Below are 51,499 nucleotides of genomic sequence, written 5' to 3'. Positions count from 1 at the left end.
GACCAACCCCAGGACCTACTGAACCAGAAGCCCTGGGTGGGGTCCAGAATTATTCAACAATCCCTCCAGGTGACTCTGATCCACGTGCAAGTTCCAGAACATTAGGGACAGCAAAAACAGGGTCTTTAAATTCTATCACTCCTTACTCATTTATCTGAAGGGATTCCTCTGTAAAATACTTTCCCCAATCAACCAGGTTATCCTGAATGGCAATTTGTGGATAAAAGGCAGGATAACCGTTTCATTATTTTCCTTTAATTGCCCATTTTCAGTATTAGTAGTGCCCTCGTTACTTCCAAGAACGATTATATGTTTTTGTCTGTTCAGTGTTGGCTGAGTTTTTAAACTATCATTATAAATTAACATACTAATGTTTTTAATATAGTCAATCCATGGCTCTGGGTGGGGGAGAGAGGGGAGTGGTAAGCAGACACCACAATGTTAGAGCCCACTGCTATTGGGACAGAGCTGGAAAATGTGTTTTTTTTTTTTTTTTTTTTAAAGAAAGAAAAGGGTTGCCTGGGTGGCTCAGTCGGTTAAGTGTGGCTAAGCATCTGCCTTCGGCTCAGGTCATGATCTCAGGGTCCTGGGATGGAGCCCTGAGTCAGGCTCCCAGCTCAGCGGTGGTGAGTCTGCTTCTCCCTCTCCACTCCCCCTGCTGGTGCTGTCAAACGAACAAAATCTTAAAAAAATAAAGAACAAAGAAGGGGTGCCGGGGTGGCTTGGTCGGTTGGGCATCTGCCTTGGCTCAGGTCATGACCTCAGGGTCCTGGGGTCAAGCCCCTGCTTGGTGGGGAGTCTGCTTCTCCTTCTCCCTATGCCCCTCCCTCCCTCCACTTGTGATCTCTTTTTCTCAAATAAATAAAATCTTCAAGAAATAATTAAAAAAAACCCAAAAGAACTTACATTTCTATTCCAAATTTAGTACTACAGGGTTACCTCTATTTCTCTTTCTCAGAAAAAAAATGTTTTAGCAATAACATAGTTAGTAGCTTTAACTAATTTAATACTATATAATTTCAAAGTATGAAATCCAATATTCCTACCAACAGTAAGATTGCCGATGAAGCATGGGGTTTCTTAGTGGTTCCATTTATCCTTAAAGTTCACTGAAGCTGTAAACTCGAAAGTTCTATGTTATTTTTTTAAATATTTTATTTATTTATTCGACAGAGAGAGAGACAGCCAGAGAGAGAGGGAACACAAGCAGGGGGAGTGGGAGAGGAAGAAGCAGGCTCAGAGCGGAGGAGCCTGATGTGGGGCTCGATCCCATAACGCCGGGATCACGCCCTGAGCCGAAGGCAGACGCTCAATCGCTGTGCCACCCGGGCGCCCCGGAAGTTCTGTGCTCTAATGCACCTGAAACGACACTTTCCCCTGTGACAGTCCGTTGGATTTGCAGCTGGGTTGCAGACACTCGATGCTCTGTGGCCCAGAACTTCCCCAGCACTGACCAGACCTTGCCCCAAGCATCTGCAGCTCTGCCTGGGGGTCTTTCTCTTGTGGTAGAAGTGTGGCAGGGAGCAGGGCCAGGAGCTGACACTTGGATGCAGCCCTCAAGCCTTGAAACACACCCGTCCCCTTGCTTGTGCAGCAACGTGAATGAACCACGAATCATCATGCTGAGTAAGAGAAACCAAATAAAAATAGTGTATGCCGTATGGTTCCATTTATATGTAGTTCTGGAGCACGCCAGTCATCTCTAATGATGGAAAGTAGATCATGGTTCCCTGTGCACTGTTGGGGATAAGAGGGGGAGACTACAAAGGGGCAAGAAGAAACCTGGGCTGGTGAAGATGTTTATTAACTTCTGCCAATCATACCTCAAAAGAACTGTTAAAAATGCTAACCCCCACCAAGGAAAGAAAGAAAAAGAAAAACGCTATACTAAGATAAAATTTCTCATTCTATGATTGGCAAACATCCAAACACTTGCCATCATACTTTCTTTTGCAAAGCTGTGGGAAATAGGGACTCTCCTCCATCACAGAGATTTGGGGAAGAAAATTTGGGAACATCTAAAAGATAGACATGTGCATTTACCCTTGAACCCAGCAATTCTACTTCGAGGACTCCAGCTCAAAGGAGAGGACTTCACACACGAAGTTACTCATTGTGGCATTTGTAATACTGGAAAGAACACAAACGTCCACCACTGGGGGTAAGGGACATTCACGCAGCCAAAAGGAGGCAGGCTCACTGATGGTAAGGAATGACCTTCGGGTATGCAGACAAGGTGTGTGCAATTCTGCAAATACAGATTTGCTTTCTTCTTCTCTTAAAACACTCACTAGGAAGGTAACCAGAGTGGTTGCTTTGGGGGATAGAGGGAAGAGGATGCAGGGACAATCAAGGTTAGCTCTGAATACAGTGGACTCCGAAAACATGTAAATGTTTTACATATTTACCAGATAATCCCTAAAATTGAGAAACCGTAAAATCAATGACCCTGTCGACTGGATCCCATAGAAGCCAGCCCTGAGACAAGCACAAAGTAGGAAACGGACCCCAAGCAGCACCTGAAAGCAAGCGGGGAAGGAAGAAACCCATTTACACCTCATCTGTTTCCTTTAATATCTGGCTATTTAAATACTTTAGGACACATGTTCACATATTAAACCATTTGCTTACTAAGAACAAAGAGGAAATGTCTGTTTTCTTCATGTGCTGTCAACACCAAAATTCATTTTTACTTTATACAACAAAATTTCTGGATTTCTGTATTTTAGGTCAACAAACATGCCTCAAATCAAACAGTAGAAGCTCTTAAAAGGACTGGGAAATAGAAGTTTGTAATTTATGCTTTATTTAAGAATCATGCCCAGTTTGACTATTTCACAAGAATGAAGCAAAGGATAAAGGTAAGCTTCATTCACACTTCCTGGCTGTTCATTGCTGGCAAGCTTCTGGCCACCGGGTAGATGATCTCTGTTCAAACGGCACTCCTTGTTCACTTGAGTCCAGGATTTTAAAAGGATAATTATGATATGAACACACGCATGAGCTATTATACATAATTACAAAAGCTGGTCAACTCTGGTCTCATCAGTAGGAGCGAATGGCTGGAGGGACTGTGGCACAGTCAGCCTCATTTAAAGTTTTGTCGATCACTGGTCTGTATTCCAATGAAACCTTAAAAAGAAGAATTGACAGTAAAACAAAATTTGTAGAAAAACATACAAATAGCATTTCTCTTGTGCTTTTTTGAAAAATTAGCTATAAAAGTTATTTACAGACATATTTCAGGAACTTAAAAACACAAGTACACACTGGAGTATTTTTCAGTATCAAACTCAAAAATGATCTAAAGGCACGACAGGGCACCTGCCACGTACATTACGGTAAATCCATACAACGAAACGCAGCCATTAAAGTAACAATGTATCAAACTGATGCTTCACACGAATGCTCAAGAAGTGAAACCCACACACACTGTCGTTCTGTAATTACGTTTAAACTACGCATTTACAAAGTTTTTCTACTTGTATTTATCTACATACACATAAGGAAAAGTGTGTGCACCTACATGCAAACCCTGAAAGCAGCATTTCAGAATGATAATGAGGCTACCTCTGGTGAGCTTACAAACATGCACTCTTTAGTTTTGTACTTTCTAAAATGAGCAGGTATTTCTAATTGTAAAAAGCCTTGAACATTACTAAAAATGGGACTGTACCAACTCTGATTGGTAGAGTCTGATTTCCTTCTATACATGGTCAGAAAACGGCCTTCATGCAGAATCATGAAAGTTACTGCCCGCCTCAACAGCAGACACACTAGGCTCTCTGTATTAAGTGACGGCAAGAGAGCACGACATCATTTCTGTAGACACACACAGGTGATTAAGACTACCCCTTACAATAAACCTGAAAAGCTTAAGGGTAAACGCTTTCTGTCTTACTTCTGATTCCTAACGCCCAGCAGAAACGCCAGATGGGCGAAGTATACTTTGGTGGAGTAAAACTGGGAGCCTCTACTTCAATCTATGCTGGCTGCTCCTAGGACTCTGCCCACCTCACCCCTCCCCTGTTTGCTCTGTGCCCGGGCCTATGCGATGGGCTGCAGAGCACACCCCAGGGTTCCCTGAGGCTGCTTCCAGGTGGTCCAGCCACTGGGAAAAACGGAGTGTTTTCCTGTCCCATCCCTACCCCCGATCTCGCTCGCTCTCAATGGGCTCCAGAACCACTGTCCCCTCCCCTGCCACCAAGGCTTGGGTGCTCACTCCCTGCCGGGTGTGAAAGCTGTGTAAGGCCAGCCCCTAAACCACCCACCCACAATGGATTCTGTTTCCAGGCAGAAGCCTGAGTGTCCTTTTCAGTGGTGTCTCGAATCTGGCAACAGTCAACTTAAATCCATGTTGCTTCTCCCAGCACATCATATGCTGAACTCCAGAACGTACGGGACAGCATATTTATCAGTGCATACGTGAGCAGAACACGCTCCCCACATACCTTCCCAGTCTTGACATCAACATAGGAAAGGGTGTGCTTCCTCCAGTGCTCCTCAAATGGCTTCTTCTGCTGCCCCTGAATGGGCTTGGAGTAATCATACTCGTCAATCCGCTCCTGAGGCCAGAGAAAGTAAGTTTATTTCAGAAAATGCCATTAACACTACGCTCCAAATTTCTTATTTCTCTAGCAGGGCAATATAACTGGAAAACATGGCAAACTCATTAAAATGATACACGAGAAACTAGTCTGCTATGAATCCCTCTAGATCCCACTCCACAAAGAGGTACCCACTGTCCCAAGCAGACCTTGTTTACAGAGAGCTGGGACATTCCTAGTCCATTTTTCAACCCATCTCCCTTCCCTTCTATAATTCCTAATGAAAAACCATTTTGTGTTTATCTGATCTAAAAGAACACACAGTATGAAACACAGTGCAATTAAGTCCCAAATGCAGGCGGGATGGAGAGATGACATGTGATACATTTGCCAGCAGTCAGTCCTCCGGAGTGCCCGTCCAACCTGGGGCTCGCGGGCAGGCCGTTCCTTCATTCCAGTGCCTCACAGCACACGTCCCGACACGGCAGGACCCAGCAAGGCCACTGAGCTAGGCAGTGGGCCTGCAGCAACACTGTGGCCCAGAGCGCCACTTCTACACCTACCGGGTGTGGGGCTGCAGAAATGAGCCTGATCTTTCATGCACTTAAAAGTTCATCAAATACTTTGTCTTTTTGCTCATATTCTGGGAGACTGATTTCTTCTTTCAGCTTTTTTCATGTAAAGGTTTCAATTTTAGCAATTATATTAGAATTTTGTTCAAAAACTCTTAAAAAGAAGCTGAATACTATTAAGGGGTATCCTACACATGTTAATGGGTAAGACATACAAGAGCCACTTAAAATAAAAACCAGGGGCACCTGGCTGGCTCAGTCAGTGGAGCACGCGGTTGTGAGTTTCAGCCCCATGTTGGGGGTAAAGATTACTTAAAAATAAAATTTTAAAACAACAAACTGAGGGCTGACAGAGGGAGGTGAGTGGGGGGATGGGCTAGGTGGGTGATGGGTATTAAGGAGGACACTTGCTGTGATGAGCACTGGGTGTTGTATGTAACGTGATGAATCACTGACTTCTATTCCAGAAACCAATATTCCACTGTATGCCAACTACCTAAAGTTTAAATAAAAAAGAAAAAAAGAAAGAAAAAAAATAACACAAATGTGTACAAAAAAGGGATGCTTTCTATAAAAATAAATGAATAAAAATAAAATACAAACGAAAAGATTCAAACACTTGGCTCTGTTTCTGCGGAGTGAGGCGAGCGTGGAGGTGGGCAGAGGAAGGCCTCTCACTGGAAGCAGGCGGGGCTGTAGCACCTTCCCTTATTTCTATACACATCCCGAGGGGTGAGCTCTCCTACGGAAGCAGCTTCCGCCTGCCCACCGGCTGTGACCCAATGAAAACTCGTTCACCTCAGCCACACAAACTGCCAACCAACCCAGTCTGGAGAAGCTTCTAGTCCTCAGTACGGGGGACCAATGCACTTAATCAATCTTAATCTAATCCAGCTCCAGTTGGTGGAGGGTAAATTAATAAAATTTCACAGTAAATCAGAATCTAATCCTCTTGCTGTAGCCAATTTCCCCGTTCGCCCACGTCCAGCTAACTGGTGAGGCTGCTACCAGCAACACCACACTGTCCTGGACCAAAGCCTATCTGTCTGGAAAGTGGCTCAGGCAGGGCTGATGTTCCATCCTGAACTTGTGTTTGCCCTCAAGTGCCCATTTCCTCAATGTTTTCCTGTCACTATGCTGCGTACTCTGTTCTGGAAGAATCTGAACTGTACTCTGCGTAAAAATCAGGTCATTTAGGGGCTCCTGGGGGGCTCAGTCGGTGACGCGTCTGCCTTCGGCTCAGGTCATGCTCCCAGGGTCCTGGGATGGAGCCCCGTGTCCAGCTCTCTGCTCAGTGGAGAGCCTGCTTCTCCCTCTCCCTCTGCTCTTCCCCTCACCACCACCCTGCCCCCTGCTCCTGTGCTCTCTCTCTCATGTAAAATCTTAAAAAAAAAAAAAAAAAAAAAAAAATCAGACCAAGATGAGGTCAGGTCTCATTAATTTACTCATCATCTTAGCACTTCTGGCAACAGTACTCAGACTGGATACTTATCTCTAACCTAGTAAAAATCAGGTGTGTTTTGCTTAGAGATGCTGCCGTTGGCAGCAGCAGATGCCGATCTGAGGCGAAAAAGGTCATGCTGGTCATAACACAGTGATACTAAAGTATGAAGATTAACTGGGGAAAAAAAGCATTTTTTTCAATTTACTTTTGGGAAAATGGAGTGAAATGTACAGAATGTGCAGGGTTAGGGACTGAGCAATGCCAGTGGACAGAAAACATGACGTACACACGGGATGTGTTGTGAAGACGCACCTTGTAATCTTCCCTGGCATGAGCACCACGAGACTCCTTCCGGGCCTCTGCTCCATAAATGGTCTGAAGTGCACAGAGCATCAGGTTCTGCAGCTCCAGGGTCTCCACCAGGTCGGTGTTCCAGACCATTCCTGGGGACACAAAAGGCACCCATGAGAGGCACGATCCAGTCAGATGGGTCCTCCAGGCTGTAGCGGTGGGCTTGCCAGTGTCCACACTGACAGCAAGGACGGGGTTAAGTCAGCACTAAGTGGGACAGACAGGGCTCTGAGGCAGCCGTCCTGCAGCCCTGCAAATACCCAGCACCCCAACTGCACGCAGGGGCCCATGGAACTGCTCACCTCGGTCAAACGTCTTCAGATGTTTTAGGTCTCCATAGAGCTGGCTGATTTTCTCACATCCTTCCTGTAACACACTTCCCACACGAAACACTGCGGCATGACTTTGCATCGACTGTAACACAAAATATCATTTGTAAATCTTCATTCGTATGAAGAGTCCATGCCTAAAACTGGTAAACCCTTTAGATTTTTTCTTACGTATTTCACTTTTATTTTTTAAGATTTTAAGTAATCTCTACACCTAACGTGGGGCTCAAACTCACAACCCTAAGATCAAGAGTCGCACGCTCCACCGACAGAGCCAGCCAGATACCCCTGGATTTCACTTTTTATAAAATATTTATGTCAATCCAATTTAAAAACTATGATATTCAGACTGAATCTATGACTCTGAATTCTCTTTCTATAAGTAAGCTCTATGCCCAATGCGGGGCTTGGACTCACAACCCTAAGATCAAGAGTCATGCGTTCTACTGGCTGAGCCAGACAGGTACCCATTACTCTGAATTTTATTTATTTTTTTGTAAAAGATTTTATTTTGGGGAGGGCGGTGGGGGGGGGGGAGATGCCCACTAGCGGGGCAGAGGGCCAGAGGGAGTACCAGACTCCCTGACAAGCAGGGAACCTGACATGGGACTCAATCCCAGGATCATAAACTGAGCTGAAGGCAAACGCTCAACTGACTGAGCCACCCAGGTGCCCTACTCTGAGTTTTAAAATGAAGTTTGTTCAAGAGAACTTTTAAGATCTACTCTTAGCAACTTTCAAATATGTAATGAAGTGTGACTAGCTGTAATTGCCATGCTATACATTACAAGCCTCAGGACTGACTTATTTTTAATTGGAAACTTACACCTTTGTCTCCTTTCACCCACTCCCCATCTCTGGCAACCATCAATCTGTTCTCTGTATCTATGAGCTCAATTTCCTGTTTTTTAAGATTTTACATATAAGTGGGATCATAAGGTATTTGACTTACTTCACTGAGCATAATGCCCTTTAGGTCCACCCATGTTGTCACAAATGGCAACATTTCATTCTTATGCCTCAATAATACATATGTATATATTTATACATATATAAAATATACACCACATACAAAGTATACAGAACATATACACACATCTTCATTATCCATTCATCCACCAATAAACATCTAGGTTATTTTCATATCTTGGCTACCGTAAATAATACCAAAACAGATGTGGGATATAGACATCTTTTGGAACTAGTGTTTTCATTTCCTTTGGATAAATACACAGAGGTGGAATTGCTGGATCATACAGTAGTTCTATTTTTAATTTTGGGGGGAACCTCCATACTGTTTTCCATGGTGGCTGTACCAGCTTGCATTCCCACCAACGGCGCATGAGGGCTCCCCTTTCTGCGAATCCTCGCCAACATTCATGTTCCTTGTCTTTTTGATACTAACCATTTCTGATAGGTGTGAAGTGGCATCTCATGTGGTTCTGATTAGCATTTCCCTGATGACAGGTGATGCTGAACATCTCTTCACACGTCTCTTTGCCATCTGTAATGTGTTCTTTGGAAAAATGTCTGTTCAAATCCTGTCCACTTCTTAGTCAGATTGTCTATTTTTATGCTACTGAGTTGTAGTTCTTTATATATTCTGGGATATTAGTCCCTTATGAGATACAGGACTTGCAAGTATTTCCTCCCCTGCTATAGGCTGCCTTTTCATTTTGTTGGTTTCCTTTGCTGTGCAGAAGCTTTTAAAGTTTGCTGTGGTCCCAACAGTTTATTTTTTACTTTTGTTGCCTCTGCTCTTGATATCAAACCCAAAAACTCACCGCCACGACTGCTATGAAGGTGCTCACTGTCTGCGTTTTCTTCTAGGAGTTCTATGGTCTTGGGTCTTACAGTCTTTAATCCACTTCGAGTCAGTTTTTGTGTACGTTGTACACTTTTCCCGTTGTGCATTTTTGGCTCTTTTGTTGTAAATTAATTAGCCATATATACACGGGTTTATTTATGAACTTAATTCTACTCCACTGATCTACAGGTCTGTTTTTAGGCCAATACCTTACTGTTTTGATTACTATTCCTTTGTAATACAGTTTGAAATCAGGGAAAGAGATATGCCTGCAGCTTTATTTTTCTCTCAGGATTGCTTTGGCTATTCAGTGTCTTTTGTGGTTCCATACAAATTTTAGGATTGTTTGTTCTATTTCTGTAAAAAATGCCACTGGAATTCTAATGAAGATTGCACTGAGTCTGTGGACTGCTTTGAGAAATATGGAGATTTTAATAATATTAATTCTTCTAACCCATGAGCACGGAGTATCTTTCCACTTATTTATGTCTTCAACCTTATTCATTAATGTTTTACAATTTTCACTGTACAGTTTTCTTCCCCTTGGTTAAACTTATTCCTGGGTATTTATTCTATTTGATGCAACTGTAAACGGAATTATTTTCTTAATTTCTCTTTCAGAGCGTTATCTGTATAACAGAAGCAGATTTTTATGTATTGATTTTTTATCTGTCAACTTTACTGAATTCACTTACTAGTTCTAAGTTTTTTGGTGGAGTCTGTGTCATATGTGATCTGATAAATCTGTAAATAGTGACTTTTACTTTTTCCTTTCCATTCTGGATGCCTTTATTTCTCTTTCCTGCCTGACTGCTCTAGCCAGGACTTCCAGTGCTGTGCTGAACAAAGTGGTGAGAGTGAACATCCCTCTCCTGTGATGAAAAAAGCTTTCAGCTTTCCAACACCGAGTATGACATTAGCTGTGGACTTGTCAAATGCGGCCTTTATTACACTGAGGTATGTTCCCTCTATACCTGCCTTGCTCAGAGTTCTATCAGAAATTGATGTTAAAATGCAGTTTTGATTAAAGCTTTTAAAAAATATTTCTTTGTTCCCATTAAGTATGTGTCTTAAATCCACATACATTAGTTAAAGTCGAACGTTTTACATTTAAGGCAGGCAGTTCGTGGAACTCGGCCAGGATCTGTGATTCCAAGCGGACTTACTTCTGAGGCGTGATGTACTAATTGGTGGCAGAAAGGGCAGAAGGGCTCCACCTTTGAATTCCCAAGAAGACACCAGCTCCTATGGTCTTGCCCCACTCTTGAGATCTGGTGGTAAACGTTCTAGGAGCGAGCAGATGGCCCTTTGGTGACACCAACTGAGAAGTGCTGAGATTATGAGGTGGTCAGCAGTGTGCACGGGGTGGATGGTCATGAAGAAAAAGAAGTGAGAGGCCTGGGAACCATCCCTGCCTGCCTTCTGGTTCATCTTGTAAAAACCCTCATGTATCAAATTCCTGTATGGCTTTATTGTTTATGCTCTGAAGAAATGTGACATGAAATAAACCTGACATTTATTTTAGGACCTACCTTTGTTTCCTATCACTTACTAAATGACCTTTCACCGCTCTTGAAAAACCCCTTGTCCCATGCTCAATCACAGAGTGTGCCACTGATCTCTACCAAAGACTAACACTGCTTGTTGATTTAGTTCTATTTAACAGACATCTCATCTATGTCTTTAGAATGATACATGATTTTATTTTTATTTTATTTTTAAAGATATTATTTACTTGAAAGACAGAGAAAGATGAGCAAGGGTGAGGAAGAAACAGACTCCCCGCCGCAGGGCTAGATCCCTAAGATCGTGACCTGAGCCGAAGTCAGATGCTTCAGTGACTGAACCCCTCAGGTGCCCCCAGAACGACACATAATTTTAAAATTGTAACGCACACCATCGAATGTCCTGGCCTTTCAGGACAAGCAAACAGAAAAAACGATCTTTGAATCTAGTAAATGTTAGTTAAAACATTCTTTTACATTCTTCAGTGCTCAAGTTTTCATGCTATTTAGGGTTAGGTTTACTTAAGACATTTTAAACTTTCTGGCTGTACTGTGAATGAGATAATTTTCAAATGGATTACTGCAGGCAGACTGGAAAGCCACTGATAAATCTTTTAAACAGATATCTTACTTCATTCTTTCTACTAGTTCTTTACTTATAGTCTTGAGATTTTTAATTGTATCTGTAAGTAATGATACTTTTGTCTACTCCTTTTCAATACATACCTCATTTCTTTCCTATCTCTTACTGTATCATCTGGAAAGCAGCAGAAAAATGTGCATTCCAGTAGGGCAGGATTTTGTTCAGACAACTGGGGCATCTAGAACACTGCCTGGCACACAGCAGAGAACAATTCAGATGGTCCCTAACCTGTAAGGGTTTGACTTACGAGAAACGGTATTTTGGATTTTCATCTTTTTCCAGGCGAGGGGTGGCAGCAGGGTACACTCCCGTGACTGGGCTCTGGCAGCGGCTGCCGCTCCCACTCGGCCCCACGATCCCAAGGGCCAACCACCATCTGCACTCACACAACCATGCTGTTTTTCACTTTCAGTACAGTAGTCAATACATCACATGAGGCAGTCAACACCCCATTATAATACAGGCTTTGTATTAGATGACTCTCCCTCCCGCTGGCTAACGAGTGTTCTGGCACATTTCAGGCTGGCTAAGCAGATGTTCAGTAAATTAGAGGTGTATCAGATACATTTATGACTTACAACATTTGTAGCTTTCCCACCCTAAGTCAAAGATCTGTACATGCCTTATTTGGTGGGAATGCCTCTAGGACTTCCTACTTCAAAATACCTGATGGATTCACCATTTTCACACCCAAACAGAAGTTCCTACTATCCAGTGCAATGATTCCATCTGTCATAGCTGGCCTCCAACTCCTGATAGCAATAACCTGTAAAAGTCCTGCACAGTACCTCTTGGCTGGTTTTATTTTGTTTTTTTTTTTAAGATTTTATTTATTTATTGGACAGACAGAGACACAGCGAGGGCAGGAACACCAGCAGGGGGAGTGGAGAGGGAGAAGCAGGCTTCCCGCCGAGCAGGGAGCCTGATGCGGGGCTCGATCCCAGGACCCTGGGATCATGACCTGAGCCGAAGGCAGGCGCTTAACGACTGAGCCACTGAGGGGCCCCACTTCGCTGGTTTTCTTAAACATACCTCTGTCTTTCACTCATGCTAATTGCCTTACCTTTCCAGGAAGCCTCCCTGAAGCCCAATCTCCCCAAACACAGAACCACACAGTCTCATAAAAGCTGCAGAATGCAACTTTTTTCTTTTGATGGTGAGTTAATGCCACTGGACCCCTCTCAGAATATGACTAAAAGCAAGAGGCTTCTTTTCGGAATATGCCTCCACACGGAAATTCTTGAAAATGATTTCAACTGCACAGAGAACTCATTCATGGACCAAGAATCCCTGTACTTGAAGAATTTGAAGGATCCCTAGCTTCTCACATACTGTTTTTACTGATCTAATCCTGTGCTATGCAACGCAGTAGCCACACGTGGAATACATGTCCCCACCCTCGGAGAACATCCCATCAGACATGCTGATCTAGAAGGTAAATATCCTGACAACAACCAGTGCACAGATTTCCATCTCCACCCACCACCCACGCTCCCCTCTTCCTGATTTTATTCAGGGGCTCCAATGGGCCCAGTTTAAAGACATTTCTCCAGAGCTGCTGGAGGCTGGGTGTCATCGTGGGATTAATTTCTTGGCAATGAGACGTGCAGGGCTTCAGGAAACCCACAAGGAAGCTCCCAGCTGGGAACTGAGCTTCTTGGCCCTTCCGCTCTCCCTCCCCCTTCAGGCTTTGACAAACACAGGATGGCAGAGAGGGTCTGAGGAGGCAGGCCATGTGCAAGCACCCTGGGGGGTATGAGAGAACTGCAGTTTCTGCCCTGGGCTGCTACCTCCAGCCTTCTGTGAGGAACGCGTCCTTTTGCTTTTCACCCTGAGCATGGCGCAGGGCTGTGGACGCACCAGTCTGCTCACTCCAGAGCATGTGCAGGTGCTTACCTTCTGCATGCTGAGTCGTAGTTCTGATGTTCTTATGCTTCCATCAGCAAATCTCAATTTGTCAAGATTCATAACAGACTCTTCCCCAGCATTTGGTTTAATTGGGGGAACTTTATCTCCTTAAAGAAACACACAGACAAAAAGCTAGAATTTAGTGGAGTCTGGAAAACGTACACGTAACCTGAGCTGATACCCACCTGGACCACCCTGTACCTAAGGAACCACATGACGACTTGGGGCCAAGGGTAAACATGAAGACAGAATTTCTGGCAAGGAGTAGCTATCCAGTAAGAAATCTCTGAACAAAACAGAAACCGTTCCAGTTTAAAAATCAGATTTATGCAAACAAACCTTGCATTACTACTTTATTGAAGAGAAAACTGGAATCTTCACAATAGTGAACAGTGTCCAACAATTCTGCCAAGACGCCCCATCTCCACCAACGGTGGTCCTCATTCAGGGATGAGGGAGGGCCTGGCCAGGCATGTTTAATAGTCTCTTGCTGATTCGGACCTATGCATCTGCTTACCTAAACTTCAAGATACGCTTTTTCTGACTTTCCTAAAAAGATAAATGTTTTGAAAAATTTTTAAGGTTTTTTTTTTTTTTTTTTAGATGACATGTTTTGAAATGTATTCTCTTCAATGGGTAATAATGGGCAGAGGGTATGGAATGAGGAAACAAAGGTTTGCCGGTAAAGTAGGGTTGCTCACAGCAGCTCTCTGCAAGGAGTGAGGGCACCGGTCTCTCATGTGACCCACCCCAGCTCTTCCAGGCCAGCTGCAGTTTCTTCTGCTTTTGTTTGTAATGTTTTTTAAAAAAGTGATCATTTGGGGCTCCTGGGTGGCTCAGTTGGTTAAGCACCTGACTCTTGGGTCTCAGCTCGGGTCTTGATCTCAGGGTTGTGAGCTCAAGCCCCGAGTTGGGCTCCATGTTGGGTGTGGAGTCTACTTAAAAATAAATTAATAAATTAAAATTTAGAGTTGATCATTTACCAAAATTATTTTTTTCAGGTGCACAGTTCTACAAATTTCAACGTATGTATGGGTTCCTGTAACCATCACAATTAAGGTACAGAATACAATACATAATTAGGGTACCGAAGGTTTAAAAATATTCATGTTTGGGAGGACGTAGCAATGCTTTTCCTTCCTTTTTTTTGTTTTTAAAAGTTAAAGTATAATTAGGTACAGTATCATTTTTGGTGTAGTTTTGTGCATTGCAAACAGAGTTGCATAAGGCCTACCATGATTAGAATGGCGAGCCATCTTATTCCCTAGCTTTGTCTCTTCCATTATGTTAAAGAAATAAAATCAGATGTATGTAACCTCTTGAGCCCGGATCATACAACCTAATACGTTTGAGATCCATTCGTGCTGTTGTATGTATGAGTGGTTTATTCCTTTTTTATCACTGACTTAAAAAAAAGTTTTTTTAAAGTGTGCATTGATCCTTCAGGTATAAAAGTACAAGATAGTCTTTAAAAACTTCCCTTTTTCTCATTTTCAAAGAAAAGGAACCTTGAATTTCCTGCTTTGCTCTGAGATTTGATTTCAGGCTTCACCACTACAGTGGAATGAGCACTCGATCTGGCATCAGACTAGGGGTTTAGACGCCTGTATTTGCAGCAAAGACGGGGACAGGGCCCCACCTCTGCCTCTCAGCCTGGACTTGTAGTGAGAGCAAGGGAAAAGGTGTCTGAAAACGTAACTGTCCTTTTCATTACACGTATCTGCTAACTGCAGATGCAAAGGGGAGTGCGGCCTGTTATACCAAGGGCTGTGTTTAACTAGAAGGACAGACTTCCACCACACAAAAAGCTTTTGTTCAATAAAAATAGCAGAACTGAGACTAAACAGTTACCACTAATGAAGCACAATGGGAAGAGTTGGAGCCCAGGGATCCTCCCCTCGGGAACAGTCTTTATCTCATGTGCTATTCTGAGCAAATGGGTCACGGTAACCTACGTGGAGACCCTGTGGGAGCTCAGAGCAACAGTAGGTGTCCTGTTCACAGTGGGACTCACGTCTCCAGCACGTAGTGTTTCTTCCTCAGCAGATTATTTTAAGTTACCAGAAGAACACAATCACTGACCGAAAAGCACTGCATCACTGCAGGGACAGCTGTGACCCAGGCCCTTGCTCTGTGTGCATTATGTTCTGCTCTAACAGATCATTTACAGTTTTTTTTAGAACAACCTAAATTACTTTTCCATAAGTACTAAGAACTTACATATATTCATACCTGTTTAAAATACTTCATTACAAGTAAGTAATTTATAACGAGCAAGCACTATGTGATAAACTTCTTCTCAAAACAAGTCCCTCATAGTGACTTTCCTAAGGAGAATATAATGACTGCAAAACAAAATCTGACCAAAACCAGGATATCCTCTAAACTATTAAGACCCTCACCCAGCCTGTGTCTAGTCTCAAGTCTGTCACCATATAAATCTCTGAATCACTCTGTTTCCTCACTTTTAGGGGGAAAAAACAGACTACCACTCCATGATCACTAAGCAAATTTCCAATTACAAATCAAGACATGGTAGCCTCTCACCTCCCGAAACAGACTGGCTACTTGAAGAAAACACATACCGGGTCTGCAGGACTCTGCAATACTCAGGGCACACGCCCGGCCGAAGACGACCAGGTCCAAGAGCGAGTTTGCCCCGAGACGGTTGGCACCGTGCACTGAGGCACAGGCGGCCTCCCCACAGGCATACAGGCCGGGCACGATCTGATCCTGGCCATTCACATGCCTCAGAACCTGTGGAAGGAAGAAGACTTCAGGAGCACCGTGTGCACCGCCCTGCTTCCAGTAAGGGGGCATCTGCAGGCAGGTTCAGAGGAAGGAGGGCAGCTAAGGACTGGATCTGCTCTCGTCTACAGGGAAGCCTCTGACTGAATCTGTGCCCGGATACTCGGCCACCCCAGGCAGAGACAGGCCAACAGACCCCACATGGCAGCATGTGTGATTTCAATCCCACATCTACTGCTCATGAGAAACCTCGCTCACCACCTCTGACTGACCCCCTCACTTCCACACTCTGACTCTGGATTCAGATGAAGGGAAGGGAGTATGGCATATTATTGTCTATAAAGTGAGAAGGAGCTCCCCAGCCACCTCGCCTGAGGAGAGGCCAAAAATAATCATGAACCGAAAAGCTCTGGGTGGACTGCAAACCACTCGAAAGTATGTGAAGCAAAGAGAAGATGATTTACAAGGTCACAGGAAAAGTAACGAACGATCATATAGAAAAATAAATTATAAACTGGGAAAAGCTGCAAATGATGTTGCATCTGTGACTGCATACTACGGAGGGATCAGTAAGTTACCAGTGACCGCTCGTGACTACGGAATGGATGAAAACACTGGAATGTGCCCGAGCCCTGCTCTGCCCTTCAGCAGCAACTCGGTGCTTTCTGAGGAAAACATCTGTCTTCTCCTCTGAGTTTGCAAGGGACAACCGTGAGGGGGCCCATCGTTCCTGCTGTCTTCCACAACGCAGAAGGGTCTGGGCGTGGTCACCTGCCCCTTGTAGTTGGTGGGAATACCGCCCATGTTATAGTGCACAGTGGGAAGGACAGGGATCGGCTCCTTGGTGACATCCACGCCTGCGAAGATCATGGCCGTCTCTGAAATGCCAGGCAGGCGTATGGCCAGCTGCTCGGGGGGTAGGTGGTGCAACTGCAGGTAGACGTGATCTTTCTCAGGGCCACAGCCTCTGGTGGAAAAGGACATCATGATGTGAGGCAAAGAACGATAATTACAGAAAACGTGAGACTACAGTCACTGAAGCTTATCAAGTTCCACTTTTCTTATGCTGTAAAAATTTCCCCTCACTTGTGGTCATCCATTCTTCACGTCTTTTCTGAGTACCTACTATGTGCCAGGGTGGATTCCACATGCTGGGACACAGCCAGAACATGGAGAGACATCCTGCCCTCCCTGAGCTCACACTCCAGTCTTGGGAAGTCACAATGTGTTTTCCTTGATAAATGCATAAGGAAGTCCTTTTAATACAAATACTGCAAATATAAAGTGTTTACAGACCATAACACCAAAAATTTGGATCACTGAAGAGCCAACACTGCTTCAGTGAACAAGAGCCCGCACACTGAAGGTCCCAAAACAGCATCGAAGGCCCACATGCTAACTTCAGGCTGCGGGCATGTCTGTCTCTATCACAACACTCATACGCACACAAAATCATGTTCCACAGATTTGAGGTTTTTGTCAAACCGGCCAAACTCCCCAAAATGCTGGTCTTTAGAGTGATATCATAAACTGACAGTCAGAGGACAGCAGGTACTGCACGCAGCCTACAGAGCTGGGTGGGGTGGAGTGGGATGGGGTGCTGAAACTCACACAGAAGTCACACCAGCCCATGTTAAAATGTAGACACGAACAGCAGCCACCAAAAGAGAAAGGAGGGGTGCGTGTGTGCACATGCACTCAGACACCTTTCAAGATAATCACACAGACCTTCCTTCACGGATTTCCAGAGTCATGGACCGAGACACAACGTCTCTGGACGCCAGGTCCTTTGCGACTGGGGCATATCGCTCCATGAACCTTTCACCTTGGCTGTTAATGAGAATGCCTCCCTCTCCACGGCATCCTTCCGTAATGAGACAACCAGCACCATATATACCTGCAGAGAACGCAAGTAATTAGATGTTTATAACCTAACAATTGCTACGTATTTCAAATGTAAATTTTTTTCAAGACATCTTTAGGGAAAGGAAAAGGATGTGCAAAGGGCACTGTGCTCACGAGAGAGTAAGAAAAGGAAAGACTAAGGAAGAGTAGGAAGTTCTGGTAACAAAGAGCACTGACAAAGCGATAGCAAGGGGAAGCTCAGCTGTTGCGGCAATGATGTAACCCAGCTGCGTATTCCAATGACAACCATGTTTAAACTTCCAACACAACCGAGTACATGTTAAGTAGCTCAGGTTTTGTTTTCATTTTAGAGCATCGTTTTGTGCCATGAGTTGGGACGAGGTAGGAAAAACTAGCTTGGAAAGTTCATATCTGAAGTCACTGGTAACGGGGCGCTTGGATGGCTCAGTCGGTGAAGCGTCTGCCTTCGGCTCGGGTTATGATCTCAGGGTCCTGGGACTGAGCTCTGTGTTGGGCTCCCTGCTCAGCGGGGAGTCTGCTTCTCCCTCTCCCTCTGCCCCTCCCCCTGCTTGTGTGCATACGCTCTAATAAATAAAATCTCAAAAAAAAAAAAAAAAAAAGTCACTAGTAACAACCCCAGTACCAATTATCACGGTTCACAGCTACACTGTACTTGCTGTGTACAATTCTAAGTTTCCTAACGACCCCAGGAAATATCCCCATTTTCAGAGACGAGCAACGACAGCTGAGGAACATGTCAATGCTGTACAGCTGAGAAGGCAGAACCAAATGCACACCAGACGACAAGGCAGGTCTGCGCCCTTCACTTCACCGTCCCTCACCATAATGAAAACAAGGAACGCCAAGCACCTGAACTGTAACAGGGAGACAGACACATCTGTCACTGTCATCTGAAAGCTAACACTCCCATTAGCACGCCAGAGGGGTTACACTCCTGCTCTTCATCTGCCTCCAGCTTCCTGGTTTCAGGGGTTCCTTCTAGCGCCCTATTTCCCGTACACTGAAAAAGAAATTGAGCTCTCAAGTTTCAGGGGGAATTCAGAAGCCTCAGACATTTTATTAGTTAAAAACAGTAATTAGGGGCCCCTGGGTGGCTCAGGGTGTGATCCTGGCGTTCTAGGATCGAGCCCCACGTCAGGCTCTTCCACTGGGAGCCTGCTTCTTCCTCTCCCACTCCCTCTGTTTGTGTTCCCTCTCTCGCTGGCTGTCTCTCTCTCTGTCGAATGAATAAATACAATCTTAAAAAAAAAAAAAAGTAATTAAAAAACTACCTAAGGGGCGCCTGGGTGGCTCAGTTGGTTGAGCGTCTGACTCTTGGTTTTGGCTCAGGTCACGGTGTCACGGTCTCAGGGTCGTGGGATCAAGCCCCGTGTCACTCTCTGTGTGCACTCAGCAGGGAGCCGGCTTGAGATTTTCCCTCTTCCTCTGCCCCACCCCCACTTGTGCTCTCTGTCACTCTCTCAGATAAATAAATCTTAAAAAAAAAAAAGCCCAAAATAAAACAAAACTACCTAAAACATTTCTTTTCATCCCTGCCAGGGAGCAGAAAAAACAGACTGACAGAGCAAAGAGAAAAACAGGTCAGGTTCTTCAGCAAGGTGGGTGGCTACTGCCACCAAGTGTGGTATCCCTTCAGTTGAAAAGTCAGAAAAACGAGTCCAGAATGAGACTCATTTCTCCCAAGAAGCAGATCTCCCTCTCTCTGATTCATTTCTGGATAACAAACTCTCTCAAACCAGCACCCCCAGAGTAGACCTCCCTCCTGAACCCCATATTTGCCCACTCAACTGCCTGAGGACCCACGACGAGCTCAATCTGCCCATGACTGGGCAGTCCTCAACACCTCAGGGGGTCCTGTCTGCCACAGCCCCTCCCGACTTCATACTCTCCTACTGTGACAGCCTGGTGTTCTCCTTACAACACTGAAATCTGCCCATGCCACAACTCTGGTCAGCAGCAGCCCATCCAGCTGTGAGGACATTCACTCAGTAAATACCGACAAGGTCCTACTGTGTGCCAGGCACTGTGAACACAGCCACACTTGCCCCTGCCGCTAGGAGCTGACAACCAAGTCAGGGAGAGGGACGTTGAACAGTCGTGGCTTTACGACTGAAGCAGGTACCTCCAAGGCAAGAGGTAGAGTGAAGCTGGTGCCCTGAACTGCCTTGCGGGAAGCAGGGAAAAATCTCCTGAGCAAATGACAAGCTGGGCTCTGAGGACAAGTCAGCGCATGGAAGTGCAGAGCAGTAGCAGGAGGTATGGAGGGCTTAGAAGACACGAAGAGCCCGGACCCCGTGATGCGGTCCCGTCCTACCTGTGGGGTGGAACTGAACAAACTCCAAGTCCTGGCAGGGAAGGCCTGCCCTGGTGACCATGGCGGTGCCATCACCGGTGCTGGTGTGGGCGGATGTGCAGCTGAAGTAGGTACGCCCGTAGCCTCTGGAAAACACAGGGGCCAGCACAGAGAACGGTGACACACGGGGAACCCTCGGGTCCGCCTTTCTAATGGCACCGGAGTGGACAGAGCAGCCCAGCAGCACCGTTACAGGTGCTGTCTGTGCCACCCTGGGCCACTGGGGTGGGGGCCTGAGGGACAGAGAAGGGACTCACATTTGTACTTTAGTGTACTTTTGTGCTGAGTGAGTTCCCTGATAAGCACATGCTACGTTAATACTAAAATTTTTAATGTCTATGGATTCATGCTCGTAAAGGCTTAAAATAACAGACTGACAGTATATGAAATGGAATTTACTTATTTTCATCATGTGACCAAACTACCCCAGAAAATCAGTATAAACATAGTACCCACTAAAGCAAAAGAGAGATTAGTCCAGAAAATGTCATGTGACTCTCCAGACCTCTGTTTCTGCAAGGGTCCTCCCGGGTGCAAACTGAGGACACCCATATGAGTGGTCCTGTCCTCAGTGCTATCTGTCCTCACCCACCTGAGGCAGCTGCTGTGACTGTCCCCTTCAAAGACACAGAACTGAGGCCGGCAAAGCTTATTATGCTGCTGGGTTAGGTCACTGCCTTGACTAAACCACCATTCCATAGTGCCTCCATTTTTATTGGAAGAAACGGAGACCCAACTTTCCTACCGAGAAGTTAAATTACAAATTAGACTCCTACCCGGTAGCTACAACAGTGTTCTTGGCTCTTATGCGATGGATGGACCCATCCTCTATGCATAGTGCAATAACACCACGACACTCCCCATTTTCCATCAGGAGATCCAAGGCAAAATACTCTACAAAATAGCTGGTATCATATCGCAGAGACTAAAAAACATGAAAGAAAAACAGGAATCCCACAGTTTCAATTGCATTTATGGTGTTACACTGACATTTCAGTAATACTGCTCATGCGAACAGGTTAAAGGCCCTGATCTGGTGTGTTAACAAATGGACAGTGTAAACCCTAGGCGTATACCAGGTTGCAAAGGGAGTCACAGAGTTCAGCTCACATCAACAATACAAAAGGTAGCCTGCTCTTAGCTGTATGATCAGAACGTAAGGACACACATGTCACGCATACCAAAGAAGACAATGTAGCTTACAGTGCAAGTAACAGACCCCCAAGAAACTGTCAGCTCCCCCATGTGACACACAATTCCACAGGATGGGCAGACCCTGTCACACATCTGTCAATGCACCCAGCCAGAGAAGCCACTGGTGTCCTGACATTTGTAAATCAGGACTTTGTCCCCATCTGAAAGCAAGAGCTAAGGAAACCGATTATTCTGAATCAGTATTATTCAGAATATTGATTTTTGGCTATGCCTAAGTAGGCCCTGCTTATCCAGTAACTACTGTCCCCCGAATCATAGTCAAGTTTGAACAGTTAAGTATTAACACAAATCAGTCAGTTCAGGAACTCAGAGGTGCCGAGTCATAAAGTAGTTAATCTCTTCTCACACTTGCAGTGTGGCAGATCGCAGAGCGCAAGTTCAAACACAGTATGTAATGATTATCAATTTAACTTTCTAAAATAGACACTTCCTAATTAATCATTACTATACACATCCTATCAAGTTACTCTGCTATTAAGTGACCCTGGGGCTGACATGCTGACTCTCCCCAGGGTGGCCTGTTTCCAGCTCATCACCACATGCCTGGCCTAACCAGACCATGTCCTGTCACCCCGTGCGCCCAGGGCGGCCTCACCCTTCCATACAACGTGTGCAGCAGTGAGTGGCCGGTGCGGTCAGCCACACAGCAGCACCGGTGGGCCTGCCCGCCTTTCCCAAACTTGAGGCTCTGTCCGCCAAAAGCACGCTGGTAAATCCTCCCATCTTCAGTTCTGCTAAATGGCATGCCATAATTCTCCAGCTGTGAAATATAAAAACAAACACATAGTACCTTGAAGGAATCAAGACATTCATGGCTACTTTACACTAAACAATTCCAACATAAACCTGCAAACCCAAACCAATACATTCTATGACAATTTCAACACTTTGGAAAAGAGAAAAACTTCGTTATTAAATGAACTGAATGGTTAATGATAGAAAAGATTTCCCTCGTTTCATCCACTCGTTGTCCTTCTTTGGGCTGACCCCGTCTGCCTCAACCTCTTCTGCATTAGAAACAAACCACGTGAGGACACTACCTCTACCACGGAAGCAGGTGCCTGCTCTGTCATGTAGTGGATGGCGTCCTGGTCCCCCAGCCAGTCGGAGCCCTTCACGGTGTCGTAGAAGTGCCATCTCCAGTTGTCTTCCTCCATGTTCCCCAGAGCAGCATTGATTCCTCCCTGCAAACACAGAGCAACCTTACAAGCTACCAGGAGGGTCTTCCATTCCAGGCTTGATTCTTCGCCTCCTGCCCCAGAACTGGGTTCAGAGAAAGCCAACTGCTTTGACACGACTGTCCGTAAGGGACCTGACTACGGCCCGGTTACAGGACCTCCCTCAGCCTCAGTCCCCTTACCGAGAAGTTGTCTAGAAAGTTAAGTGAGGTTATATGTGCAACACTCATCACTTCCCAACCTGACACATACAGGGTACTCAACAAATCTGGGGTAATTTCATGACAGGATGTTCCATTGGTATTTACTGGCACGTGTTAAAGGCAAGAAGTGCTCACTGCCAAGGAATGAACTCTGGACTCAGGGTCAAGAAAACGGCAGTACAGGGACAAACGTAATGCTCGCACTTTTCCTCTTCAACATAAAGCTAGAGTACTCCTATTTTCTTCACAAGGAAAGGCACAGAGAACTTTCCCCTCTGTCTTCCCACTGTTCCTCAGTCACAGCTTTTGAGTCAAGCAACCCATGCTGGAACTCTTTTCCCACCTGGTGCTATTGGGGCTCAATTTCCCATTATGTTTAGTTCCCAGGAAAAGAGTCACTAGCACAGAGCCAGGAATCCTGTAATAGGCAGCAAAAGTTACCAAATTACTTCCTCCTCCTCCTCCAACCCCTTCCATTGTAAACCCAAACACAATCCTGATTAAAAATGTGAAGTACCAGAGTAGTAGCGGAATAGAGAAAACCCAGCTCAAAATAACACAAAAATACTTGGCCTGGTGCATGCTCAGATGCTATTATTTAACTGCTATTATTAGTAAAAATCAGGGCCACAGACAGCTAGTCTTCCCGGAATCCCTAGAAGCACAGTTTTGTTTTTTTAAAGTAATCTCTACGTCCAACGTGGGGCTCAAACACTCGACTCCGAGATCAAGAGCTGCAGGCTCTACCCACGAAGCCAGCCAGGTGCCCCTGCAGAAGGACACCTGGACACTCCAGGTCCCACCTGCCTTATCCTTCCCCCAAGTAAACCTATTTTCTCCAGAACCAGCATTCAAGTTAAGCTACCCATATCTTATTCTTTTTATTGTATTAATATTGCATTACCTGAACACCCTATTATTTTGCATTATTTATAATTATGTTTACATCCACTTTTCCTTTTAGACAATATATTCTCCAAAGGTATGTATTATTTATTTTTCAGTTTACAAAACATCATTTCAGGACAAAGTTATCTGGCATCAATTACGTGCCTGAAGAACGTCGCTGGACACTGAATACAGGCTATAGCAGTAATTAGGGTGGCTTTCATTGGTTCCTGGAAAGTCGCCACATACTCTGCTATCTCTATAAGGAAATGTGTTCCAAATACTGGAAAAAACAGTCCAGTAAGATTCTGGAATACTCAACCGGGGTACTACCTCAAGTACGTCAAGCAAGCAAAATTATAAAATCACGGAGTAATATTTCACCTTACTTTCATCCTCTTCCCTAAACTCTGAGCATTTCAAGGCCAACGTTCTTCTGTCTGACACATCTGTGCCGTCACCAGAGCTCATCACCATCATAGTTAACAAGGCCTGCACCAAGGCTGCAGCAGGACACATGAGATTCGGGGCCAATGGCAGCAAGTCCAGAGACGAGTGCGTTTCAGATTGGAAGAGTACGGTGAAGACAAACCATGATGTGGCCAGGGGGTCTACGTGGGTGCTCAGAGAAGCCCTGAGTGTGACTAGAGCAGAAAAGAGTGATTAGAGGCCCCAGAAGCAGCTCTGGCAGTGGGGTGGAGGCAGTGTGGACACAGACCCCCAAGGTGAGTGAGCCAAATGGGTGCAAGGAGCAGAAAGAGACAAATGTGGCTGGAGTGTGGTGGGAAGGAGGACTGTGGCAGGAGACTGTGCACTGCTGTGCAGATGCCAAAACCACTAAGCGAGCCCCCTTCTCTTACCTGGGCTGCAACGGTGTGTGATCTGGTAGGAAAGAGCTTTGTGACGCAGGCCGTGTTAAACCCAGCCTCGGAAAGGCCAAACGCAGCTCGCAGGCCTGCCCCTCCAGCACCTACCACCACCGCATCAAACTCATGGTCCACTACTGGGTACTGCGTAGAAATCTGGAAAGGAACAATTCACCTGTCAACCAGGGACGGTGGGTACAGTGCCAAGGGCTCAGGGAAAACAGAAGGAGCAACAAAAGAGCAGCTGCAACGAGGAGGGGCGTCCACCCTGTGGGCCCCACACGGTGTGTGGTGGGGAGCGGACAGGGCCAACACAGAGAGTTGCCGAACGGAGAGCACTCATCCCAGCACCTAGGAAACCCGCTATGAGGTGAAATGCTAAAGAGGTACAGCCTCAAAGCAAGGAACTGTAGAAGCAAAGAAAAGCAACAACACAAATCAAAGAATTAGCCCTAAATATGGCTTTTCTACTCAATTAGCTTCTTTATCTTTGTCTGTAGCGACATATACGTATGTGCGCTTACGCGAATCTAAGGTCATAATGCAGTAGAGATCGCGATTCTCCGCCTGCGACCAGCAAGTTTCTGACAATGTCAATACGGTGTCTCATTTAGGTGAGCACATCTCCGGTCCGTCTGGGCAACCACGTCAGCACCGGGAGTGGAACCCGGTTTCAGGACCATGCTTGTGTCTGACTGAGAAGATGCCAACTAGCATTCGGTAACTGCTGTGAGCTTATGAGAAAGAGACCTGTCAACAAATTCTGTCTTCGGCACAGAAGAGAACGGGACCGGTAAACACAAAGAGCCTACACACGAGTGGCTCCATGGTCCTATGCCATTCGTCACAGTAAATAATGTTCATCTGTTATTTTTATTTTATTACTTTGCTGCTGTGACTTAAATTTTACTCTGGTTTATACATATCCATGAACCACAAGCAAAGTGTTGATGACTGTGCTTATATTTGTACCACAATTAAGTGCTATACACTAAAAATAATTTGAGCACCACTGGAATGAGAATTTTTTTCCTTTAAACAGGAACTGTGTATTATTCCAATATCCTGAAAACTGGTATAGATCATTACTCCTCTAAACCAAGGATGTCATTTATAAGGGAACAAAAATTTGTGAACTTACTGAATTGGAAACTTTCGCAGAAGACCTCTTATTCCCATCAACAGTGAAGTGAAAACCGCAGGTGCCCGTCTGCCTTGTCGTTGGCCACTGCTGAGACACAGATGGAGAGCACTAAGTGTCTTAAAGGAACAAGGACTAGCCATCAAAATTTCCCCTTAAGGGGCGCCTGGGTGGCTCAGTTGGTTAAGGTACTGCCTTCAGCTCAGGTCATCCTGGAGTCCCAGGATGGAGTCCCGCATCGGGCTCCCTGCTTGGCAGGGAGTCTGCTTCTCCCTCTGACCCTCCCCCCTCTAGTGCTTGCTCTCTTTCTCTCAAATAAATAAATAAAATATTTTTAAAAAAATTTCCCCTTAAGTCATTAACCTTTTTAAGTACTCAAGTGTTCCCCCTTCACCTAGACAGCTCAGCTGGGGTCCTCTACTTGACCCTGAAGGGTAAGGAAGGGCTAAGAACCCAGAGCAGGCCGAAGTGGCAAAGACCTGCCACTTCAGGAAAAGCCCTTCTAAATGAAACCTGTTTCCAAACAGGACACTCACAGACTCAGAGATGAAAAGGTACAACTCCACATTAATTTCTTAACTAGGGTTCTTCGTGGAGAATGGGAAAGACATCAATTTTTGCGAAAGTGGTAGTATGCAAACAATGAAGCACTTTTACTGGACCCATCATAACCCTCTTCACTCTAGAGGACCACGTATCTGCAAGGCTGTGTGGTTCATTGGAAAAGGCACTGGATGGTGTGTCGGGAGATCCATTTTCTAGAAGAGGCTCTACCGCTTGTTGGGACACCTAGGCACCAGTGAGATCAGCCCTTCACTGTTAAGGTGAGGGCCCCAGGCCCAGACATGCTCACAGTTTTGCTTCCCCACACTCCACATCTGTGCTGGGCTCGAGGCACAAGCTGTCTCATCTGTACTACTCCACGGTGCTGTTCCCTCTGTCTGGAAATGCCTTTCCCTGGCTAACCTCTACAACCCTCCAAGTTTTGGCTTAAATGTTCTACTCTATAAGGACTCAAGAAAACTGGTATTAATGAAAGCACGGCCCAGCACGAGGCCACATTCTTCATAAGTGAACCAATTTATGTCTTGGTCTTTCCATTCTACTGACTGGTTTTTAGAGGACTACTGATAAAATGAAGTTTTAGCAACCTCATAAACAACAGTTTTAGGAATTAAGTACATTGAACAATGACAAAAGGGGACATGAGAGATGTCTTCAAGTATTCTGCAATTTGGAAGAGATGTTATTTATTCTGTGGGGTAAATAAAAAGAATTATTCCATAGGACAAACAAGTGGGGAATACAGGAAGGAGAATATGGCAAAATACAAAGTGAACTCTGAGCAGTTTTGAACTGAAGGACTCCATTCTAAGATTAAGGGACTCAGGCCAAGGCTAGAGGGCTTGGCCACTTGCAAACCACAGGTGGCTCCAACATCTAGGCTTCCTCGAGCTCTGAGACAAAATGATGGAGGTCACAAATAGTTGACTTATGCTAACAGCTCCAATTACAAAGAAGTCTGTTGGATTTCTAAGTAGATCTGAACTGATAAAAGCAATATTCTTAAATTCTCCAATTTCAACTTTAAATATACTTTGACATAAGCCAATTCTTTTCTTTCAGAAAATGAACTAAAGAACTAAAAAGAACAAATATTCTTGTTTTAGTATAATTTTAAAATTGGTAAAATCACATCTTAAAGGACTAAGTCAAAGAATCTTAATACAAATGTTCCTGAAAATTTTATAAAGTACCCAATATAAAGGTAACAGTTCCAAAAAGAACAGTACATTTTGCAATACTAAACTGAAATTAAAATAGAAACAGTGAGCACCCCCCTGCCAGCCAAGCGGGGAGGTGAGGCCACGAATGCAGGACACCTGTCCCACCTCATGTCCTTCAGGAGACCCACCCGCTCCACAGCAAATCTCTGAGTAATGAAGAAAACCTGAAACTGTTTGGGACCTGCAACAGTCCAAATGGCCGTGGGCACAATTATACAGTTGTGGTGACAGTACATGGAGAGACTGATCCTGTTACAGGCAACGGTTATGAATCTGACCAACCTCAAGGAGTATATGGGGGAGGCAATTATGAAGGCCTTTGATCGTAAGAATCTGGATCTGAATGGGCCATACTTTGCAGTTGTTGTACGCACGACAGAAAATGTAGCCGTATGTATCTGGGGAAACCTTCAGAAATTTCTTCCTCTGGGTGTTCTTTATGAAGTAAAAGTATATGAAGCTGACAATAATATTGTCGTCTATAAAGGAGAATAGCTTTTAGGAGTTAATACTACAGAAAAAGCAATTTCTTTCCATATTTGAAAAAGGTCTTTTAAAAAAACTATTTATTTTAGAGAGCGAGTGTGCACACGAGCAGGGAGCCTCACGTGGGGATCGATCTCAGGACCCTGAGCCGAAACCAAGAGTCAGATGCTTGACCGACTAAGCCACCCAGGTGCCCTTGAAAAAGGTCTGTACCCCTTGAACTATCAAGAAGTCGTTACATAACTGTTATACGTCCACACTGTATTCTGGAGTGCCTCATGGATTGAAATCATTGTATGTAAGACCTGTTGTGAATTCAAATCTATTTTAAAACCAAACTTGTAAAACATCCTACATATCATTTAGAGAGTTTTTTATCTACAGATTAAAAATCACTCATTTTCAGTAAAATGTTGTGGTGTGGAATTTAAAGGCAAAATAAATCAATTTTTCTCTTTCCGTTCTCTCATTTTTAGTATTCACGTTTTTCTGGGTATAACATGAAAAGCAAAAATGTTTATAAGACTTACAGCATGTGACACTAAAAAAACATATATATATATATATATATATATATGATCACACAGTCTGGAGACACAGACAACATCCACTTCTTCCTTAACTACACCTCGAGTATTCTAAGGGCGCAGGTTCATCCAGTGAGAAATGAGACACACAAACCGCGCAGGCAGTGACTGACGGTAATACCGCTCAGCGCACACTCTTCCATGCACTTCTGCACAGCTTGTTGAACTATGATCTGCAGTGAGGACAGCACAATCATTGAACATTTGCCGGAGTATCAGTAAACTATTATATTTGTCTATGTTTCCAGACCTTCATGGACACCTATACAATTTTAACTCAGAAAACTTAATAATCATATATATCAAATCCTATGACGATAATCAACATGAGAAGGATGTATTATACTGTAAAGTGTCTCTTACATACAGGTTTTCCTAATTGATCCCATTTTGTTCTGATCGTTCAACTTACCTGCCTCAGTTGAACTATAAAAAAATAAAATAGAACAGTGAGATTCCCTAAGTAGTTCTTCTTTCAAGGATGTTCATGTTGAATAAGGACAGACACACACCCATGGCTAGCTTAAACACTGCCAGCTATTATAATGACATCTTTAACAAATTATCACACTATCTCTCTGTGGAAAATAGAGTACTAGCTTTTCATTTAAATTGGAATTTGAGGAGCAATTTTAGAATCTGGACAGCCTAATATTAATCCAATTTGTCTTTAGATAAAACACTTTTTGTGTCACTTAGTAACATTTTTTGAAGTAAAACTATCAAACAGGACAACACAGAGAAGAATGAGGAAATCTACCTCGGAGGTTGAATTAACAGAAACACTTAGATCTTTTAATGGCAGGAAAGCACAGGTGAATTAATCAGATGGTAAAAGGAAGAAAAAAGTGAAAAGAAGTGTGGAGTCTAGCAAAGTGGGGAGTCCTCATCTAACAACATGCACCTACAAACCATGAAAAAGAAACTCATCTATACAATCAGAGAAGCAGCCAATAAAGGATCTGAAAGTGGCTGCATAGATACAACGGAAGAACTGAGGATGTGGGAGTAAGATGGTTTGTGTCAACTAAATCCTCATTTAGCAGCATAATTCAATGTCCAAAATGGATAAAAATACACCTGCGTATTAGCAGGAAAAATGGAGGTAAGCACCAGAGGCCAGTAACGGCAACAATTCATAATTAATTCCACTGGGGAACAGGTCTGGGGAAGGAGAGGGTCTTACTCCTTTTCAATTATAAAGCCTTCTGTACTCCTTGACTTTTTTTTTTTTTTTACAACTACGTGTAATTATTTTCATCAAAAATTTAAAGGTATTTAAAACAGGGATGCTTAAAACACAGCTCACAAGATTACCCAGCACAGGCTGTCAGCTGTAGGCTGTGCCTCGGAAGAGCACCACACAAGGGTTTCACGGGTTATGTCACAGAATCCTCATTAAGCCCATGGAGAAGGGGAGTCTATCCAGGGTCTGGACTCAGGTCTGCCTGGCTGGCACCAGATTTTGTACATTCCCCCAGGTAAGGAGCCTTTGGAAAATCTCTGCAACTCCAAAATCAGATGCATATCCAGATCACATATCAAAACCAAGCCACAACTTTTCAAGCGAACCAGGCAAAACATCACACGGAATGCAGAACTGAACGCCACTGCAGTAAACTTACCCCAAGAAGCAAAACGAAAGATTACTACAAAGGCCTAAATGATGTAAAACTACATATACCACTAAAACGTACTCAAAACAATATTCAAAGAAACTGACTTACTCTCAAACAGTACTTCGGATCTTCATGTTAAAAGAATCTGAGAAATCTTATCTGAAGCCGTTAACCAGATACTCAGATCCTCGGTTTTACTTTTCCTTTCAGTAAACTAGTTTAGAACACTCTGCAAATCGTGTCAGTGCATTAGGCTAACTAAAAATGAAACAAAGGCGAAATAGGTTGGATAATTTTGCAACCTGAAAGCAGCTGTAAGTATAAAAAATGACTTGGAAACACCACAGAATTGAACAAAATGAAATAAAGAAAAATTCTCTGTGGATTTTGTTCAAATTATCTTCCTCATGCACTCTCCATGCACATTTCTCAGTTGGTAATCACACTTTTCTTTTGTTCTGCTAACTGGATGCTTTTGTTTTTGCCAATCCTAAATTCCACGAAATATATTGTTTGGGACAGGAAAAGCTATCTTCATCAGGATAAACAAGACTTTTTAAAAACCCAAGACCAACTTCCAGTAGGCCTAAGGGACGGTTCAATTTTGCTTTATCTATCTTGCCCTCATGTTCACAAGTCCCTAAACAAAGGACTGGGGTGAAGATTCAAGGAGATAATAAAAAGGAAAGTGCCAGCTGCTAACAGCGATTCAACCAAGATCACCTGGAAATCACGCCAACATAGGAGAGGTTTATATACCCCGACCTCCTGTGCTGAAAGCTCAGCACTAGAATTCTTCCAGTCCAGCTCTCTAAAGGCCAACAATGTTTTCATAAATTGACAGAGGGCAGGCAGTGGGTGAAGCGAGTTCCACAGGCTGGAGGGGTGTAGTCTGCACAAGGACTGCAGAGCACCAGTCTGGGGTGACTGCGAATAGACCTATTCAGCTCATCTCCACAAACACCACCAGTTACCAGTCACTTCACCTAATAAGCAGGAAGTACTTGTAAGAAGTCTGTTCAGGGACTCCTGACTAAAAATACACCACTGACCAAGGACTCCACTTCCTGCTCGTGGGCTCCCTCCAACCTTTGTGTCTTAGAGCCCAAGACAGGGGTTGGCGAGTAGGGACCTCTGCTCAGTAAGCACCAACCACAGCAACACGTGAAAGCATTTAAACTGTTCTCTGGTGTTGGCAGGATGGCTAAACCTTCTCACATTTAACTTTTAATATCTGTATTTCAAAAAGGAGAAAATTGCAAGTATAATTACAGGCACAAGTCAAGCCAGTATTGTTGAATGCCTTGGTTCCTATTGGGATCTTCACTCTGTAATTATATTACTGAGCAGGCAGGTGGGCGGATCATTTAAAAGAACCCAAATAACCAAACCCTCTAAGTTTACTGTGCTTCAATAAAACCCGAAAAGATGGATTCTGAAGTCGTTATTGGAAAGAGCACACAATCCAGTAGCTAGGGCTTCGGAAAGCATCCCCCGACGGTCATCCACGGCTGCCCGGATTCCGGGCACGCGAGGGACCTTCCACCCGCCTCCCCAGACAGCGCACGGGAAATCAAACTTCCAGGCGTCCTCGCCCAAACGTGGTTTTGCAAGTCAGAGTGCTGGCATTCTCCGTCTGATTTTCTTAAAGCGCGCAAAACGCCGCCACACAAAACCCAGAACCAAGGCCCTAAACTTACTGCCAGGTCTACGCTTTCCCCGAAGAGGGCTCGGTTCTGCGAACAGCTGCCAGGGAAGCCCAAGCGCGGGCGTCGAACGTGCCTTCCACCCACCCCACCTGGGGCCTCGGGCACCCGACCGACGGTCCCGCGGGGCGGGCGGCACGGCGGCCCGCACAGCGCGCGATGAGCGCGCGCCTGCGGTCGTGGGCCCGCCTCCGCCCGAGGTTTAAGGCCGCTTTTAGATTCCGAAGCCCGGGGCACCCATGGGCCGCTACCCGTCCGAGTAACCTTGGCCAAACACGCCTCCCCACGCGCTGAAGGCTCGGACCAGGGCGACGCTCTTCCGCGAAGCCCCCAGACCCCAGGCCTGGATCCCAGGCGGAGGAAGCGGCCCTGGGGCGGAACGCGGGGTCATGACCTTCACCGGGACACAGCCCGGCGGGCTTCTGAAAACCTCCGGCTGGCCGCTGGGTCGGCCCCACCCCTCGGGCGACCTCCTCCCCGCAACGGCCCGCAGACCTTCCCCAGCCCGTCCCGGGGCCGGGGGGAATCGGCGTCCGCTTCGCCCCGCGGGGACCGTCCTGCCCCCACCTACGCCCCCGCGCCCTGCCCACCCCCGGCACCGACTCACCGCCCTGGTCAGTGCCAGGCGCCGAGCGCCCAACAGCCGAGACACCGCCCGAACCCCCGACATCTCCGTCCTCCAGATGGCTGTCCCACCAGCCCCCGCGCCAGACTGCGCCTGCGCATCTAGCCGCGCCCGGCCAGGACGATGGGACACTGCGCCTGTGCACCACGCCACGACCCCGGGGGGGGGGGGGGGGGGGGCATTGCGCCTGCGCACAGGACCCGCGGACAGTGGCTCTGAGGGGATTCCGGGCCCCGCGCTCCCGGCCGGGGGGTAAGGGGCGGGTCGGACAGTGTTCGGTGCCGGGCCAGGGCTTGGGCTGTGGCCAGGGCCTGGGCTGTGTTCGGGAGGGGCCGGGGGTAGGTCTGGGGGCTAGGGGTAGATCGGGGGCTTAGGGAGAAGTCGGGGGGAAAGGGTGTGGGTTCGGGGTCGGAAAGGCCGGGGGTGGGTCGGGGGCCGGAGTAGGTCAGGGCGCCCAGCCATGTTCGGGGGTTCCGGGAGTGGGTCGGGGATCGAGAGGGCTGGGGGATGGGTCTGGGATAGGTCAGGGCGTCCGCCCGGGTCCCGGGGTGACAGGGCGGGCGCCTGGGTGACACTGGGAGCGCCAGCGGTGGAGACGGGCAGTGACCCGGTGAGGGTCTGTTTCAGCTTCCCAGGCTTAAGTGTCTTCACTGACTCGCTTGATTTCGCCTCTGGTCCACGAAGTGTTTTTCTTTTACGTGTGTTTTTATGTAAGGTACTTGAAGTCTTTTGTGGGACCAATGGCCTGGGCAATAAGCTGTGTTCGCTTTCCGTGTTTAGTTTTGTATCATTAGGGTCTTTCTCATGCACAGTTGTGTGCGATATAATTTTGAATTATTTTAGTGAGTTTACAATGATCGATCCACTTCTATTTTATTAACATTTATTTTTAGAAAAGATTTTATTTATTTGACAGCGCACAAGCAGGGGGAGCAGCAGGCAGAGGGAGAGGGAGAAACAGGCTCCCCGCTGAGCAAGGAGCCTGATACCCGAGGACCTGAGCCTAAGGCAGACGCTTAAGCCAACTGAACCCCACCCAGGCGCCCATATTTTATTGACATTTAGCTTGTTTCCAAATCTTTGCTAGGCGATAAAGATCATAATTTTGTATAACGCTTTGTCTTACTTAGCATTAGTTTGCTTTGCTTAGAATTGCATGTTTCCTCAGGCCCTATGCCCCTTAAGTGGACTTACTGTCTTGGAGGAAATGAAAACCATTCTTCACAGACCTACTTGAGACTCTCGCAGTTTCGTACTTTCAGATAACTAATTTTTTATTGTGTAGTTACCACAAACTCCTTAACATAATATTTTTGGCATTTCTTTATTGCCAATTAGAATTTAATATTTTTAAGTGTTAAGTGTTTGTTGAAAACCCTATTAAAATTTTCAAAATTGAATTGGATTCCTTTTTGGTTATGTAAGGCTTGGTTGTTTCTTTTCTAATCAGTGTGTATTATTTGTGGCCGTCACACAGAAATAAGCTGAAAGTCTTATTGCTCTATTTTGTGAAAATGCCGACATAGTGTAGGTACTTAGTAAATTGGTAAATTCATGTTCACATTAGACCCCAGCCTAGTTAGTGAGATACAGCATGAGCTCTAAGCAGAAACATCCGTAATTATGGTGTCCATGCCACCAAAGTCAGGAGGCATGAGAGCCTTCCTAGCACTGTCCCCATCTCTGTGACACCCCGCCCCCGCCTTGCCTGGGCCTCTGCATGTCCTCTCCGTGTTGTTCGCCATTTCCTGAAGCAGCCAGTGCTTTCACACCTTCCTATTTACATATCTTTGTATGCAGCTGTGAAGCTTGTTTATGTTAGAGGTCCTACCTTACTTTACTTGTATTTCACTTATTTGAGACCTGTTTCTCTCCCCCACTATATCATGAGCGGCCATTGTCTGAGGCCTTTTTTTTTTCTTCTTTTAATTCTGTAAGGCTCAGTGCTATGCAGCTCATAGGTAGAACTGAGCCAAGTAGATCATACAATTGTGACAGATGTATTTTGTTCCTTTTATATGGTTAATGGTTTTCTTATTTACTTCAAGGTACATCTCCATGAATAACTTAAATGACCCCCCAAATTGGAATATCCGGCCTAATTCCAGGGCAGATGGGGGTGATGGAAGCAGATGGAATTATGCCCTGTTGGTTCCAATGCTGGGATTGGCTGCTTTTCGTAAGTCATGGTTTTCCTAACATTTGCATTTGGGAGGCTGAAAGTGTGGACCGCAAAGACCTTGGGCTTTGGACCCTGACAAATGCAAGCGTACCCTAGTGTTATCCCATACAGTGAGTACTAGGCAAATTCCTTAACCCCCTGAGCTGCAGTTTCCCTGTCCATTGAAGCATTGTGAGGGCTAAATAAAACAAGATACTTTGTGTGGAGTGGGTTTAAGTAACGAACTGTTAGCTCCATTCCAGACTTCACTGCTCTGAAGGGGGCTCTCTTGGTTCAGTTGCCCTCATCAGGACTGACAGGGAAGAATAAAATAGGCGCAAGAGAAAACCAGTTTGGTCATCTGTTCAGTGTTTAGGGAATCAGTCTTAAAACCTCTGCTCAGACTGGCCAGCTTCTCTCTAGTTTGGATTGACTTTGGGGAAATTACCAGTTACTAGTCAGTTATAATTATTCCAGTCCTTGGCTTTTATTTTCCACTACGTGATTATTTTCTGATGTTCAGGAATTAGTTTTATATTTTGTCATATCCCACAGTTTTGGGTTGGCACTTAAGAATATGAGAAACTGAATGATTGAATGGAGGAAAAGCACAAGCTGCCCTCTATTTGCAGTGATACTTTTTTTTATGTGCTTGGATTTCTCAGGTTGGCAGGGTTACCTTAGAGGAAGTGAAGGCTGAGGAGAGAGCACTTATCAACTGTTCATTTATCTGCCTTTATTGGTGACTGCCAGGAGGCTAGTTTACACCCATATTTGGCAATATAATTTCTATCTGTTTATTTATTTATTTATTTATTTGAGAGAGAGGGGGCGCATGTGGGGAGGGGCAGAGGGAAAGGGAGAATCTCAAGCAGACCCTGCACTGAGTGCAGAGCCAGATACAGGGTTCGATCTCACAACCCTAAGACCATGACCCGAGAGCCAAAGTCAAGAGCCACCCAGATACCCCTTGGCAATATAATTTCTGAACTACGTAGTAAAACATTCTTGGAGAATCTTTATAAGAAAGCAAAGGTAAAAGTTTTCTGTGATCATGTGACCAATAAGAAAATGCAGAATACTCATTGACGCTTCTCAGGGACAGAAAGCAACGTTTCAAAAGTCCAAGGAGGCAAGAACCTCAAAAGTAAAGGTTATGAAAGGCTGTAAAAAGTTAGAGTCTGGAAAACAAATGGAACGTGAGAGTCGCCCCAGGGCCTGTCCCAGCTTCAGAATTAGTCACTGTTAGTCAGTGTCATGGTAAGCCTTCCAATTCCCTCACCAAGTTCATCACCCTAGCCATAGGCAACAGGTTCCGAGGGTTAGGAGAGCTTTGCAAGATGGCAGGCTGCTGAGCTTCCGAGGGGCAACACCCTCAGGGCAGGGTTTGGATCTGCCCCGTCTCTGACCTAGAAGCGGGCGCTGTGCAGATGGCTGAATCGTAGAAGCTGCCTGATCTCATCGGCCTCCGTGGGAGTCCATGTTTAGTTTTTAAGAAAGTGCCAGGACATCTTCCCAGGGGTGGTGCCATGTTGCACCGCCATCAGCAGCGTGCAAGTGACCGTGTTCTTGGCATTTGCACCAGCATTTGGTGAGGTTGCTGTTGTTTTTAGTTTACACCCATTGCGGTTTCAGTTTGCATTTCCCTAATAGCTAATAATGTTGAGCATCTTTTCACATTCTTATTTGCCATCGGTATAGCCTCTCCCACAACGTGTCTGTTCCTGTCTTTTGGCCATTTTCTAATTTATTGTGTGTTCGTGTTGAGCTTTGAGAGTTTTTTACTATATTCTAGATTCTAATATTTTGTTGGCCATCTAGTTTGCCAGTATCTTCTTCCACTCTGTAACTTGTTCTTTTATTCTCTTAATGGAGGCTTTCACAGAGCAAAGATTTTAATTTTGATGGAGTCCAGTCTTTTGATTTTTTCTTTCATGGGTCACGCTTCTCCTCCCGAGAGCTCTTTGCCTAGCCCTAGATCCTGAAGATTCTGTCCCACATTGTTTCTTGGAAGTTAGTTTTACATTTTACACGTATGTCCATGATCCATTTTGAGTTAACTTTTCTTTTTTTTAGTGTAACATATGAGACTTGGGTTTTCTTTCTTCCTTTCCAATCTGTTTGTCTCTTATTTCCTTTTCTTGCTTTCTTGCACTGGCTCACACTTCCGGGCCTCCATCGAGAAGTTCCCATCTTACGGGAGGAGTATTCAGTCTTCACCATTAAGGGCGCTGTTAGCTAGGGGTTTTCATAGCTGTTCTTGATGGAGCCAAGGAAGCTCCCCTCAGTTTTTCTTTTCTTTTTGAGTTCTTATCATCAGTGGGTGTTGAATTTTGTCAGTTGTTTTTCTGTACCAGTTGATGGGATCAGGTGATTTTTCTTCTTTAGACTATTGGTATGTTGGGTTACATTGATTACACTGATTGATTTTTGAATATTGAACCAGTCTTACATTTTTGGAATAATCTCCACTTTGGGGGTGCACCTGGGTGGCTCAGTCAATTAAGTGTCTGACTCTTGGTTTCGACTCTCCTGGGTCATGGGATCCAGCCCCGTGGCAGGCTCTGCCTTGTGCTCAGCAGGGAGTCTGCTTGAAGATTCTCTCCCTCTGCCGCCCCGCCCACTGGCACACACTTGCTCTCATTCTCTTTCTCAAATAAATAATAAATCTTTAAAAATAAATCTCCACTTGGTCATGCCATATAATCCTTTTTACATATTGTAGAATTGTATTTGCCAGTGTTTTGTTCAGGGTTTTATGTCTGTGTTCGTATGGGGTTTAGTATTTCAGCCCTTTGACAGGGTTCTCTCTTCTCTGCACCTACACCAGCATCATGCCTTCTATGTCAGTTATTGTCAGAACGCTCATTCGCTTGTTTTTATACTGCGCATTTCTGTGCTCAGACTTTGTGGTATCATGCCTGCTTTAACCCTGGCATCTCTGTCCTCGCCATATTGGTGTCTACTCATCATCTTTTTAAATTCAGTTTGAGATCTTTCTGATTCTTGGTATGAAGAGTGATTTTCGATTGAAATCTGTGTATTTGGGGCATTATGTTATGAGGCTGACCTTTTATTTGGACGTTCTACAGCTAGCTTCTTGGATAGGGATCTGGCAGGGGACAGGTGGCACTGTTGCCTCACTCCCAGGTGGAGATGGAAGCCCAGGTTCCCCACTCAGCCTCTGGTCCACAGACACCTAGAGGAAGGGTCCCCTCATTACCACTGGGCAGGAGTGGGAGGTGCAACTCCCCCAGGTTTCCACTGATGCTCCCAGGCTGGGAGAGGTAGGAGAGTCTCGTTACTGCTCCCCACTTGGCCACCTCTGACACCACCCCAGGGGAGCAGGAGGGGCTCCCGTCAGCTTTTGCCCGATGGTTGGGATTGGCGCCACAGTGACTCTGTGCTGTTTGGCCAGAGTGGAATAGTTATTGTTGAAGTTCCCTGTCTTGCTAGGCCACCTTCCTAGCCCCTTGGCCAGAGAAAGCAGACTTGTGCTGGGGCTTTTTGAAAGAAAGTCTTCACCATTGGCATTTCAGCTCCAAGTCCAGGAAATCTGAGGCAAAATGAAACCCCACGGGACTCACCACCATAGTGTTCCTTGGGTCCCAAGGTCCCTTGCCAGTCTGCCTGCGGTTCTCCACCTTTAAGAGCCCCCTTGTGTTTGTTGTACTTAGGATGCAGGGTTTCTGACGGTGCTGAGCAGGAAGAATAGGAAAGAGTACTTCTGTTCCATTCCCCCAAAAGCAGGAGCCCCCACTCTCTTCTCTGCCTTCGGAAACTGGGCCTGTGCACAGTTGGGTCTGCCCAGAATCGTAAGGCAGGGCTCTCCAGGGTCAGACCCAGACTTAAGGTTTTCCCATTCTGCTTCCACACTTTTCCTCTGCACACCTCCCTGGTGATCTCCCCACGTGTGTCGCATCTCTGTCCCACCTCTCCCTGGAGGCCTTCCTGATTCAGTGCCGCCTACCCCAAACCTCCCAGTAGTCGCAGCCTGTGCCACGTAGTCTGATGTGCACTTCTGTGTGTTCTCTGTCGGTCGCCACCTGTTCCCTGTGTCAGCTGTGGTACTTGCGTTAGATCATACCTGGATGACGGCAGGAGTGGCCTCCTCTGCCCCCTGCTGCCCCCCCCCCCCCACCTCTGATCTTCCACTTGTTACCAGGGTCTCTGAGGACTGCTGACTTCCAGGGCATGCTCCCGCTGCTCCCGCGTAGAAGCCCTGCAGCGACTCTGGAAGCCGCCTCCTCGGGACATGTGGTGCCTGCTCCTGTCCCTGTCCATTCTGCCTCGAGCGGCCTTTCCCAGCAGCTGCTCCTCGCTTTTCCAGACTGGTTCCCATTCACCTCTTTTGTGAACCCTCCCCGACTGCACCCCAAACTGAAACAGTCCTGCTTTCCTCCCCTTCTCACAGACCTCTCAGTGCTTATCAAATGCTGCTGTAACTGCTGCTCTGGTGGTCGGTCCCTGCCTGTGGAACTTTAGAGACAGGAGGAGATGAAGATGAGGTGGGCTTCCGAGCTTCCGTTACCAGTAGGACTTGACGCTGTTTTTAGTTGAAGGAATGCGTTTGATGGTGTGCGTATAGACTTGGGCTGGTACCAGCACTTCAGGTAGACATGACTTCCGGGCACTTGCAGATCCGGCCTCAGAGGACGGTTCCCAAGGGACGCGGGGGAGGAAGACCTGAATGGCAAGGACCCCATCTCGAGTGCTGGGGAGGGAAAAGGGGCCTCCCTGGCACTGGATTTCTGCAAGCAGCAGAGGACAGAGGCCCAGCAGCTCCTCAGTCCGTCCCGTGTTTGTGAGAGCCACGTTTCCCTGGTTTGGGAAAAGGAGCCAGGCCATGTCTTGAGGTTGAACGTCTTACGCCCCCTTATTTTTATGTACCCTTGTCAGGATAGAAGCGAGATGACCAGGCAAGTCTGAATGCACTTTGCAGCCACCCGGTTCTGTAGTCACCTGCAGCAACACAGGAAGCATAACGGCATTGACTTTTAAACCTTGCTGGTAGGACGTGGGGGCACTGTGGCCAGTGTAGGCATTGGTGGTGAGTTTGAGAGCCAAAGAAAGCAGTGGTAGATTTTTTCCAGCCATAGAAGGTGAGGAGGCTGGAAGGGGAACAGTCAGCAACCTTGTCACACTTGTCCTTTGGGAACCCTTATCTGATTTTAAGATAAGAATTTTGATTATTATATGGTTTCATACAAAATGTTATCCATACCTTTCAGGGCTTAAGATTTTACTGAAATGCTGTCCTTAGCCGCTTTATACTTCTTCAAAATAAAACTTCAGCTCTGACTTCTCATTAAGTGTGTTTTTCTCCCCCAATTTATTCACGTCAGGTTGGATTTGGTCCAGGGAGTCCCAGAAAGAAATAGAAAAAGAGAGAGAAGCATACCGTCAGAGAACAGCTGCTTTCCAGCGGGACCTCGAGGCCAAGTACCACGCCGTGATCTCTGAAAACCGGCGTGCCGTGGCTCACTTGTCTTTGGAACTTGAAAAGGAACAAAACAGAACGACTAGTTACCGAGAAGCCCTTATCTCTCAGGGGCGCAAGTTGGTTGAAGAAAAGAAACTTCTGGAACAGGAGCGGGCTCAGGTCATGCAAGAAAAGAGACAGTTGCAGCCCTTGAGAAGTGCATATCTGAGCTTCCTGGAAAAGGAAGACGACTGGCAAAGGAGGGCCAGGCTTGTGCTGAAAGAGTTTGAAGATGCCCTCACGGAAAGACAGAACATCTACTGCAGCCTGCTTCTCCCCCGTGGCAGGCGGCTAGAGCTCGAGAAGAGCTTACTGGTCCGAGCAGCCACGGACCCCATTGCCACTGACCTGCAGATGGCGGCTGGCCTGACGGACATATTTAAGCACGACACGTACTGTGGTGACGTCTGGAATACCAACAGGCGCCAGAATGGGAGACTCATGTGGCTGTATCTCAAGTACTGGGAGCTGGCGGTGGAGCTGAAGAGCCGTAAGAGAGTCGAGAAGGCCATCCTAGAGCAGTAGGGCGGGAGCCGAGGCGTCTTCAGCGACGCTGCGGCGTCCGGGCTGTTGCCGTGTGCTCGGTCCTTCTGTCACGTGCGTGCACAGCCACCTTCCAGCTGTCCCGTCTGAGCGGGACACAGGGTCCCTTCCTCAGCCCTCTTCTGCTACTAAGGATGCAGTTTCTTGGGAAGATTGTTCTTAAGCTGTAATATTTTATTAGGCTGAGCAGTATAACCTCGTATCTTTGCTGTAGGGTAAGATTGTTTTTAAGAAAGTCAAATACAGTATCGATCCTCACTGTAAGTAGTTTTCTATCTGTTTTTATCACTCCCTAAATAAATTCTGTGTTCTCCTCAAATTACTTTTCTCTCTCCTAGAATTATAAATAGAAGTTGTCAGATGATAGAACTGCCTAATGAGGGCAGAAAACAATAACATTATCGAGCTTTCCTGCCGGCATGAGCATCTCTCCCACCGAAGGGAGAGGAAGTGTGTCTTGTACCGTTGACCCCTGGTTCGTGTTTGGGGTCTGGCTTCTGTCTGCATTTACCGCGCATGCGTTATCTATTAGCAGTGACCTATAATAAAAAAGACTTGCCATTTAGAAGCAACAGTGCCACCTGTGTGTGTAATTCTTTACTCTTTCTAAAATGTTTTTACATAGATTATCTCCGTTTTACCACAAACTGATCAAAAGTAGGCATGTGCCCATTTTTCACAAAGCTAAGATCAGCCTCTCACATGTCACCCCTGTGATCCCAACATGGGAAGACTATGTAGCAAAATCAGAGAGTGGGGCGCCTGGGTGGCTCTGACTTGGATTCAGGTCATGATCTCAGGGTCCTGGGATCAAGCCCCACGTGGAGCTCTGCTCTCAGCAGAGAGTCTCCTTGTTCCTCTGCCTCTGCCCCTCCCCACGCTCATGCTCACTTGCTCTCTCTCTCTCTCTCTCAAATAAGTAAAATCTTTTTAAAATCAGCAGAGGGAAAGGCACGTGGGGCCAAGTGAGGAGCCTGTGCAGCTCCCAGGGGAGCCATGGGAGTGCTCCCTCCCGACCTTCACCCCCCACCACCACCAGCAAGGGGGTCCTCTCCTAGGGGAGTCATGGGAATGCTCCCTCCCGCCCCCCGCCCCCCCCCCCCAGCAAGGGGTGTGAACTATCCCCAACCTGGGACTCCCAGAGACAGCCCAGGGCTGATGATGGCTGGTCATGTGCGTATCCTCTGCCTGGCACACACCAAGGTTGCAGACTCTCAGAAGGAAAGCCGGTAACCCCTCAAACCGCACAGAATTTAGACATGGTGGGCTGCCCTTACTGGTCAGTGGCAGGGCGATCCTCCCCGAATCCAGCTTCCCTGTGCCGTCCAGGGCCCAGCCTTGCAGCAGGCTTTCGTAAGGCCCACAGCCTCCTTGTGCTGGTGAGGCCGCTGGAACTGCGGTCAGGAGAGGCCGGCTGGGCAGCGCGTCTGCAGCGCTGCGGGTAACTTGATGGAGTTGCTCGGTAGCAAGGGGCCCGCGACAGCTGCTTTGAGGTCTGTCCGCTTCAGAACCCTGTTTCCAGCTGACCGGCCTCCTGTCTGTGGCAGGGAGACAAACTCAGAAGTACTAAGCTGACAGCAAACTTCACATCTAATTGTAGGGGAATGTCATTAGAGCTGGGTTTGGCCCGGGGACCAAATAGCTGAGGCCTTACGGTGCAGTGGATCCGCATGGTTTACACTCACATGTGGTTTTCAATCTTCGGAGCAATTTCAGGGACGAGGGAGTGGCTCAGAGCTGCTGTAAGGTCCCCGTGGGGCTGGGGTCCTCGCCCCAGGCTCTGCTCTTAGCTGCTGTGCTCTGCACAAGACAGTGTCATGCTTTTCTTCTCCAGTGGCGGCTCATGTCACCTTTCTGCTCTACTGTCACCTGTTGACCCAAACAAAAATAACCTACTCGGGTAAATCTGAACTGCAAAGTTTCTCTGGTTATCTGTACCACCTAGAGTGGTGTCCATTCCGTTTCTGTTATTCCACTGACTCTCCAGGTACCCTTGGATAAGCCACCTAATGCTTTCCTCTTGGTTTTGTTTTTAAAAGGAGGGAAGTTCAGGGGGCGCCTGGGTGGCGCAGGGAGTTAAGTGGCCAATTTGGTTTCCGCTCGGGTCATGATCTCGGTTGTGGAATTGAGCCCTGTGTCAGGGATTCTCTCTCCCTCCCCCTCTGCTTCCCCCCCCCTTTCTCTCTCTGTGTCTCTCTCTCTAAAAAATGAATAAGTAAATCTTAAAAAAAAAAAAAATGAGGAAAATTCAGCCAGCCATTCAGTAGGTAAATTTCACGGTGAATTGTTCATCCTCATTCTGTTTTCTGATGTCTAGCGTGCTGTGAGCCTAGCCTTCACTAGCTTGCTAACTATGTTCAGATCACTCAAATTAGTTCAGACACCGCGTTGATACTGCAAAATCAGAAACTTCCTGCAGAAAATTACGATGGGCCGCGTTCGTATTTCACAGCACAGCTGCCTTCTACTGGCAGGTTTAATTGTTAATTTGATGCCATCCATCTTTTTAACTGATTTTGTTAGGTTGGAAATGTGATGACTTCACCTCAAAGGAGGTCTGGACTAAGTGACACTACGCTGGAACATGACTGAACTGAAAGGGTCTAAAATTGAGAAAAAGAGTAGGAGCCAGGAGCTGGTTGATATGTGTGCAGGATTTGTGGGGGCTTGGGAGTCAAACATCATTTGTCCAGGCTGCTTTCCAGAAGGTCTCAGTAACTGAAACCTTGAGCCAGCTAGGCAAGGAGGACGCTCCAGGATAAAAGGGGCCAGGGCTGAGGCAAGGCCTGTCTCTGGAGGGAGCCTGTCCGTGCCGTAGTCAAGGGGAAGGGGCATTTCATGGCCTGTGATTTTAATTGGTTTGGGGACACTGGGTGGAGTTAGGGTGACTTATGCAGGAAGGGCTTTGGGGGGGGGGTTCAACCTCTGCTTTCTAATTGTGCTTACTGTGAAAGTACCTATTTCAGGGTGTTTTACTTTGGAATAAAGTTCAGGGATTGACCCGAATGTTCCAAAAATAAAACAAGAAGCAGGTGGCAATTCTGTAAATTAATCCCGTGCAATTTATTTGTTAGATATGCTTTTCTCCCCGGTGAGAGTTCACAGAGACAGATACAGAGCTCTCATATGTATTTCTTGTGTGTGTGTCTATAATGCATATATGGACTGACAGATGAAGGGTTTGATTTCATGACGACAAAGTCATCCCACAAATATCGCACTGATGATGCGACATATGGCAGGGAAGAGACTTCACCAAAGAACCTGCATGGTTTTGAAAGGGGAAATTATGGGCGCCTGAGTGGCTCAGTCGATTAAGCGTCTGCCTTCGGCTCAGGTCATGATCTCAGGGTTCTGGGATTGAGTCCCTGCTCAGCGGGGAGCCTGCTTCTCCCTCTCCCTCTGCCTGCTGCTCCCCTTGCTTGGGCCCTCTCTCTCTGTCGAATAAATAAAATCTTAAAAAAAATGAAAAGGGAAGTTATGTCTGATTAAACTATGTAACAGAGTATCTCTGTGTGGGATTGTTCAAAACTCTGATTGCTGAACAGTTTACCAAGATCATCTCTGTAAGGAGAGGGAGGAAAAGTCTCCGTCATTACTTCTACGTCTCAGTCTCACTTTGTGAAAGCCAATCTGCGGGAAATACACGGGACTGGTGAAGGCTCCTGTAGTCACTCGGTGTCTTGTGACAGAGCATAGGGAACCCCACCCAGCACAGAGGGCATGCTGAGCCCTGCAGAGAGCGTGTGGACTGTGGAGGCCAGAGGGATGCCCCTGGGCCTCCTGGGGGCAGCCCGAGCCATGCTTGTTGGACCTGCCCTGCCCCGTGTGAGCAAGCTGCTGCCCTCTTCCACCACTGACAGAAACCGCTTCTCCGTTTCTCTCTGCATTAGGGCTCTGGCTGCAAGCAACAGAGAGCGATTCAAGCTTCCTGAGAACATTTTGAGGGGAGTTTATTCAAGGACATGTCATGGAACCTTAGGGCAGGAAGGGAGATTGCAGGCCGGGTCCTTAGAGGGGAACCAGAAATGGCCAACGACGGTCAGGAACCTCAGAGCAGTGGTCTCTGCCTCATATCTGCATATCTGCTTTAATCTTTCTCCTCCTGGGTTTTCTGAGTTTGCATCTTACCTGTTCGATTCCCACGTGTGGCAGTTTGGGAACCCCTGGGTTATACGCTGCTGTGGCATTTGAATGGAGAGGGTGCAGGGAAATCAGGTGTGTGCTTTTGTTAACCTCACAGGAAATCTTGAAAAAAGAAAATGAGGCTTCATGAGCCAACTATTGGCTGCCTCTGTGGCAGCCCTGAAGGAAATCCGTCTCCTGCAGACCCTCTAACAAGTCAGGGTCTTGTCAGGGTGCAGACGGACTGTGGGGAAGCATTGAGTTCTGAGCCCCTCCCACATCCTGCCCCAGCGCCCCAGCCCCCTGCTGCACGCGCTGTGCTGGGTGGGTCTAAGGGCGAGGCGGAGCGCCCGCTGTGTGCACTCACGTGTGTCCCTGAGTATCACGTCCTGGCATGGACGCTGGCTTCTTGTGGGTGGCCTGCGCCGGGTGGGAGCCACAGAAGCTCACGAAGGGGTGGACGGGGGTGTTGAAAGGGTTTGTCACATGAGGACAGACGCTGCGGCACCCCCTGAGATGCTTGAAAGGGGCTCGGCCCATAGCCAGGGCTGACTGTCATAGGGGAGTTGATGGGGTTCGGGACTGGCAGCGGCCGGTGGGCAGAGTCACTGCAGTGGGCATCAAGCCCCAGGTGAAAGCTACGGCACTTCCACCCATGGGGAGCTGCCGCAGTGGCCAGCGACAGGATGGGATCCCGCGGTCTAGCGGGGGACAGCTCATCAGGGGGTTGCTCAAGCCACAAAATGAGAAGGAGAAGGAGAGCACCAGTGGTGGTAAGAGCCACAGGCTCATGTCCCCCACACAGAGCGTCCCCCGAGTCTGTGGGTCTCTCCTAGTCTGGGGCGTAGAACTGGAAAGACCCATCTGGAACAGAAGCAGAGTGGGAGACCCCTGAATCTGTACTCCCTCTTTGCCAGGATGGGCAACGGGAAGCAGGGCAGGCTTCCTGGAGGAAGTGCCATGATGAATCCACCACAAAGGACTTGGTCAGTCCTGGAAGGTGGTTTCCCAGCATCCATCATGGCCTTCACCCTGTCCCCATTCAATTCAGCTGTCTGACCCCTGGGAGGACCAGGTGGATTTGGGCACTGATAGGCCTTTACGCTTCACCCGGTGGAGCCTTGGCACAGCCGCCTTGTGGTACGGTCCCATCCTCTGGACAGTCAGCCCTCTGCCCCTCTCTCTGCCAGGTGGTGGCGTTCTTGTCCTTACAGTTTGCCTTTCGTTGGAACCAGGCCTTCGCAGCATGAAAAGCACGGGGATGAGCCTGGTCCCGGCAGATGCCTGGGACTGACGTCACATGGACGTTGTCAGAGCCTCTGAATCCCAGGCTGTGCCGGTGCAGTGACAACCCACCATGGCTGGAAACAGAGGCCCTCCAGGAAGCCGTTCTGTGTCCTCGGGCTCAGGGTTGGGGCCCAGCGGGTCCACAGGGACAAGCAAATGATGGGTACCAGGGTGGCATGGGTGCTTGGGTGGCTCCACATGCTTCAGAACTGCTCCAAATGTGCCTCCCAAGCATCTTGGCTTTTACAGGTGGGTTATTCCTCAGGCGCCCCAGGGGCAGGGGCTGTCAGGAACATTCCCCACCAGCAGACACCTGCATGCCCACCTCCTGCCCCAGTCACTGCAGCATTCTTGGGCCTTCTCCACCACGGCCGCCTGGCTCAGCCACATACATGCTGGGGTCCTACCCTGCTGGCCACAGACAGAAACAGTTGAAATTACTCAGCTCTTTAGAGATAGATTCAAATCATCGCAAAACTTTGCCCTGTGCCCGCTCTGCTTTCTTTTCAGAGCTCCTTGTAATAGCAAACTCCATGCGCCTGAAATAGGGCTCAGAGACGGCCAGCAGGACAGCAGAGGGTGAGCAGAGAGTAAGAGTAGTGGCCCACAAAGCAGGTCTAAGGGGCACGGAGAGATCGAAGTCACCTCTTCCCTCCTGCCCACTGTTCGGGTGTCCTCCTTTCCTGAAAGACCCAGGAGGAACATTATTGCCTTTCCCAGCAAGTAGACTCCTGAGACAGCTGTCACTCTGGGGGCCTACCCCTTAGGCAGCCCTACTTGGTTGTGGGGAGAAAAGCATGGGACGTACCTGTCAGGGGCAGCATGGGGTTACTTTGATGGGGACTTACCAGGGGGGGAGGGAGCATGTAGGGTGTAGACATACCTGGGGGGGAATATGGGGTTACCTGGATGGGGACTTACCTGGGGAGGGGGTCCCCCGTAATTGCACAGAGGGTGGAGCCTGCTCACATAGTGATTCAAACCCCCATTAAGACCTTGGGGTTCTAGAGTGAGAGGTTGGGCCCATCAAGCCCTCACCTCTATCTTGAAAAAATGCTTCTCTTTCATACTCTTGGATACTTAAATAATTCTGAGCCACGTCTGAAGAAGGCACACTACTGTTTTATTAGTATCTAATCGCCCTAACACTTGGCCCTTTGCAGGAATCAGATCTTGGTAGAAACCAAGTCCAAGTGCTGTGATGAAGCACTTACGTGCCAGGACTCAACCTCACAGAGGAGCTCACCTTGGCCCGAGCGGAGGCTCCTCTGGGGTCAGGGTCCAAAGGGAGGTAGGAAACAGGGGCAGCGATGGGGTTATCACCGGCAGGGACAGAGGCCCTCCAGGAAGCCGTTCTGTGTCCTCGGGCTCAAGCCATTAACAACCAATCCCATGTTCCATGCTGGGGTGGAGTTTGTAAATATGTCAGCACTGCACACAGGCCACACGTGGCACGGGCAGTACTGAGTACTGAGTACTGAGTTCTGTGACGGTTCTCACGTTCTCTCCGCCCCCGCCGGACGTCCGGGCTCCCCCTTCTTGCTCGCGTCCAGCCCATACCGTTCCACTGTTTGCCGCTGACGTGGCCTCAAGTCACCTGTCCTGGAGCCAGGGCTTCCTCTCGTGTGGTGCTTAACTCCTGCCACGTGCGAGTTTCACTAAGAGATGCTGTAACTGGTGGTGGCCGGGGGAGCGGATGCCCAAGCCTGCCGACTCCGAAGTCCAGCTGCCGCACAGCTGAGCGGCAAGGACCGCCTTGCTCTGCTCGAGGGCCTACTCCATTTGCTCCAGTGCTCTGGAAAAGTTTTCTAGAGCAGCTTTGAAAGCTCGCAGCAAGAAAGCTCCAAGTTCATTGCTTGTTTCTTGGATATCTGGGTCGAAACTTCCAAAGAGGGGTGTGCAGACTTGGACGTCGCACCGGCCGGCCCGAAGCAGCACTGCACGGAGATCTTCGGCAATGACCTCATACTTCTGCTGGTCGAATCTGGACATGGCCAGCTCGTCCTGGGGGTAGGCGGTGCCCTCAGGGTAGCAGTCCTTGGGCACTGGGAACTCAACACACCGCAGCTTGGGCAGCTCGCAGAGAGCCACGAAGAGGCGCCTCAGGGCCCGGGCAGACAGCGGGTTCCCCAGGAAGCGGAGCTCACAGAGCTCGTGGCAGGGGCTCAGGGCCAAGACCAGCATGTCCACGTGGCGGTCTTCGATGCCGCACTCCTCCATGGTGAGGACCCTCAGCGTCTGGGCAGCCCGGCTCAGCAGCCTGAAGAAGGTAGAAGGGAACAGGCGGAACAGGCTGTGTCCACTGAGGTCCAGCACCTCCAGGTGTGTGGTGTGGGAGCAGTCTGCCAAGAAGGCCATGTCTGCGTGGTTCAGGGAGCAGTTGGCCAGGTCCAGGGTCCTCAGTGGCGTCCGTAGGGGACTAGGGCAGGGTGGAAAACAGTGCAGGTGAGAGGTGGTCCCAGCGAGGACCTCTGGGAGGAACCAACATGAATTCGACCTCATGGGTCAGCAGACTGCAGCCCGAAGGCCGAATCCACTGTGCCTGGTCTTAGCCAGGCAGTAAATGGTTTTTACATCTTTAAACGGTTAGAACAAACCAAAGGAAGAATGATACTCTGTGGCATGTGGCAATAACACAAAATTCCATTTTTAGCGTCTTAAAAAAAATGTCAATTAGAACTATGGTCACTCATTTGTCTGTGGTCGCTTTGGGGCTGTGGCCGAGGATGGTGAAGAATTAACTTCACCCAGGACAGGTCTGGCCTTTGTCCTCAGCTCCTGAAATGTTACATCTGCTTTGCCGACCACCCACTGTGTCTGCTCGCGTGCTCGCTGTGGCTCTCCAGTGCACATGAACTGGCATGAAACAGTTTTACAGTGGGGAAGGGCCATGGAGGCATCTAGTCCAGTTTTAGTCTTGCCTGGGACCTAGAGACCCTCCCGTGTTCCGCTGTGAGTGGGGTAGATGGCCCGGCATCCGCAAATGCACAGCTGGGGTGAGACCCTGCTGGGACTGGCAGTTCTCAGAGTCAGGAGGGCACCTGCACCCCGGGGCTTGTGAACAATGCACGTGAGATCCGCGGCACCCCCTGCCCTGGGGACGCTGGGGCTGCGTCTGGTGCCACCAGGCTGAGCACGCAGTGCAGGAGCGTAAACACGGCCCAGTTCTCGGCCCCTCCGCCCGCGTCCCCCACACCTGTACTCCCTGTGTGCTGAGAGCCTGGCGTCTACCCACCACGCTGTCCTTTTCCCGGCCCCTCTATCCAGGTCTGTCGTGTGGGCCAAAGAAGCCAGAGTGGCCCTTGTGAATATGGAGGTGATCACGTCATCCTCCTGCTCAGAACCTCCAGGGGCTTTGCTTGCCCAACAAAAGCCAAAGCCCTTCCCTCCTTTCCTCCCTCCCCCCTACTGCCCTGCCTACTGACCCCAACCTTCTCCCTGCTGACCCCGACCCCTCCACATCACCAGTTTGGGCCTTTTCCACCTCTGCCAGGCTGCTGCGGTCTGCAGGCTCAGTGTTCCAGGGCTCTGCTCACAGGTCTCCTCAGGGAGGCAGCCTCCCCTGACCACGCACCCTTCTCCGGACCCCTGGCCCTGCTGGTGTTCCCACCCTTGTGTGGTTCCTCCCCTCACACGGGGGGACCTGCTGCCTGGCTCCAGACCAACACAGTGCACAGAAGCAGTGATAGGCCAGTCTCAAGAGCAGCTTGGGACTGTGGCTTCTACCTGGGTGATCTCTGGTTCTCGGGTCTGCCGCCCTGTCGTGACAACTCCCAGCAGCCAAGGTCAGAGGCTGCCTGCCAACAGCCACACGCTGAACTTGGAAGCTGATTGCCTCACCCTCCCAGCCCACCAAGCCTTCAGAGGAGACCACGGCCCAAGCTGAGCGGGGTTCTTGACGGACCTTGTCACCATACACCCAGTGTTGGGATAATTCGTGACAAGACAGGTGACTAATACAAAATAATGTAGTCACTTCTATGTCATTTGTTTCACTAATTGGGAATTTTCCCATCTGCTCACTGACGGAAAACAACAGTCCTCCTTGAGCTCTCCGTGTTGCCAGGCTATGTGTAACCCCCTGTCTGTGCCCTCCTGCCACGCTGGGCCCTCCTGGAGTAAAGGCAGAGGGAGTCGGAAACCTCGGGGCCTTGTAAGCAGCTAGGCCCCATGTGATGGTCCCTCATGCATCCACGGCCTGGCCTTCCAGAGGGGCCCCTGTCACCAGACCTGCGCTGAGGAGCTGTGAGCAGAGACCCCACTCACCCGGCCCGGCCCTCTGTGCTATCCCCCAACTCACCCGAGCAGTTCCGGAATCTTCCCTGTCAGCGTGGAGAAGGCCACGCTCAGCTCCGTGAGCTGGCTCATCTGGCTGAGCTCCCAGGCGATGGAGGTGAGGAGGGGGTCCTCACCATGAGAGGCTGGGGTGCTGGTGGGGGGCGCATCGAAGGCCCTGGCAGGCAGGGTGAGCGAGGCCAGCTGGGGGAAGCCCACCTGGGCCAGCAGCTGCTGCACGTGGCCAGCATGCAGCCGCACGTTGTGCACCACCTCCAGCCTGCGGAGCTCTCCTGGCCCGGCCAGACACAGCACCTGCAAGAGCTGGCTGGGGCTCAGACTGTCTGCCCGGAAGGACAGGCAGTGCACACGCAGAGGGGCAGGGCCTGCCGGCCCCAGGGCCTGCACCACCACTTCGAAGTTTCCTTCTGTGACAAAGAGATCGGCGAGGACCCGGATGGGGCGCTGGGCCACTAGGGACTCTGCCTGCAGCTGGCAGCACGTCCTGGCCAGCAGCTCGGTGCGGCCCCACCTGCCCAGCGCCCTCCCACAGGGGCACTGCTGCACCTGCACGTCTCGGACGCCTGTGAGGTCAGCCACACGCAGCCGCTGTGGGCCCCCGGCCCGGAGCACGTGGTCTGCAAGGCCCTGCACACAGGCCTCCAGGCAGGCCCTGCAGGTGCGGTCCCGCAGGTCCTCTGGGTGTTCTGAGCACGGTCCGAGCAGCGCACTCAGCCGGAACTCCTCCAGTGGCCAGCGCTCCAACAGGACACGGATCACCTCTGCCTGCTCCAGCAAGTAGCTGGCTTTGAACAGGAGTGGGTACAAGTTGTGGGCCACACCGTCGAGGCTCTGTTGGGCCACCTGGGGGTGAGACACCAGGGTCTCAGCCGAAATGGAGCGTAGCGATCTCATTGTGCCTGCCCGTGGTGGCCCAAAAGCAAGACCGAGCTCTCCCCTTGAGAGTCTCCCAAAGATGTATGCCCTTGTTTATTTTTAGCTGCAGCTGCTGTGAGCAGTTCGCCTTTGGGCAGAAGGTAGTGAGCAGGCCCTCTGGTCATCTGACGGCTATTTTGGTCGTGGGTGCTTGTTTGGCTCTGACAGTGGCCAACCTGTCCTTGTGGGGCTCCGCTGGTGAAAGCAGAGCTGTCTGAGTGCTTGGCTCAGGGGAACTAGGCCCCTGAAAAGTGCCGCTCCTGCCCACAGTAGGGGTGGGCTACACGGCCGTGGC

At 47.9% G+C, this 51,499-nt stretch overlaps 3 protein-coding genes across 5 annotated transcripts; 1 reads left to right on the top strand and 2 right to left on the bottom strand.

Moving 5' to 3' along the window:
- Positions 1–2,789: 2,789 nt before the first annotated feature.
- On the bottom strand, positions 2,790–32,530 carry SDHA (succinate dehydrogenase complex flavoprotein subunit A). Of its 2 annotated transcripts, none has more exons than XM_026506614.4 (15): positions 32,378–32,530; positions 25,586–25,675; positions 24,439–24,600; positions 22,350–22,493; positions 21,905–22,069; positions 20,871–21,019; positions 20,056–20,180; positions 17,583–17,751; positions 16,626–16,821; positions 15,692–15,863; positions 13,095–13,213; positions 7,217–7,328; positions 6,876–7,006; positions 4,452–4,565; positions 2,790–3,132 (listed from the first exon to the last, which is right to left on the bottom strand). In XM_026506614.4, the coding sequence occupies exons 1-15, from the start codon at positions 32,438–32,440 to the stop codon at positions 3,046–3,048; spliced, it is 1,998 nt and encodes a 665-aa protein (XP_026362399.1). In that variant the 5' UTR covers positions 32,441–32,530; the 3' UTR covers positions 2,790–3,045. The 2 variants fall into 2 exon arrangements, with proteins under 2 accessions (XP_026362399.1, XP_026362400.1); XM_026506615.4 differs by having other exon boundaries at positions 25,586–25,672; positions 32,378–32,528.
- A 31-nt stretch (positions 32,531–32,561) lies between these two features.
- Positions 32,562–41,153, top strand: CCDC127 (coiled-coil domain containing 127). Of its 2 annotated transcripts, none has more exons than XM_026506616.4 (3): positions 32,562–32,647; positions 34,444–34,574; positions 39,902–41,153. In XM_026506616.4, exons 2-3 carry the CDS (start codon positions 34,454–34,456, stop codon positions 40,561–40,563), a joined length of 783 nt encoding a protein of 260 aa, XP_026362401.1. In that variant the 5' UTR covers positions 32,562–32,647; positions 34,444–34,453; the 3' UTR covers positions 40,564–41,153. The 2 variants fall into 2 exon arrangements, with proteins under 2 accessions (XP_026362401.1, XP_026362403.1); XM_026506618.4 differs by having other exon boundaries at positions 32,592–32,733.
- Positions 41,154–47,095: 5,942 nt separating this feature from the next.
- Positions 47,096–51,285, bottom strand: LRRC14B (leucine rich repeat containing 14B). The gene is made up of 2 exons (XM_026506613.4): positions 50,294–51,285; positions 47,096–48,412 (listed from the first exon to the last, which is right to left on the bottom strand). Exons 1-2 carry the CDS (start codon positions 51,181–51,183, stop codon positions 47,767–47,769), a joined length of 1,536 nt encoding a protein of 511 aa, XP_026362398.1. The 5' UTR covers positions 51,184–51,285; the 3' UTR covers positions 47,096–47,766.
- Positions 51,286–51,499: the final 214 nt, after the last annotated feature.

The sequence above is a fragment of the Ursus arctos genome, unplaced genomic scaffold, assembly GCF_023065955.2.
Source record: "Ursus arctos isolate Adak ecotype North America unplaced genomic scaffold, UrsArc2.0 scaffold_15, whole genome shotgun sequence".
Lineage (NCBI taxonomy): Eukaryota > Metazoa > Chordata > Mammalia > Carnivora > Ursidae > Ursus > Ursus arctos.
This window is presented reverse-complemented; position numbering and strand designations above follow the sequence as displayed.

Excerpts from the sequence above, each read along its gene's own strand:
- CCDC127 (XM_026506616.4), top strand. The coding sequence starts at position 34,454 with ATGAATAACTTAAATGACCCCCCAAATTGGAATATCCGGCCTAATTCC. Across the intron at positions 34,575-39,901 it reads GCTGGGATTGGCTGCTTTTC|GTTGGATTTGGTCCAGGGAG; the intron begins GTAAGTCATGGT and ends TATTCACGTCAG.
- LRRC14B (XM_026506613.4), bottom strand. The coding sequence starts at position 51,183 with ATGAGATCGCTACGCTCCATTTCGGCTGAGACCCTGGTGTCTCACCCC. Across the intron at positions 48,413-50,293 it reads AAGATTCCGGAACTGCTCGG|TCCCCTACGGACGCCACTGA; the intron begins GTGAGTTGGGGG and ends ACCCTGCCCTAG.
- SDHA (XM_026506614.4), bottom strand. The coding sequence starts at position 32,440 with ATGTCGGGGGTTCGGGCGGTGTCTCGGCTGTTGGGCGCTCGGCGCCTG. Across the intron at positions 17,752-20,055 it reads TGTTCAGTTCCACCCCACAG|GTATATATGGTGCTGGTTGT; the intron begins GTAGGACGGGAC and ends CGTTCTCTGCAG. Across the intron at positions 7,329-13,094 it reads TACGACTCAGCATGCAGAAG|TCGATGCAAAGTCATGCCGC; the intron begins GTAAGCACCTGC and ends TTTGTGTTACAG.